The 72,089-nt window shown below is 45.1% G+C and overlaps 1 long non-coding RNA gene across 2 annotated transcripts; it reads right to left on the bottom strand.

The window, feature by feature from the left end:
• Positions 1–27,101: 27,101 nt before the first annotated feature.
• On the bottom strand, positions 27,102–57,652 carry LOC132398282 (uncharacterized). 2 transcript variants are annotated; one of them, XR_009513604.1, is made up of 2 exons: positions 57,154–57,652; positions 27,102–29,217 (listed from the first exon to the last, which is right to left on the bottom strand). It is a non-coding gene; the product is annotated as an uncharacterized LOC132398282 (long non-coding RNA). The 2 variants fall into 2 exon arrangements; XR_009513605.1 differs by lacking the exon at positions 57,154–57,652 and adding an exon at positions 54,454–54,683.
• Between the last annotated feature and the right edge of the window lie 14,437 nt (positions 57,653–72,089).

Here is a 72,089-nt window from a genome sequence, read left to right on the forward strand (position 1 = left end):
CCTCACCCTACACTCCCTCATTCATCCCCACACCCTACAATACCACATTCCCACCACACCCTACACTCCCACATTCACTCCACACCCTACACTCCCACATTCCCCCCAAACCCTACACTCCCACATTCACTCCACACCGTACACTCCCACATTCACCCCAAACCCTACATTCCCACATTCCCCCCACACACTACAGTCTCACATTCAGCCTCACACGTAACACTCCCATGTTCACCCCACACGCTACACTCCCACATTCACCCTCACACCCTACACTCCCTCATTCACCCCACACCCTACACTCCCACATTCACCCCACTCTCTACATTCCCTCATTCACCCCACACCCTACACTCCCACATTCCCCCACATCCTACACTCCCACATTCATCACACACCCTACACTCCCACATTCCCACCTCACCCTACACTCCCTCATTCATCCCCACACCCTACAATACCACATTCCCACCACACCCTACACTCCCACATTCACCCCCACACCCCACACTCCCACATTCATCCCACACCCTACACTCCCACATTCCCACCACACTCTACACTCCCATATTCATCCCCACACCCTACAATACCACATTCCCACCACACCCTACACTCCCACATTCCCACCACACCCCACACTCCCACATTCATCCCACACCCTACACTCCCACATTCCCACCACACTCTACACTCCCATATTCATCCCCACACCCTACACTCACACATTCACCCCACACCCTACACTCCCACATTCACCCCACACCCTACACTCCCACATTCACCCCACACACTACACTCCCACATTCACCCCACACCCTACACTCCCACATTCACCCCACACCCTGCTCTCCCACATTCCTCCCAAACCATACACTCCCACATTCATCCCCACACCCCACACTCACACATTCCCACCACATCCTACACTTCCACATTCATCTCACACCCTACGCTCCCACATTCACCTCACATCCTACACTATCACATTCAACCCACACCCTACTCTCCCACATTCACCCCAAACCCTACACTACTACATTCACCCCAAACACTACAATCCCACTGTCCCCCCACAACCGACACACCCACAATCACCATACACCCTACACTCCCACATTCCCCCCACACTCAACACTCCCACATTCACCACACACCCTGCTCTCCCACATTCCTCCCAAACCATACACTCCCACATTCATCCCCACACCCCACACTCCCACATTCCCACCACATCCTGCATTTCCACATTCATCTCACACCCTACGCTCCCACATTCACCTCACACCCTACACTACTACATTCACCCCAAACACTACAATCCCACTGTCCCCCCAGAACCGACACACCCACAATCATCCTACACCCTACACTCCCACATTCCCCCCACACCCCACTCCCCCACATTCCCCCCACACACTGCATTCCCACATTCACCACAAACCCTACACTCCCACACTCAGCCCAAACCCTACACTCTCAGATTCCTCCCAAACCATACAATCCCACATTCATCCCCTCACCACTCACACCCACATTCCCGCCACATCCTACACTTCCACATTCCCCACACATCCTACACTCCCTCATTCACCCCACACCCTACACTCCCACATTCCCACCACATCCTACACTCCGAGATTCCCGCCACATCCTACACTCACATATACACTCCACACCCTACACTCCCACATTCACCCGAAACCCTACACACCCACATTCCACCCAAACCATACACTCTCACATTCATCCCACTCTCTACTCTCCCATATTTCACCCAAACCTTGCACTCCCACATTCACCCCAAACCCTACAATCCCACTGTCCCCCCAGAATAGACATTCACACATTCACACCACCCACTACACTCACACATTCACCCCACACCCTATGCTACCACATTCAACAAACATCCTACACTCCCACATTTCCACCACATCCTACACTCCCACATTCACCCCACACCCTACAATCCCACTGTCCCCCCAGAACCGACACACCCACAACCACCCTACACCCTACACTCCCACGTTCACCCTTCACCCTACACTCCCACGTTCACCGCAACCTACACTTCCATATTCACCGCAAACCCTACAATACCACTGTCCCCCCAGAACCGACACTCACACATTCACCCCACACCCTATACTCCCACATTCCCCACACCCTATACTTCCACATTCCCCACACCCTATACTTCCACAATCCCCACACCCTATACTTCCACATTCCCCACACCCTATACTTCCACATTCCCCACACCCTATACTTCCACATTCACCCCAAACCCTACACTCCCACATTCGCCCCACATCCTACACTCCCACATTCCCCACACATCCTACTCTCCCAAATTCCACACAAACCCACATTCACCCCAAACCCTACACTACTACATTCACCCCAAACACTACAATCCCACTGTCCCCCCAGAACCGACACTCACACATTCACCCCACACCCTATACTCCCACATTCACCCCACATCCTACACTCCCATATTCCCCCCACATCCTACACTCCCACATTCACCTAACATCCTACCCTCCCACATTCACCCCACACCCTACACTCCCACATTCGCCCCAAACCCTACACTCCAACATTCACCCCAAACACTACAATCCCACTGTCTCCCCAGAACCGACACACCCACAATCACCATACACCCTACACTCCCACATTCCCCCAACACTCAACACTCCCACATTCACCACACACCCTGCTCTCCCACATTCCTCCCAAACCATACACTCCCCCATTCCCCCAACACACTGCATTCCCACATTCACCACAAACCATACACTCCCACACTCAGCCCAAACCCTACACTCTCAGATTCCTCCCAAACCATACAATCCCACATTCATCCCCTCACCACTCACCCCCACATTCCCGCCACATCCTACACTTCCACATTCCCCACACATCCTACACTCCCACATTCACCCCACACCCTACACTCACACATTCCCACCACATCCTACACTCCGAGATTCCCGCCACATCCTACACACCCACATTCACCCCCACACCCTACACTCCCACATTACCCCCACACTCAACACTCCCAAATTCACCCCACACGCTACACTCCCACATTCCCCCCACACACTACAGTCTCACATTCACCCCACACCCTACACTCCCACATTCCCCCCACACACTACAGTCTCACATTCACCCCACACCCTACACTCCCACATTCCCCCCACACACTACAGTCTCACATTCACCCCACACCCTACACTCCCACATTCCCACAACTTCCTACACTCCCACATTCACCCTACACCCTATGGTCCCACATTCCCTCCACACCATTCACTCCCACATTCCCACCACTCCCTACACTACCACAATAACCCTACACCCTAACCACCCACATTCACCCTATACCCTACACTCCCACGTTCACCCCACCCTACATACCCATATTTTTCCACAAACCCTACACTCCCGCATTCACCCAACACCCTAACCTCCCACACTCACCCAAACCCTACACTCCCACATTCACCCCACACCTTATGCTCCCACATTCACCTCACCCCCTAACCTCCCACATTCACCCCACACCCTACACTCCCACATTCACCCCACACCCTACACTCCCACATTCACTCCACACCCTACACTCCCACATTCCCCCCAAACCCTACACTCCCACATTCACTCCACACCGTACACTCCCACATTCCCCCCAAACCCTACACTCCCACATTCCCCCCACACACTACAGTCTCACATTCAGCCTCACACGTAACACTCCCATGTTCACCCCACACGCTACACTCCCACATTCAACCTCACACCCTACACTCCCACATTCACCCCCACACCCTACACTCCCACATTCAAACCACACCCTACACTCCCACATTCAAACCACACCCTACACTCCCACATTCACCCCAGACGGTACACTCCCACATTCACCCTCACACCCTACACTCCCACATTCATCCCACACCCTACACTCCCATTTTCACCCCCACTCCCTACACTCCCTCATTCACCCCACACCCTACACTCCCACATTCACCCCACTCTCTACACTCCCTCATTCACCCCACACCCTACACTCCCACATTCACCCCACTCTCTACACTCCCTCATTCACCCCACACCCTACACTCCCACATTCCCACTTCACCCTGCACTCCCTCATTCATCCCCACACCCTACAATACCACATTCCCACCACAACCTACACTCCCACATTCCCACCACACCCTACACTCCCACATTCATCCCCACACCCTACACTCCCCCATTCACCCCACACCCTACGCACCCACATTCATCCCACACCCTACACTCCCACATTCTCCCCACACCCTACACTCCCACATTCCCACCACACTCTACACTCCCATATTCATCCCCACACCCTACACTCACACATTCACCCCACACCCTACCCTCCCACATTCACCCCACACGCTACGCTCCCACATTCACCACACATCCTACTCTCCCATGTTCTACACAAACCCTGCACTCCCACATTCACATCAAACCCTACAATCCCACTGTCCCCCCACATCCTACACTCTCACATTCACCCCGCACCCTGCTCTCCCATATTCCACCCAAACCCTGCACTACCACATTCACCCACACCCTACACTCCCACATTCACCCCACACCCTACACTCCCACATTCACCCCACACCCTACACTCCCACATTCACCCCACACACTACACTCCCACATTCACCCCACACCCTGCTCTCCCACATTCCTCCCAAACCATACACTCCCACATTCATCCCCACACCCCACACTCCCACATTCCCACCACATCCTACACTTCCACATTCATCTCACACCCTACGCTCCCACATTCACCTCACATCCTACACTATCACATTCAACCCACACCCTACTCTCCCACATTCACCCCAAACCCTACACTACTACATTCACCCCAAACACTACAATCCCACTGTCCCCCCACAACCGACACACCCACAATCACCATACACCCTACACTCCCACATTCACCCCACACACTACACTCCCACATTCACCCCACACCCTGCTCTCCCACATTCCTCCCAAACCATACACTCCCACATTCATCCCCACACCCCACACTCCCACATTCCCCACACACCCTACGCTCCCACATTCACCTCACACCCTACACTACTACATTCACCCCAAACACTACAATCCCACTGTCCCCCCACAACCGACACACCCACAATCACCATACACCCTACACTCCCACATTCACCCCACACCCTACACTCCCACATTCACCCCACTCTCTACACTCCCTCATTCACCCCACACCCTACACTCCCACATTCCCCCACATCCTACACTCCCTCATTCATCCCCACACCCTACAATACCACATTCCCACCACACCCTACACTCCCACATTCCCACCACACCCTACACTCCCACATTCACCCCACTCTCTACACTCCCTCATTCACCCCACACCTTACACTCCCACATTCACCCCACTCTCTACACTCCCTCATTCACCCCACACCCTACACTCCCACATTCCCCCACATCCTACACTCCCACATTCATCACACACCCTACACTCCCACATTCCCACCTCACCCTACACTCCCTCATTCATCCCCACACCCTACAATACCACATTCCCACCACACCCTACACACCCACATTCCCACCACACCCTACACTCCCACATTCATCCCCACACCCTACACTCCCACATTCATCCCCACACCCCACACTCCCCCATTCACCCCACACCCTACGCACCCACATTCATCCCACACCCTACACTCCCACATTCATCCCACACCCTACTCACCCACATTCATCCCACACCCTACAGTCCCACATTCTCCCACACCCTACACACCCACATTCTCCCCACACGGTACACTCCCACATTCACCCCCACACCCCACACTCCCACATTCATCCCACACCCTACAGTCCCACATTCTCCCACACCCTACACTCCCACATTCCCACCACACTCTTCACTCCCATATTCATCCCCACACCCTACACTCACACATTCACCCCACACCCTACCCTCCCACATTCACCCCACACGCTACGCTCCCACATTCACAACACATCCTACTCTCCCATATTCTACACAAACCTTGCACTCCCAAATTCACATCAAACCCTACAATCCCACTGTCCCCCCAGAACCGACACTCACACATTCACCCCACACCCTATACTCCCACATTCACCCCACATCCTACACTCCCACATTCACCCCAAACCCTACACTCCCACATTCACCCCACACACTACACTCCCACATTCACCCCACACCCTGCTCTCCCACATTCCTCCCAAACCATACACTCCCACATTCATCCCCACACCCCACACTCCCACATTCCCACCACATCCTACACTTCCACATTCATCTCACACCCTACGCTCCCACATTCACCTCACATCCTACACTATCACATTCAACCCACACCCTACTCTCCCACATTCACCCCAAACCCTACACTACTACATTCACCCCAAACACTACAATCCCACTGTCCCCCCACAACCGACACACCCACAATCACCATACACCCTACACTCCCACATTCACCCCACACACTACACTCCCACATTCACCCCACACCCTGCTCTCCCACATTCCTCCCAAACCATACACTCCCACATTCATCCCCACACCCCACACTCCCACATTCCCCACACACCCTACGCTCCCACATTCACCTCACACCCTACACTACTACATTCACCCCAAACACTACAATCCCACTGTCCCCCCAGAACCGACACACCCACAATCATCCTACACCCTACACTCCCACATTCCCCCCACACCCCACTCCCCCACATTCCCCCCACACACTGCATTCCCACATTCACCACAAACCCTACACTCCCACACTCAGCCCAAACCCTACACTCTCAGATTCCTCCCAAACCATACAATCCCACATTCATCCCCTCACCACTCACACCCACATTCCCGCCACATCCTACACTTCCACATTCCCCACACATCCTACACTCCCTCATTCACCCCACACCCTACACTCCCACATTCCCACCACATCCTACACTCCGAGATTCCCGCCACATCCTACACTCACATATACACTCCACACCCTACACTCCCACATTCACCCGAAACCCTACACACCCACATTCCACCCAAACCATACACTCTCACATTCATCCCACACCCTACACTCCCACATTCAACCCACTCTCTACTCTCCCATATTTCACCCAAACCCTGCACTTCCACATTCACTCCAAACCCTACAATCCCACTGTCCCCCCAGAATAGACATTCACACATTCACACCACCCCCTACTCTCCCACATTCCCACCACATCCTACATTCCCACATTCATCCCCACACCCTACACTCACACATTCACCCCACACCCTACACTCCCACAGATCCACCACATGCTACACTCCCACATTCACCCGACACCCTGCTCTCCCATATACCACCAAAAAACCTGCACTCCCACATTCACTCACACACTCCCACATTCACTCAAACACTCCCACATTCCCCTCACATCCTACACGCCCACAGTCACCCCACACCCTACTCTCCCATATTTCAACCCAAACCCTGCACTCCCACATTCACCCCACACGCTACGCTCCCACATCCACCCAACATCCTACTCTCCCATATTCCACACAAACCCTGCACTCCCACATTCACTTCAAACCCTACAGTCCCACTGTCCCCCCAGAACCGACACTCACAGATTCACCCCACATCCTATACTCCCACATTCACCCCACATCCTACACTCCCATATTCACCACACATCCTACACTCCCACATTCACCCCACACCCTACACTCCCACATTCACCCCACACCCTACACTCCCACATTCGCCCCACACCAAAAACTCCCACTGTCCCCGCGAACCATACACTCATACGTTCCCCCCACAACTTACACTCCCAAATTCCTTCCAAACCATACACTCCCACATACAACCCCACACCCCACACTCTCACATTAGCGCCACACCATACACTCCCACATTTCCACGTCATCCTACGCTCCCACATTCACCCCACACCCTGCTCTCCCACATTCCTCCCAAACCATACACTCCCACATTCATCCCACACCCTACACTCCCACATTCATCCCCACACCCCACACTCCCACATTCCCACCACATCCTACACTTCCACATTCATCTCACACCCTACGCTCCCACATTCACCTCACACCCTATGCTCCCACATTCTCCCCACACCCTACAATCTCACATTCCCCCACGCACTACACTCCGACGTTCACCCCACCCTACACTTCCATGTTCTTCCACCAACACTACACTCCTTCATTCATCCCCACAACCCACTCTCCCACATTCACCCCACACCTTATGCTCCCATATTCACCTCACACCCTACACTCCCACATTCCCCCCACATCCCACACTCCCACATTCATCCCCACAACCCACACACCCACATTCATCCCACACCCTACACTCACACATTCACCCCACACCCTACACTCCCACATTCACCACACATCCTACTCTCCCATATTCCACACAAACCTGCACTCCCACATTCACATCAAACCCTACAATCCCACTGTCCCCCCAGAACCGACACTCACACATTCACCCCACACGCTATACTCCCACATTCACCCCACATCCTACACTCCCATATTCCCCTCACATCCTACACTCCCACATTCACCCAACATCCTACCCTCCCACATTCACCCCGCACCCTACACTCCCACATTCGCCCCACACCAAAAACTCCCACTGTCCCCGCGAACCATACACTCACATGTTCCCCCCACACCTTACACTCCCAAATTCCTTCCAAACCATACACTCCCACATTCATCCCCACACCCCACATTCCCACATTAGTGCCACACCATACACTCCCACATACATCCCCACACCCCACACTCCCACATTAGTGCCACACCATACACTCCCACATTTCCACGACATCCTACACTCTCACATTCACCCCACACCCTGCTCTCCCATATTCCACCCAAACCCTGCACTCCCACATTCACCCTCACCCTACACTCCCACATTCACCCCACACCCTACACTCCCACATTCACCCAAAACCCTACACACCCACATTCCACCCAAACTATACACTCCCTCATTCAACCCACTCTCTACTCTCCCATATTTCACCCAAACCCTGCAATCCCACTGTCCCCCCAGAATAGACATTCACACATTCACACCACCCACTACTCTCCCACATTCCCACCACATCCTACATTCCCACATTCATCCCCACACCCTACACTCACACATTCACCCCACACCCTAAGCTCCCACTGTCCCCGCTCATCATACACTCACACATTCCCACACACCCTACACTCCCACATTCCCTCCACACAGTTCACTCTCACATTCCCAGCACTCCCTACACACCCACATTCACCCTGGACCCTAACCTCCCACATTCCTCCCAAACCATACACTCCCACATTCATCCCCACACCCCACACTCCCACATTCACCCCACATCCTACACTCCCACAGATCCACCACATGCTACACTCCCAAATTCACCCGACACCCTGCTCTCCCATATACCACCAAAAAACCTGCACTCCCACATTCACTCACACACGCCCACATTCCCCTCACATCCTACACGCCCACAGTCACCCCACACCCTACTCTCCCATATTTCACCCAAACCCTGCACTCCCACATTCACCGCACACGCTACGCTCCCACATCCACCCAACATCCTACTCTCCCATATTCCACACAAACCCTGCACTCCCACATTCACTTCAAGCCCTACAATCCCACTGTCCCCCAGATACGACACTCACACATTCACCCCACACCCTATACTCCCACATTCCCCCACGCACTACACTCCGACGTTCACCCCACCATACACTTCCATGTTCTTCCACCAACCCTACACTCCTTCATTCACCCAACACCATAACCTCCCACATTCACCCCAAACCCTACACTCGCTCATTCATCCCCACAACCCACACTCCCACATTCACCTCACACCTTATGCTCCCACATTCCCCCCACACCCTACACTCCCACATTCACCTCACACCCTACACTCCCACATTCCCCCCACACCCCACACTCCCACATTCATCCCCACAACCCACACACCCAGATTCATCCCACACCCTACACTCACACATTCACCCCACACCCTACACTCCCACATTCACTGCAAACCCTACCCTCCCACATTCACCCCACACGCTATGCTCCCACAGTCACCACACATCCTACTCTCCCATATTCCACACAAACCCTACACTCCCACATTCACATCAAAACCTACAATCCCACTGTCCCCCCAGAACCGACACTCACACATTCACCCCACATCCTCAGAAACCATACAATCCCACATTCATCCCCTCCCCACTCACACCCACATTCCCGCCACATCCTACAATTCCACATTCCCCACACCCTACACTCCCACAGTCCCACCACATCCTACACTCCGAGATTCCCGCCACATCCTACACTCACATATACACTCCACACCCTACACTCCCACATTCACCCGAAACCCTACACAACCACATTCCACCCAAACCATACACTCCCACATTCAACCCACTCTCTACTCTCCCATATTTCACCCAAACCCTGCACTCCCACATTCACCGCACACGCTACACTCCCACATCCATCCAACATCCTACTCTCCCATATTCCACACAAACCCTGCACACCCACATTCACTTCAAGCCCTACAATCCCACTGTCCCCCCAGAACCGACACTCACACATTCACCCCACACCCTATACTCCCACATTCACCCCACATCCTACACTCCCATATTCCCCCCAGATCCTACACTCCAACATTCACCCAACATCCTACCCTCCCACATTCACCCCACACCCTACACTCCGAGATTCCCGCCACATCCTACACTCCGAGATTCCCGCCACATCCTACACTTCCACATTCCCTCCACACAGTTGATTCTCACATTCCCAGCACGTCCTACACACCCACATTCACCCTGGAACCTAACCTCCCACATTCCTCCCAAACCATACACTCCCACATTCATCCCCACACCCCACACTCCCACATTCACCCCACACCCTACACTCCCACAGATCCACCACATGCTACACTCCCAAATTCACCCGACACCCATATACCACCAAAAAACCTGCACTCCCACATTCACTCACACACTCCCACATTCACCCCACACCCTACACTCCCACAGATCCACCACATGCTACACTCCCACATTCACCCGACACCCTGCTCTCCCATATACCACCAAAAAACCTGCACTCCCACATTCACTCACACACTCCCACATTCCCCTCACATCCTACACGCCCACAGTCACCCCACACCCTACTCTCCCATATTTCACCCAAACCCTGCACTCCCACATTCACCCCACAAGCTACGCTCCCACATGCACCCAACATCCTACTCTCCCATATTCCACACAAACCCTGCACTCCCACATTCACTTCAAACCCTACAGTCCCACTGTCCCCACAGAACCGACACTCACACATTCACCCCACATCCTATACTCCCACATTCACCCCACATCCTACACTCCCATATTCCCCCCACATCCTATACTCCCACATTCACCCCACATCCTACACTCCCATATTCCCCCCACATCCTACACTCCCACATTCACCCAACATCCTACCCTCCCACATTCACCCCACACCCTACACTCCCACATTCGCCCCACACCAAAAACTCCCACTGTCCCCGCGAACCATACACTCACACGTTCCCCCCACACCTTACATTCCCAAATTCCTTCCAAACCATACACTCCCACATACATCCCCACACCCCACACTCCCACATTAGCGCCACACCATACACTCCCACATTTCCACGACATCCTACACTCTCACATTCACCCCACACCCTGCTCTCCCATATTCCACCCAAACCCTGCACTCCCACATTCACCCACACCCTACACTCCCACATTCACCCCACACCCTACACTCCCACATTCACCCCACACCCTACACTCCCACATTCACCCCACACCCTGCTCTCCCACATTCACCCCACACCCTACACTCCCACATTCACCCCACACCCTACACTCCCACATTCACCCACACCCTACACTCCCACATTCACCCCACACCCTACACTCCCACATTCACCCCACACCCTACACTCCCACATTCACCCCACACCCTGCTCTCCCACATTCACCCCACACCCTACACTCCCACATTCCCACGACATCCTACACTCTCACATTCACCCCACACCCTGCTCTCCCATATTCCACCCAAACCCTGCACTCCCACATTCACCCACACCCTACACTCCCACATTCACCCCACACCCTACACTCCCACGTTCACCCCACACCCTACACTCCCACATTCACCCCACACCCTGCTCTCCCACATTCCTCCCAAACCATACACTCCCACATTCATCCCCACACCCCACACTCCCACATTCCCACCACATCCTACACTTCCACATTCATCTCACACCCTACGCTCCCACATTCACCTCACACCCTACACTCCCACATTCACCCCACACCCTACACTCCCACATTCACCCCACACCCTGCTCTCCCACATTCACCCCACACCCTACACTCCCACATTCCCACGACATCCTACACTCTCACATTCACCCCACACCCTGCTCTCCCATATTCCACCCAAACCCTGCACTCCCACATTCACCCACACCCTACACTCCCACATTCACCCCACACCCTACACTCCCACATTCCCCCCACACTCAACACTCCCACTTTCACCACACACCCTACTCCCCCACATTCCTCCCAAACCATACACTCCCACATTCATCCCAACACCCCACACTCCCACATTCCCACCACATCCTGCATTTCCACATTCATCTCACACCCTACGCTCCCACATTCACCTCACACCCTACACTACTACATTCACCCCAAACACTACAATCCCACTGTCCCCCCAGAACCGACACACCCACAATCATCCTACACCCTACACTCCCACATTCCCCCCACACCCCACTCCCCCACATTCCCCCCACACACTGCATTCCCACATTCACCACAAACCCTACACTCCCACACTCAGCCCAAACCCTACACTCTCAGATTTCTCCCAAACCATACAATCCCACATTCATCCCCTCACCACTCACACCCACATTCCCGCCACATCCTACACTTCCACATTCCCCACACATCCTACACTCCCACATTCACCACACACCCTACACTCACACATTCCCACCACATCCTACACTCCGAGATTCCCGCCACATCCTACACTCACATATACACTCCACACCCTACACTCCCACATTCACCCGAAACCCTACACACCCACATTCCACCCAAACCATACACTCCCACATTCATCCCACACCCTACTCTCCCATATTTCACCCAAACCCTGCACTCCCACATTCACCCCAAACCCTACAATCCCACTGTCCCCCCCAGAATAGACATTCACACATTCACACCACATCCTACACTCCCATATTCCCATCACATCCTACACTTCCACATTCCCCACACACCCTACACTCACAGTCATCCCACACCCCACACTCCCACATTCCCACCACATTCTACACTTCCATATTCACCTCACACCCTATGCTCCCACATTCACCACACATCCTACACTACCACATTAAACCCACACCCTACTCTCACACATTCACCCCAAACCCTACACTACTACATTCACCCCAAACACTACAATCCCACTGTCCCCCCAGAACCGACACACCCACAATCATCCTACACCTTACACTCCAACGTTCACCCTACACCCTACACTCCCACATTCACCGCACCCTACACTTCCATATTCTTCTGCAAACACTACACTCCCACATTCCCCCCACGCCCTACACTCCCACATTCACCCTAAATCCTACATTACCCCATTCACCTCACATCCTACACGCCCACATTCACCCCACATCCTACTCTCCCATATTTCACACAAACCCTGCACTCCCACATTCACCGCAAACCCTACAATCCCACTGACCCGCCAGAATGGACATTCACACATTCACCCCAAACCCTATCCTCCCACATTCCCCACACATCCTACACTACCTCATTCACCCTACACCATACTCTCCCACATTCCCACCACATCCTACACTCACACATTCACTCACACCCCACACTCCCACATTCCCATCACATCCTACACTTCCACATTCTCCCCACACCCCACACTCCCACATTCCCATCACATCCTACACTTCCACATTCTCCCCACAACCCACACTCCCACATTCATCCCACACCCGACACTCCCACATTCCCCCCACACCATAAACTCCTTCATTCACCCAACACCATAACCGTCCACATTCTCCCCACACCCCACACTCCCACATTCATCTCCACACCCTGCACTCCCACATTCCCCCCAAACTCTACACTCCCACATTCACCCCACACCCTACACTCCCATACTCACCCCAATCCCTACACTCCCACATTCTCCCCACACCCTACAATCCCACATTCCCCCACGCACTACACTCCGACGTTCACCCCACCCTACACTTCCATGTTCTTCCACCATCCCTACACTCCTTCATTCACCCAACACCATAACCTCCCACATTCACCCCAAACCCTGCACCCCCTCATTCATCCCCACAACCCACACTCCCACATTCCCCCCACACCCTACACTCCCACATTCCCCCCACACCCTACACTCACACATTCATCCCACACCCGACACTCCCACATTCATCCCACACCCGACACTCCCACATTCCCTCCACACCCTACACTCCCACATTCATCCCACACCCGACACTCCCACATTCCCCCCACACCCTACACTCCCACATTCCCCCCACACCCCACACTCCCACATTCACCCCACACCCTACACTCCCACATTCCTCCCTCACACTACAGTCTCACATTCAGTCTCACACTTAACACTTCCACATTCACCCCACACGCTACACTCCCACATTCACCCTCACACCCTACACTCCCACATTCACCCCACACCCCACACTCCCACATTCATCCCACACCCGACACTCCCACATTCCCCCCACACCCCACACTCCCACATTCTCCCCACACCCCTCACTCCCACATTCATCTCCACACCCTGCACTCCCACATTCACCCCCACACCCTACACTCCCACATTCCCCCCACACCCTACACTCCCACAATCATCCCACACCCGACACTCCCACATTCTCCCCACACCCTACACTCCCACATTCTCCCCACACCCCACACTCCCACATTCATCTCCACACCCGACACTCCCACATTCATCCCACACCCGACACTCCCACATTCCCCCCACACCCTACACTCCCACATTCCCCCCACACCCTACACTCCCACAATCATCCCACACCCGACACTCCCACATTCTCCCCACACCCTACACTCCCACATTCTCCCCACACCCCACACTCCCACATTCATCTCCACACCCGACACTCCCACATTCATCCCACACCCTACACTCCCACATTCCCCCCACACCCTACACTCACACATTCATCCCACACCCGACACTCCCACATTCATCCCACACCCGACACTCCCACATTCCCCTCACACCCTACACTCCCACATTCATCCCACACCCGACACTCCCACATTCCCCCCACACCCTACACTCCCACATTCCCCCCACACCCCACACTCCCACATTCACCCCAAACCCTACACTCCCACATTCCCCCCTCACACTACAGTCTCACATTCAGTCCCACACTTAACACTTCCACATTCACCACACACGCTACAGTCTCACATTCAGTCTCACACTTAACACTTCCACATTCACCACACACGCTACACTCCCACATTCACCCCACACCCTACACTCCCACATTCCCCCCACACACTACAGTCTCACATTCAGCCTCACACATAACACTCCCATGTTCACCCCACACGCTACACTCCCACATTCATCCCCACACCCCACACTCCCACGTTCCCATCACATCCTACACTTCCACATTCCCCACACACCCTACACTCACACAGTCATCCCACACCCCACACTCCCACATTCTCACCACATTCTACACTTCCATATTCACCTCACACCCTACGCTCCCACATTCACCACACATCCTACATTACCCCATTCACCTCACATCCTACATGCCCACATACACCCCACACCCTACTCTCCTATATTTCACACAAACACTACACTCCCACATTCCCCCCACGCCCTACACTCTCACATTCACCCCAAATCCTACATTACCCCATTCACCTCACATCCTACATGCCCACATTCACCCCACACCCTACTCTCCCATATTTCACACAAACCCTGCACTCCCACATTCACCCCCAAACCCTACACTCCCACATTCATCCCCACATGCCACACTCCCACATTCACCCCACACCCTATGCTCCCACATTCACCCTACACCCTACACTCCCACATTCACCCCAAACTCTACACTCCCCCATTCACCCCAAACCCTACACTCCCACATTCACCCCAATCCCTGCACTCCCACATTCATCTTCACACCCCACAAACCCACATTCACCCCACACCTTATGCTCCCACATTCACCTCACCCCCTAACCTCTCACATTCACCCCAAACCCTACACTCCCACACTCACCCCAAACCCTACACACCCACATTCCTCCCTCACACTACAGTCTCACATTCAGTCTCACACTTAACACTTCCACATTCACCCCACACGCTACACTCCCACATTCACCCTCACAACCTACACTCCCACATTCACCCCACACCCTACACTCCCACGTTCGCCCCACACCCTACACTCCCACATTCACCCCACACCCTACACTCCCATTTTCACCCCCACTCCCTACACTCCCACATTCCCCCCACACACTACAGTCTCACATTCACCCCATACCCTACACTCCCACATTCCCACCACTTCCTACACTCCCACAATAACCCTACACCCTAACCACCCACATTCACCCTACACCCTACGGTCCCACATTCATCCCCACATCCTACACTCCGACATTCCCCCCAAACCCTACATTCCCACATTCCCCCCACACCCTACAATCCCACATTCCCTCCACACCATTCACTCCCACATTCCCACCACTACCTACACTACCACAATAACCCTACACCCTAACCTCCCACATTCACCCTATACCCTACACTCCCGCATTCACCCAACACCCTAACCTCCCACACTCACCCAAACCCTACACTCCCACATTCACCCCACACCTTATGCTCCCACATTCACCTCACCCCCTAACTTCCCACATTCACCCCACACCCTACACTCCCACATTCACCCCACACCCTACACTCCCACATTCACTCCACACCCTACACTCCCACATTCCCCCCACACCCTACACTCCCACATTCACTCCACACCCTACACTCCCACATTCACCACACACGCTACACTCCCACATTCACCCCAAACCCTACACTCCCACATTCCCCCCACACACTACAGTCTCACATTCAGCCTCACACGTAACACTCCCATGTTCACCCCACACCCTACACTCCCACATTCCCACCACACCCTACACTCCCACATTCACCCCACACCTTATGCTCCCACATTCCCCACAAACCCTACACTCCCACATTCCTCCCTCACACTACAGTCTCACATTCACCCCACACCTTACACTCCCAAATTCCTCCCACACACTAGTCTCACATTCAGCCTCACACATAACACTCCCACATTCACCCCACCCCTACACTCCCACATTCACCCCACACCCTACACTCCCACATTCCCACCACATCCTACGGTACCACATTCATCCCCACATCCTACACTCCGACATTCCCCCAAACCCTACACTCCCACATTCACCCCACACCCTACAATCCCACATTCCTTCCACACCATTCACTCCCACATTCCCACCACTCCCTACACTCCCACAATCACCCTACACCCTACATTCCCATATTTTTCCACAAACCCTACACTCCCGCATTCACCCAACACCCTAACTTCCCACATTCACCCAAACCCTACACTCCCACATTCCTCCATACCCTACATTCCCACTTTCACCCCACCCTACACTCCCATATTCTTCCACAAATCCTACACTCCCACCTTCACCCCACAGCCTACACTCCTACATTCACCCACACCCTACAATCCCTCTTTGACCCCACACCCGACACTCCCACATTCATCCCACACCCTACACTCCCTCATTCCCACCACACCCCACACTCCCACATTCACCCTACACCCTACAGTCCCAAATTCATTCCCACATCCTACACTCCCACATTCATCCTACACCCTACACTCCCACATTCATCCTACACCCTACACTCCCTCTTTCCCCCCAAACCCAACACTCCCAGATTCACCCCACACACTGCACTCCCACTTTCACCCCACATCCTACACTCCCTCATTTCCAGCACACCCCACACTCCCACATTCCCCCCAAACCCTACACTTCAGATTCACCCCATACCCTACACTTCAACATTCCCCCCTCACGCTACACCCTACACTCCAACATTCCCCCCTCACCCTACACTCCCACAGTCGTCCCCACATACTACACTCCCTCTGTCCCCCTCACCCTAAACTCCCACATTCCCTCCACACCTTTTTCTCCAACATTCACCCACGCACGGCAATCCCACATTCCCCGCACACCCTACACTCCCTCATTCACCCCACATCCTACAGTCCCACATTCACCCCACACCCTACACTCCCACATTCACCTCACACCCTAAGCTCCCACATTCCCCCCACACGCTGCACTCCCATATTCCCACTGACCCTGAACTCCCACATTTTCCCCTCACCCTGCAGTCCCACATTCCCCCCTCACCCCACACTCTAACATTACCTCCTCACCCTACTCTCGCACATTACCCCCACTACCTACACTCCCTCATTCCAAATTTCTGTTTGAATTTTGTGTGTGGGGTGAATGTGGGAGTGTAGGATGTGGGGTGAATGTGCAAGTGTAGTGTGTGGGGGAAATATGGAAGTGCAGACTGTGGGGGTTTTGTGGGAGTGCAAGGTATGTTGGATGGTATAGGGTGTTTGAGGATTTTCGCAGTACTTGGATGTTTGTTGGTGGGCAATGTGGGAGTGTACAGTATGGGGGTAGTATAGTGTATGGGTGATTATGGGAGTGCAGTGTATTTTGGGTAGTGTAGGGTTTGTGTGAAATTTGAATGTGTTTCGTTGTGGGAATGTGGATGTGTTTGGTGGGGAGGGATTATTGGGTGTGGGGAGAATGTGGGAGTGCATGGTATTTGGGTAGTGTAGAGTGAGGGGGGAGTTTGGGAGTACTTGGCGTGTGATGTGAGGGAATGTGCGAATGTAGGGAATGGGGGGGAGTATGGGGTGTGAGGGGGTGTTGCGTGTGCATGGTTTGGTGGGGAGTAATAATACTTCATTGTCCCCAAACAATTGATAATAGAGTGTATAATCATCACTGTGATATTTGTTTCTGCGCTTTTCACTCCCTGAGTACAAATCAATCATTATTCGGTGTGCGGGGGAATGCGGGAGGTCAGGGTATGAGGGTTTAGCGTAGGCTGTCTGGGTAGTTTGCTTGTACCAGGTGTGTGGTTTTAGGGAATGTGGATGTGCAGGTGTAAAGGGTTAGTGTCAGAGTTTTTAGGGGAGGTGGGAAAGTTTCTGGGAGGGGAGCTCTCTGTATGAAGCCAATATGGAAGTGAGAGGATGAGTTTCCCTGAGGAATATTTGTCAGGTCGACCCCAATTTTGGAGATTAATTTTTAGTGCAAGCGGGGATTTGGCATTTGCTGAATGACTTTGTTTTACACAGAGTCCAAACTGAACTCACTTATTTCACCATGTCATATCTTGTGGGAAATCTTACCAATTTGCAAGGTAATACTTTACAGTCTAATCCCTAATCCTTTGGCAAAAACTCATTAATATAAATGTGTTAGTCGTATACTGCAATACAATTCTCTCTGGGGCAACTTCTAAATATAAGGAAGTGCTCACTGCTGGTGTCTCTGTGGCTGTGCACAGCTTTCCGGTTCTCTGAACATACTATTGATGTCAAGTAGTGTTTTTGGTATACTCTGTCAGCTTCACTTACTGCTCCATTCATTTCTAACTGCAGCACTTCTAACCCTTACACTCCTTCTTTCGCCCTCGTTGCTCTTTTTTAGAGTGTACAGGAAGATTTTTGCTCTTCTGCAATGTGTTGCATGACTTCAGGAAGTCCCAATGTGCTTCACAAACTATTTTTTTAATGTGCAAACACAAGGAAATCTGTAGATGCTGGAAATTCAAGCAACACACACAAAATGCTGGTGGAACACAGCAGGCCAGGCAGCATCTACAGGAAGAAGCACTGTCGACGTTTCAGGCCGAGACCTGACGAAGGGTCTCAGCCTGAAACGTCGACAGTGCTTCTCCCTGTAGATGCTGCTGAGCCTGCTGCGTTCCACCAGCATGTTGTGTGTGTATTCTTTTAATGTTATTGGTTTTAAGCTGTGAAGGCTCAGAAAGCAGAGTAAACTTTATCAACCAGGAATGGAATAGTGGGGTGGTTAATTCTTGGCTGAGGAATAGATCGTAGGCAAAACACAAGGGGCAGGGCAGTGCTACTACCAGCACAGCCACTGCATCACAGCTCAATCCTTAATTGCTGGGGTTTGTCATTTGTCCCTCTGCCTGTAAGGGCCCCCTTCTAGTTTCACACACGTCCCAAAGAAGGGCAGAGGTAGATGAATTGGTAGACAGTAAATAGCATTGTAAATTGTCCCTAGCGTGTAGGTAATTGGTGGATGGATGGGAAAGCAGGAAGAATAAAATGGGATAAGTGTAGGATTAGTGGTCAATGATCCAAAGAGCCTCAATGACCTTAATGCTCTTTATTGTATGACTTTCTCGACTACATCTTGACCAACCTCCTACAAGTGAAGCCTTTGCTTACTACATAGTGGTCAACTTGTATTATCCCATCAAATCTCTGGAGTGGGATTTGAAGCCACAGTCTTCTGACTCCATGGTGTTTTCTCAAGACTTTATAAGAATATGAATGCATTTCTTAATTAACCATTATGGCAAGCTTTCTGTCAGTGCTGTTCATTTCTTTCTTCTGACTGATCAAACATCCACTGCTGACTTGCTTGGAGTTTTGTGCAACCGATGTGGAAGCAGTTGTGCATTTGACAGCGCTTATCAAGTCTTGCCCTATGGCAGACAGCCTGTCTCAGGCTGGAAAAGCCAAATGTTCCACATATTGTAATCAAACCATTTGTGTTCAATAATGAAGAAGCCAAAACAGAAATCTGACAGCTGTGAAATAAAGTTAAGGTAGCCCGAAGCCTTTGGAGCATGTTGATCCAATTATGATGATCTGCTCATATCCTTGTGGTTTTTCAAAATCAATTATATTTTTTTAGCTCAAGGGATTTTTTTTGCTGCAGAACAAAACTGTTCATAGACTGGAACAGCTGTAGATGTAAAACAAATACATTTTTTTTCAACAAAAACACCCAAAACTTTTATTTTATGATTTTAAACATGACAAATGTTAAACCTTTAATTTATAAATTTCTTCTCAGAAGTTAATGCATTTGCAGTGAATGGCGATTAGTGACAGAGCCAGTCAGTAAATGTAATCATCAAAGTAAAGTTGTTTGTTTGACACAAAGACACTAACAACAAATGTAAGTTTAGAATTGTATTCACTTAACCTTGTTGCTTACACGTAACAGAAAAAGCAATGCAAATCCTTTAATGTCAATATGCATGTTGAGCAACACACACAAAATGCTGGAGGAACTCAGCAGATCAGACAACATCTGTGGAAATGAATATACAGTTGACGTTTTGGGCCGAGACACTTCATCAGGACTGGAAAAGAAGGGGGAAGACGCCAGAATAAAAAGGTGAGTGAGGCGAAAGAGAACATGCGAGAAGGGATAGATGAAGCTAAGTGGGTGGGAAAGGCAAAGGGCTGGAGAAGAAGGAAACTGTTAAGAGAAGAGAATAGGAGCAGGAGGAACACTAGGGGCAGAGTGGGGAAAGAAGGAAAGGGAAGGGGTAGGGGAAAAGAAAAGTGAAAAAAACTCACTGCATGAAGAAAACGATGCTCACGCCATCAGCTTGGACACATCCTATATGGAATATGAGGTGTTGTTCCTCCATCTTGAGAGTGACCTCATCATGGCCAAAGATGAATCCATGGATTGACATGTCAGAACGTGAATGGTGATAGGAATTAAAAAGTTTAGCCATCAAGAAATTCTGCTTTTGGCAGATGGAGCAGAGGTGCTCAAAATGGATGTCGAAGTGTGATTTTACAATATGGATACTGAGGTGTGATTTTACAATATGGATATTGAGGTGTGATTTTACAATATGGATGTTGAGGTGTGATTTTATAATATGGATGTCGAGGTGTGATTTTGCAATATGGATGTCGAGGTGTGATTTTACAATATGGATATTGAGGTGTGATTTTACAATATGGATGTTGAGGTGTGATTTTATAATATGGATGTCGAGGTGTGATTTTGCAATATGGATGTCGAGGTGTGATTTTACAATATGGATATTGAGGTGTGATTTTGCAATATGGATCTTGAGGTGTGATTTTACAATATGGATGTTGAGTTGTGATTTTACAACATGGATGTTGAGTTGTGATTTTACAATATGGATGTTGAGGTGCGATTTTGCAATATGGATGTTGAGTTGTGATTTTGCAATATGGATATTGAGGTGTGATTTTGCAATATGGATATTGAGGTGTGATTTTGCAATATGGATGTTGAGGTGTGATTTTGCAATATGGATGTTGAGGTGTGATTTTACCATATGGATGTCGAGGTGTGATTTTACAATATGGATGTTGAGGTGTGATTTTGCAATATGGATGTTGAGGTGTGATTTTGCAATATGGATGTTGAGGTGAGATTTTACAATATGGATGTTGAGGTGTGATTTTGCAATATGGATCTTGAGGTGTGATTTTACAATATGGATGTTGAGTTGTGATTTTACAACATGGATGTTGAGTTGTGATTTTACAATATGGATGTTGAGGTGCGATTTTGCAATATGGATGTTGAGTTGTGATTTTGCAATATGGATATTGAGGTGTGATTTTACAATATGGATGTTGAGGTGTGATTTTGCAATATGGATGTTGAGGTGTGATTTTACCATATGGATGTCGAGGTGTGATTTTACAATATGGATGTTGAGGTGTGATTTTGCAATATGGATGTTGAGGTGTGATTTTGCAATATGGATGTTGAGGTGAGATTTTACAATATGGATGTTGAGGTGTGATTTTGCAATATGGATGTTGAGGTGTGAGTGCAAATTCAATGTACATACATGTAGAGGTGTAAGAACATTCCAATGACAGCTGGAAGAAGCAATCATTTATAAAATGTATGTCAGTGGTTTTCTCAGGTGCTTTTACACATGATGAAGTACTTTAAAGCACAAGATGTTGAAAGCAAGTGGTCAGTTTGAAAAGTTAGGCCCCACAAGAGATGAAATACTGTGCTTTTGTTCTTATGGGCTGAGCAACATTCTTTGCTCAGATTTTATGAGGGTCTACATTACTTTGCTGAAAGCAGGCAGATGAATTATTATAAAAGATTAACCTACTGATTTGTGGTTGTCTGCTGTGCAATCAACAGGCAATGACAAATGTAAACAGCCTCTTATCAGAAAGGGTCAGCTTCCATCCACTGCTCATGATCATGATCTGTGGGTTGCTACACAAGTGGAAAGGTGGGAGTTTTGTCTATTATTTGCAGGAAACCCTCCAAAGGAGTCCTCAGAAAGAACTGGGTGCTGAGGAACTTCAAAGATGTTTCTGCAACACTGTACGGATTGTACATGCGGTCAAGGTCAGTGAATGCCAAAGCCCACTGCTCTACTATTAGCCAGGACATTGGTTTATACATCACTTTCATCGCTTCCTCCATGATTCCCTTCTCCATTCGGCCTCCCCCACTAATCTTCATCCTGCCACATTTCCCTGCAAGCAGCAGAAAAACCTGTCCATTCACCTCATCCCTGACCCCAAACTGCCCTTCCAGGTGAGGCAATACTTCACCCATAAATCTGCTGGGGTCATCTAGTGCGGCCAGTGCTCTCGCTGCAGCTTCCTCTGCATTAGTCATAGAACGCTAGAGCCCATCTAGTCCATGTAGATCTATTAATCTGCCCAGCCTCATCAGCCTATCCCTGCCCCTGCTATCCATATTCCTCTTAAATGTTGAAACCAACCCCGCGTCCGCCACTTGTGCTGGCACTCTCACCACCCTCTGAGTTCCCTGTCATGTTCCACTTAAACATTTCTCCTTTCACCCTTAACTCATGATCTCTACTTCAAGTCTCACTTAACCTCAGTGGAAAAAGCCTCTTACATTTACCATATCTATGCCCCTCACAATTCTGTATCTTTACTCAAGTGAGGCACTGCGTTGCCAAGCACCTCCGCTCCATGTTCCAACCATAAAAAGTGGAATTTCCGGGTGGCCAACCATTTTAATTCCTGTCCCCATTCCTGTTCCGACATGTCAATCCATGGCCTCCCCTTCTGCCACAAAGAGGCCACTCTCAAAGTGGAGGAGCCTTATTAGGTAGCCTCCAACCTGATGGCTTGAACATTGATTTCTCCTTCGAGTAAAAAATGTTTTCCCTCCTCCTTCCCTCTTCTCCACACACTGGCCTCCTACACCTTCACCTCAGCTGCCTATCAACTCCCCTGGTGCCCCTCCCCCTTTCCCTGATGGTCTACTTTCCTCTTCAATCTGATTTCTTCCTCCCAAGCTCAGTGCCCTTCCCACTGTCCAGCTTCTTACTTCATCCCCTCCCTAACCCACCTCCCCCTCCCCCTACCTTTTTATTCTGGCATCTTGCTCCTTCCTTTCTTTCCAGTTCTGATGAAGGGTCTCGGCCTGAAACGTCAACTGTATATTCATTTCCACAGATGCTACCTGACCTGCTAAGTTCTTCTGGCATTTTGTGTTTGTTGCTTTATACACCACACCATGTTATGCTCCTACAAATAATCTCTATTCATCAGAACATGGCATTGACTACACCACATTCCTCTGTATCACACACTGATACAAACTTTACACTTACTCTCCGCTGTTTCTAAACATTTTACAGCTTTACAACTATGACAAGCATAATACTTGATTGTGAAACACTTACTGATTTTCCTCCCTCTCCCTCAAAGAGAGAGCTGGTGCACAATAGGAAAGATTGAGATTTAGCAAGAGTGCCACAATATGTGTTTAGCCAGCAGAGGAGGCAAGGCTTATTATTTCTACCAATGAAGAAGATAATACCCTCAGGCTTCACACCCTGCTTCCACTCAACCCAACACCTCTTCGCTGATAATAGGGCAGAGGATAATTCCTCTGACTGTAACAAAGAAGAGGTGTTGGGATTAGTCTTGTCCTTGTCTCTTTTGCCATTTCCAATATCCAAGATCCCCAATCAAGACAAACATGATGCAAAATTACTTAATTTCATGCAAGCAGACAGGAATTCAATATGTTGGAGCATTTGGTCCTTTGCAAGGGTTGACAGCCAACGACAATGTCAATTTCTGATGGTGGGTAACATTTTCAGCTCAAAGGCCACATAGGAATTGAAAATAGGTTTTACCACACCTAATTTCCTATCATGGGAATTCACTTTATCCTTCACATGACTGGATAGCATTTAAATGGGTATCTCAACCAGCTTATTTTCAACGTGGGCTTCCCTCTAGCCATTGAACAGAGCGGGCTCCATGATGTGTGCTGCCAGTTTGGGCAGTCCCGGTAAGCAGGGAATTTACTGTTTTGCCCATGGATAATGATGATGTAACCAGTAGGAGATGACTGGTGACTTGAAGGTACTGGTGATCCCATACACAAATTTTGTTTGTCTTTCTGTGTACTAGAAATCATGGCTTTGAGAAATTCCATTGAAGAAACATTGTGACAATTTTGTAATGCTTCACTTGTTATAGCGAGTGTTTGAGGAATGCTGATTGTGCAGATTACTTTATCCACGTTTCATACTGTGGCAAGTACTCAGTCCATGATGAAAGACGTGGAAGCTCATTTAACTTAATAACCACTTTTATTGTGAAAAAAACAAAAACAGACTGAGCGCTATGACCTGGGGAGAGAACCCACTCATTCACATACAGAACGGGCTACAGTCAGGGTGACCCACAAACACACGGGTGAATAACCGTAAATCCCAAACTAAAATGTAACAATAAATGAACTTGAGCATCCCACCAGAATCCCAGAAAGCATTTTAACAATAAATAGCATTGGTCATTAGGAATGCTGGAGTGGGCTGTCAAGCACACTTCGTTACCATGGCAGCAAACATCCACATAGATCTTCCCCTTTCCAATCTCCGATCAAGCTTTAGATCACCTCATGTAATCTGCCATCCACTTTATTCACATTTTAACTGTGAATGGGTTTTTTCATGTTCAAAGTGTTCATAACGGAAGCTGAATTGACCATTTCAAATTGTGAAGGGACTCTGACCCAGAAGGTGTCTTTTCTAATTACTTGCATTTAATTTGTATCTGGAGCTCATAGGCTCTTTTCACTTGCAGCAACCCTGTTGTAGGATTAGAATCCAGAGATACAGCTCAACAAGACTCAGAGTTGGAAGTGTACACTCTGAGAATGGAGCCTGAAAGAATCAGATTCTTGGAACTGCAGTGCAACTTTCCATGGGTTCAATTGAAACAGAATTTGCTGGAAAGGTTCAGCATCTGTGGAAACCGACACAGAGTCAACATTGCAGGTCAAAAGGCTGATGGCTTTGCTTCTCTTTCACAGACGCTGTCTAACTGGTGTTTCTAATATAAGCTGAGTACCCCTTATCCAAAATGCTTGGGTCCAGAAGTGTTTCAGATTTTGGATTTTTGAATACACAATAAGATAGCTTGGGATCGCCATCATTTCTGACTCCGAATTTGTGTGCTTCTGGTGAGCAGTCTTTGTATGTTACTTGTCAATCACACATATATACTTAACAGTAAAAATTATGACACACCATTAATATAATGAAAATATAATATATAATACGTGCAGGGTAACAAAGGCAGCACAACAGTATTGGAAGAATAGCTGAATCAGCTGTTGAACAACAACAAACAAGGGCAGGATTTCAGTCTCCACCCACAATGTTATGTTTTGATTATAAGGCTACAGTACACTATATTTGTTTATTAAGGTTTGATGTAAGGTATAAAAGTAATCAGCATCATAGACTTGTTCTGGGGTTAGACTTTCATCAGCAACATTTTAAAAGTTTAATGCCATTAAGTAAGATATAAAAACAATCAGGATTGTATACTTCTGGTGCAAGATCAGCCCACGATTTAAGCATTACCATGCTTTTCCTTAAATTTCTTCAACCAGCCTGCTGAATATTCACATGACCTTAAACTTTCAGGATAATATTGAAGTGTCATAGTGACATAAGATTCCTTCACCAGTTAGTCCACAAGTTTAAGTTCATCCCTAGAAAGCCAGGTTTCATTCCCAAAACGTAGACCTCAGCCTTAGAAAAGTACACAAATGGAGATGCCACAATAGACCTTTGCTTTTTTCATCATCAGCATATTATTCTGCGGCACATGTTCACTCCAACACTGACGCTACACAATCGAGATCTGCAATTTTTGTTTCATGCAGTATTTTCCTATTTTTCATTAATTTCTGTTCATTACATATGTGAGGTCACGTCTCATTACTGTCTGTAGTATGCAGAGACCTGTGCACCACCTAGGAATTTTCCCACTCTGTGATATCGTGCCAGCTATAAAAATATTTGGATTATGGAGTTTTTCAGTTTTCAGAATGTCAGATAACGGTACTCAACCTCTAATTTCTAAATTCTGGAATCTCCATTTTTAATTTTTCAGAGGTCCTACTTTTTGGGAATGAAGCCTGGCTTCCCAGAGATGAACTTAAACTTGTACTTAAGATCAGACTATCTGGTGGAAGGAGTTTCAGTAATGAATTAGAACTATTTCATAAGACACCTCAATTTGTGTTGTAAGTCTGGCACAAGGCACTAACATATCTATGAACTCAGAAAAGGTATCACTTTTAATATGTATCACTTTCAATTTTTAAGCAAGAAAAGTTAACAATCTAATTAACAATAAGGTGGCCATGTCTCAAGGTCTGTATTACAAAATTGACATGAGCAACTGCAAAGAACAACTAGTGTTGTAGAATTTTAGCAGACCTGATATCTGTCTGGAACTGCCCTTATGTGGAACTACTTATTTTACAGTAAGCTTCAACACATTTATGTCACAGATCTGTTTAAAACAATGAGAAGTGGACGTCTGACTGTGATGAATGATAGGATAGATTACATTGTAGAAATGTCATATAAACACTTTGTTAATTTTCTGAAGTTCTGCATTTGTAAGCTTCAACCAGCTCATCAGTGTAAAGTTAGATGCAGAAAACAATGCAGAATTTAATGTTTAGATGGTAATAAATAACACATTGACCCCATTTTCCTTTTCAGGATAAAGTTTGGTTATGCCAGCCAATGCAGGAAGATGTATTATCTCATTAAGTGGAACTGACATTCAAAATAAAGCATTTTTCAGAGCATGTGACTCCTGCCAATATACTATTTGCATGAGTTTATCTTCAATTCCCTATTACTTGGCAGTGCAAGGTCATCAGAGCACACACTTTCATATTTTAAAATTATACATTCACATTTACTCTTGTCATTTTTTTCTGCTGTGATTTGATAGTCTTTCTGGATTACTTTTTACTGATGAAATTATTGGTCATCCAAAATATTCAGCTAAACAATAAATGCTAATAAGATCAATGTGTGGGCTTTTGATTCTGTGTTATCTAATATTTCTAATAAAACTGACTGCTTCATATTTCCATGGGGATTTGATGGGTTACACTAGCTAATCTTATATATTTTATTTCAATCTTTTGAACAAATTTTTTAAAGTTAAACAGTGCAACTTTTAAGCTAAAGCTAAAGGAATGTCTTGATTTGTTTGTAGAAAATGGTATTTGAAATTTTGTACATTATTTTTCCTGGGATACAATCAAATCCTTCTGCATAAGTGGGAAGCTTGTGGCTATCTTGCATGACTTCAGTTCCAGCATGATCCAAACGCAATCTAAAGAAGAGTTAAAGAGAGTATCAGTGAGAAAGCTGAGGGCAAGAGTCCTACAATCAAAGGATATTTCAGGAACACAGATCTTGTGTACACCTCAGTGAGCATATGGTCACTAATATCCGTCAGGGCTGCAGGAAGAGTTCCAACAGGAGAGTTTTGCCTGGATTCTTCGGTCTGTCATAACTAACGGGTCTTTAATATCTTTGCCTCTTACTTTATCCAGATAGCAGCAGCAATAGTCACATCTCATTTAGACCATAAGATATTGGAGCAGAATTTGGCCATTTCGCACATTGAGTCTGTTCTGCCATTTCATCATGGTTGATCTGGTTTTCCTCTCAGCCCCAATCTCCTGCTTCTCACGTTACTTCATGGAGTAAAGAAATTACTCCTCATCTCCATTCTAAAAGGACACCCCTCTATTCTGAGGCTGTGTCCTCTGGTCTTAGACTCTCCCACTATAGAAAATATCTTCTCCACGTTCACTCTATCAAGGCCTTTCACCATTCAATGAAGTCACCCCTCATTCTTCTGAATTCCAGTGAATACGGGTCCAGAGCCTTCAAATACTCTTCATATGATAAGCCATTCAATCCTGGAATCATTTTTGTGAGCCTTCTTTGAACGTTCTCCAGTTTCAGCACATCCTTTTGAACATAAGGGGCCAAAACCAGAATAAAATACTCCAAGAGAGGCCTCACCAGTACTATAAATCTCAACATTACATCTTTGCTTTTATATTTCAGTCCTCTTGAAATGAATGCTAACATTACATTTGCCTTCCTCACCACCAACACAACCTGCAAATTAACTTCCAGGGATTCCTGTACAAGGATTTCCAAGTCACCTTGCATCAGAATTTTTTGTATTTTCTCTCCGTTTAGAAAATAGTTAACCCTTTAATTTCTTCTACCAATGTGCATGACCGTACACTTCCTAACACTGTATTCCATCTGTCATTTCATTGCCCATTCTCCTAATCTGTCTTTCTTCTGTAGCAACTTTACTTCCTCAAAACTACCTGTCCCTCCTCTTATCTTCATATCATCTCCAAAATTTGCAACAAAGCCATCAATTCCATCATCATTATTAGTCACTGTCAGCCAACCAGAAAAAGCTCCCTTTATTCCCACTCTTTGCCTCTTGCCAATCAGCCTCTATTTTATGGCCTAGTTTATCATGGGCCTCCAAGTACCCTAAGACCTCATCCAACATCTTCCTAACCACTGGTGAGACTTACTGGCCTATAGTTACCTTTCTTCTGCTTCTCTCCCTTCTTAAAGAGTGGAGTGACATTTACAATTTTCCAGTTTTCCAGATACATTCCAGAATCTAGTAGTTATTGAAAGATCATTACTAATGCCTCCACAATCTCCTCAGCCACCTCTTTCAGAACCCTGGGATGTACAACATCTGGCCACGTGACTTACCTACTTTCAGACCTTTCAGTTTCATAAGAACCTTCTCTCTATTTATGCCAATTTCACACTCTTCATGACCACTGACATCTTGAACACCCGCCATACTGCTAGAGTTTTCCACCATGAAGACTGATGCAAAATATTTAATTTGTCTGCCATTTCATTTCCCCACATTACTACTCCTCCAGCATAATTTTCCAGTGGCCTGATATCCACTTATGCCTCCCTTTTTCCAGTCATGCCTAACGTAACTGAAGAAACTTGTGGTATCCTCTTTAATAGCTTATTTTTGTATACCATCTTTACCTCCTTAATGACTTTTTAGTTGCCTTCTGTTGGTTTTGAAAAGCTCCCCAATCCTCTAACTTACCACTAATTTTTGTTCTATTGTTTTTTACATTGTCTTTGACTTCCCTTGTCAGCCATGGTTGTGTCTTCCTGCCTTTAGAATGCTGCTTCCTCTCTGGGATGTATCTATCCTGTGCCTTCTGAATTGCTTCCAGAAATTCCAGCCATTGCTGCTCTGCCATCATCCCTGCCAGTGTTCTTTTCCAATCAATTCTAGTCAACACCTCTCTCTTGCCTCTGTAATTCCCCTTACTCCATTGCAATACTGATACATCTGACTTTAGCTTCTCCTCCTCAAATTTCAGGGTGAATATATGGAAACATATATCCAAACTCAGCTAAAGGGTTCTTTTGCCTTAAACTCTCAAATCAATTTTGGTTCATTCCGCAGCACCCAACCCAAAATAGTTGACCCCATAGTGGGTTCGTTCATGAGCTGCTCTTAAGACCCATCTCGTAGGGACTCTAGACATTTTCTTCAAAGAATCCAGCACCAACCTTATTTTTCCTAATCTACTTGCATATTGAAGTCCCCTATGACTATTGTAACATTGCCCTTTTGGTATGCATTTTCCATCTCTCATTGTAATTTATAGGCCACATCCTTACAACTGTTTTGGGGTGTGTATATGATTTACATTAGGGTCTTTTTATCCTTGCAGTTCTTTAGCTCTGTCCACAAATGATGCAATACCTTCTGAATCAATGTCACCTCTTTCTAATGATTTGATTTCATATTCTACCAACAGAGCAATGCTGCCCCCTCTGCCTTCCTGCCTGTCCTAGTGATACGATGTGTATCCTTGGATATTAAGCTCCCAGCTATAATTTTCCTTCAGCTATGATTCAGTGATGTCTACAACATCATATCTGCCAATTTGCAACTGTGCTACATGTCAATTTACTTTATTCCATTCAAATGTATTCACCTTTTATTATTTTGGCAACCTTTCACATTGCAACTCACCCTGTTGACTGCAGTTCTGCCCAATCAGCAGCCCCTCCTCACTACACATTGCCTCTGTTTGTCAACCAGCTATCTAATCTTCAGCACCATTATCTGCCTTTCCGACGATACTTCTTGCATTGAAACATAGCAGCTCAGGACACTAGTCACACTGTGCTCAACCTTTTGATTCCTAACTTTGTCTGAGATCTTACCAACATCTGCCTCCACAGTCTCTCAACTAACTCTTCTGGCACTCTGGTTCCCATCCCCCTGCAACTCTTGTTTAAACCCCACTATGCAGCATTAACAAACCTTCCCGCTAGGATATTAATCCCCCTCCAGTTCGGGTGCAAACCGTCCATTCTGTGCAGATCTCTCTTTCCCAGGAAGAGAGCCCAATGATCCAAAAATCTTATACCCCCCCTCCTACACCAACTCCTAAGCCATGTATCAAACTGTGATCTTCCTAGTTCTGGCCTCACTAGCACGTGGCACGAAGAGCAATCCTGAGATCACAACCTCGGAAGTTCTGCCCTTTAACTTAGCACCTAACTCCCTGAACTCCCTGTGCAGAACCTCGTCACTCGTCCTACCCATGTCATTGGTACCTACGTGGACCATGACTTCTTGGTGTTTAAACTCCCACTCGATCCAAGATATCCGGGACCCTGGCACCCTGGAGACAACATACCATCTGGGAATCTAGTTTTCGCCCACAGAACCTCCTGTCCACTGTCCTAACTAATGAATCCCCTATCACTTGGATTTGTGGTTAAATTCGCCGATGACTTTAATGGATTTGTGGCTAAATTTGTCAATGATACAAAGATAGGTGGAGGTGTGGGTAGCGTTGAGGAAACAGAGAGCCCGCAGAGAGACTTAATTAGTGTAGGGGAATGGGGAAAGAAGTGGCAAATGAAATACAATGTTGGAAAGTGTATGGTCATGCACTTTGGTGGAAGAAATAAACAGGCAGACTGTTGTTTAGATGGGGAGAGAATTCAAAATGCAGAGGTGTAAAGGGACTTGGGAGTCCTTGTGCAAGATACCCTAAAGGTTAACCTCCAGGTCGAATCAGTTGTGAAGAAGGCAAATGAAATGTTGGCATTCATTTCTAGATGTACAGAATATAAGAGCAGGGATGTGATGTTGAGGCTCTTTAAGGCACTGGTGAGACAACATTTGGAGTATTGTGTGCAGTTTTGGGTTCCTTATTTTAGAAAGGATATACAGACATTGGAGAGGATTCGGCCCATCCAGTCTGCTCTGCCATTCAATCATCGGCTGATCCAATTCTTCCAGTCATACTCACTCATCTGCCTTCACCCCATATCCTTTGATGCCCTGGCTAATCAAGAACCTATCTATTTCTGCCTTAAATACACCCATTGGTTTGGTCTCCACAGTCGCTTGTGGCAACAAATTCCACAGATATACCACCGTCTGACTAAAGTAATTTCTCTGCATCTCAGTTCCAAATGGATGTCCTTCAATCCTGTAGCCGTGCCCTCTTGTCCTAGAGTCCCATACCATGGGAAATAACTTTGCCATATCTAATCTGTTCAGACCTTTTAACATTCTGAATGTTTCTATGAGATCCCCCCTCATTTTCCTGAACAGGGAATACAGCCCAAGAGCTGCCAGACGTTCCTCATATGGTAACCCTTTAATTCTTGGAATAATTGCTGTGAATCTTCTCTGAACCCTCTCCAATGTCAGTATATTCTTTCTAAAATAAAGAGCCCAAAACTGCACACAATACTCCAAACACGAGGAAATCTGCAGATGCTGGAGATTCAAACAACAACACACAAAATGCTGGTGGAACACAACAGGCCAAGCAGCATCCATAGGGAGAAGCGTTATTGACATTTTGGGCTGAGACCCTTCGTCAGGACTAAACCGAAATGAAAGATGCTAAGAGATTTGAAAGTAGGAGGGGGAGGGGGAAATGCGAAATGATAGGAGAAGACCGGAGGGGGTGGGATGAAGCTAAGAGCTGGAAAGGTGATTGGCGAAAGTGATACAGAGCTGGAGAAGGGACAGGATCACGAGACGGGAGGCCTCGGGAGAAAGAAAAGGGGAGGGGTGCACCAGAGGGAGATGGAGAACAGGCAGAGTGATGGGCAGAAAGGGAGAAAAAAACAAAAAACAAACAACTAAATATGTCAGGGATGGGGTAAGAAGGGGAGGAGGGGCATTAACAGAAGTTAGAGAAGTCAATGTTCATGCCATCAGGTTGGAGGCTACCCAGCCGGTATATAAAGTGTTGTTCCTCCAACCTGAGTTTGGATTCATTTTGACAGTAGAGGAGGCCATGGATAGACATATCAGAATGGGAATGGGATGTGGAATTAAAATATGTGGCTACTGGGAGATCCTGCTTTTTCTGGCGGACCGAGCATAGGTGTTCAGCGAAATGGTCTCCCAGTTTGCGTCGGATCTCACCAATATATAAAAGGCCACACCAGGAGCACCGGATGCAGTATACCACACCAGCCGACTCACAGGTAAAGTGTCGCCTCACCTGGAAGGACTGTCTGGGGCCCTGAATGGTGGTGAGGGAGGAAGTGTAAGGGCAGGTGTAGCACTTGTTCCGCTTACAAGGATAAGTGCCAGGAGGGAGATCGGTGGGAAGGGATGGGGGGGGGGGCAAGTGGACAAGGGAGTTGCGTAGGGAGCAATCCCTGTGGAAAGCAGAAAGGAAGGGAGGGAAAGATGTGCTTGGTAGTGGGATCCCATTGGAGTTGGCGGAAGTTACAGAGAATTATACGTTGGACCTGGAGTCTGGTTGGGTGGTAGGTGAGGACAAGGGGAATCCTATCCCGAGTGGGGTAAGGGCAGATGTGTGGGAAATGGGAGAGATACTCCAAATGTGCTCTCACGAGTGCCTCAACGTCACACCCCTGCTCTTGTGCTCTATGCGTCGAGAAACGAATGCCAACATTGCATTTGCCTTCGTCAAACTGACTCAACCTGGAGGGTAACCTTTAGGGTATCCTGCACAAGGACTCCCAAGTCCCTTTGCATCTCTGCATTTTGAATTCTCTCCCTATCTAAATAACAGTCTGCCTGTTTATTTCTTTCACCAAAGTGCATGATCATACACTTTCCAACATTGTATTTCATTTGCCACTTCTTTTCCCATTCCCCTGAACTATCTAAGTCTCTCTGCAGGTTCTCTGTTTCCTCAACACTACCCACACTTCCACCTATATTTGCATCATTGAGAAAGTTAGCCACAAATCCATTAATCCCATAGTCCAAATTATTGACATACATTGTAAAAAGCAGCGGTCCCAACACTGCCCATCATGGACCTCCACTGGTAACTGGCAGCCAGCCAGTCTCTGTTTTCTGCCGACCAGCCAATGCTTCACCCACTCTAGTAACTTCCCTGTAATTCCATGTGCTCTTATCTTGCTAAGCAGCCTCATGTGTGGCATCTTGTCAAAGGCCTTCTGAAAATCCAAGTACACCACATCTACTACATCTCCTTTGTCTACCCTGCTTGTAAATTCCTCAAAGAATTGCTGTTGGTTTGACAGGCAAGATTCTCCTTTCAGGAAACCATGCTGGCTTTGGCCTATCTTGTCATGTGCCACCAGGTACTCTGTAATCTCATCCCTAACGATCAATTCCAACAACTTCCCAATCACTGATATCAGGCTAACAAGTCTATAGTTTCCTTTCTGCTGCCTCCCACTGTTCTTAAACAGCAAAGTAACATTTACAATTTTTCAGTCATCTGGTACAATGTTGAGATCTATCAATTCTTGAAAGATCATCATTAATGCCTCCTGAATCTCTCCAGCTATTTCCTTCAGAACCTGAGGGTGCATTCCATCATGTCCAGGAGATATATCCACCCTCAGACCATTAACCTTCCTGAGCAGCTTCTCAGTTGTAATTTTCGCTGCACGAACTTCACCTCCCTGACACTCTTAAATGCCCGGTATACTGCAGATGTCTTCCACTGTGAAGACTGATACAAAATACACAATCAGTTCCTCTGCTATCTCTGCATCTCTCATTACAATATCTCCAGCATCATTTTGTATTGGTCCTATATCTACCCTCGACTCTCTTTTACCCTTTATGTACTTAATAAAGCTTTTAGTATCTCCTTTGATATAAGTCACCAGCTTCCTCTCATAATTCATTTTTCCCTTCTGAATGACCTTCTTAGTTTCCTTTTGTAAATTTATAAAAGCTTCCCAATCCCCTATCTTCCCACTAGCTCTGGCTTCCTTTGTATGCCCTCTCTTTTGCTTTTACTTTGGCTCTGACTTCACTTGTCAGCCACAGTAGTGTCCTTCTTCCCTTTGAAAGTTTCTTTTTATTTGGAATATACCTGTCTTGTACTTCCCTCATTTTTCATAGAAACTCCAGCCATTGCTGCTCTGCTGTCCTTCCTGCAAATGTCCCTTTCCAGTCAACTTTGGCTAGTTCCCCTTTCATGCCATTGTAATTTCCTTTATTCCACTGAAATACCGACACATTGGATTTTAGTTTCTCATTCTCAAATTTCAAAGTGAATTTGATCATATTGTGATCACTGTTCCCTAAGGGTTTCTTAACCTTAAGCTCTCTTATCACCTCTGGATCATTGCACAACACCCAATCCAGCACAGCCGATCTCCTAGTGGTCTCAACAACAAGCTGTTCTAAAAAGCCATCCCTTAGACATTCTACAAATTCTCTCTCTTGAGGGTGCAGTACTGACCTGGTTTTCCCAATTCACTTTCACATTAAAATCCCCAACTATTATCATGACATTGCCTTTCTGACATGCCTTTTCTATCTCCTGCTGTAATTTGTAATCCACATCCCGGCTACTGTTTGAAGGCCTGTATACAACTGCCATTAGGGTCCTTTTACCCTTGCCATTTCTTAACTCAACCCATAGAGTCTCCACACCTTCTGATCCTATGTCATCTCTTTCCAATGATTTAATATTATTTCTTATACACAGAGCAACACCACCACCTCTGCCTGCTAACCTATCTTTCTGATACACCGTATATTCTTGGACATTCAGCTCCCAATGGCAGCCATCTTTTAGCCAAGTCTCAGAGATGGCCACAACATCATACTTGCCAATCTGTAGCTGAATTTCAAGATTGTCTATTTTACTCCTTATGTTGCATGCATTCAGATACAACACTCTCAGTCCAGTATTTGTTGCTTTCTGTTTTAACTGAACCACCCCTTTATTGCCCTGTTACTCAAGCCACTAGCTGTGATTAAGCCTCGTTTCCTGCCTGTCCTTTCTATCATCTCTGTTCTACACAACCTTTATTTCCATTTTCCCCTTCCTCAGCCCATCACCCTGCTAAATTAATTTAAATCCTCCCTAAAAGCTCTATTAAATGTGGCGTTGGGATATTGGATCCCTTCGGGTTCAGGTGTAACCCCTCTTTTAGTACAGGTCGTACCTCCCCCAGAAGAGGCCCTAATGATCCAGGAATCTGAAGCCCTGCCCCCTCCACCAGTCTCTCAGCCACACATTAATATACCTGAGCATGCTATTCTTGCACTTGCTAGCACATGGCACAGGCTGCAGTCCTGAGATTACTACCCTGGAGGTCCTGCCTTTCAGCTTACTACCCAACTCCTTGAATTCTCTCTTCAGGACCTCCTTCCTTTTTCTACCAATGTCATTGGTACCAACACAGACCAAGACTTCTGACTGGTCACCCTCCCCCTTCAGAATACTCTACACCCAATCTGAGACATCCCCTACCCTAGCAACTGGGAGGCAATACAGAACCTCCTGTCTGTTCCCCTCACTATGGAGTCCCCTACGACTGCTGCATTCCTCATTTTCCTCTTTCCCTTCTGCACCATGGAACCAGGCCCAGTGCCAGACACATCGCTGTGGTTATATTTTGTCAGGTCTTCCACCCTCAAACGCATCCAAAATGAGATAACAATTACTGAGGTGGACGGCCACAGGGTGCTCTCTACTATCTGAGCTCTTTCCCTCGCTTCCCTGACCATCACCTGCTTATCTACCTCCTGCACCCTCGGGGTGATTAACTCCCTGTAGCTCCTCTCAATCTCCTGCTCACTCTACTTAATAAGCAGTAGGTCATTGAACCACAGCTCCAGATCCCTAACACGGTCTTTCAGAAACTGCATCTCGGTGCACCTGGTGCAGATGTGGCCATCTGGGAGACTGGAAGATTCCGAGGATTCCCACATCCGACACCCAGAGTAAAATACTAACCTACCGACATGCTTGCTATTCCTCAAAAAAAATGCAAAGAAACACCAAAAATACCTCCCTGAAGCCCGCTTTCGCCGAAGCCAGAATGAGCTTGTCACTTCTACTCTCACCACTGGCCTACTCCTGACAATAACCACTCCGCTCATCCTTTCTGTAATTTTATTTAGTTCACCGAGCTCAGTGGCCACCGCTGATAGGCCCCGCACAATGGACTAAAGCCCACAAAGCTCTCGTTTTAAATCAGCGAGACTGACCTGCAAGAAGCACTCCTCCGTCAATCTCAGTTGCCATTGCTATCACCCCTTCAGCCTCCTGAATGATCATTCAGTTCCAGCTCTGACTCCTTAACACACGTTGTTAGAAGCTGCAGCTGAATTCACATCCCGCAAGAGAAGCATTTAACTATCCTGTCTGGCATCTCTACATCCTAGCTGAGCAGTTATAAAGTAGGGAAGGAACAAAAAATTTCACCTAGAACTTTTGTTTTTTCTTTCTTTGACTGAGGCTTCACATTGCTGAAACTTCGAAAAGCTAAAGCCTCAAGATCACCTCTTTGACTTAGTCTGCTCAGATGATGGCTGCTGCAACAAGGGCCACAGCGCTTTCCCCTGCCTTGCTTTTATTTGCTCTTGCTAATCAATCTCAAATGCCAAATGGTCACTGGTCATAGCTCTTCATCGCAAAATGCCTACTTTTGTACTTGGGCAGTGCTGTGGGACAGTCTCATCAACAGGAAGGCATATCAGTTGTTCCTGTCTGAATAGAGTTCAGTTGGAGGCTATGAAAGCATGTTTCTAATGATCTTCCCTATTAAAAACAAAGACCAGAAGACATAGAAACAGATTGGTCCATTTAGCCCATCAAGTCTGCTCTGCAAAGTATGCCAGAACTACAGTGAATTTCCACTCCCTTAACAGTCATTCATGGTGTATTGCACACTGAAAAGACTGGTTGGTAATGTGATTCCTTGAACAAATTACTAGAACATGGACCATAGGAACAAGCCCACAACCCGCAGAGCTTTACAGAACTAATTCATTTAGTTCAAAACTAATAATTAAAAGCCTAATTAAACAAATACCTCCTGCCTACACAATGTCTGTATCCCTTCATTCTCTTCACATCATGTGCCTATCTTAGAGGCTCTTTGTCATATTTACTTCTGACATTCTAGGCACCACCATTCTCCACTCTCTTTACCTTGGCCTGTACATCTCCTTTGAACTTATCTGCTTTCACAATAATTGAAAACCCTCTACCATGAGATATTTTAACTCCTGAAAAAAAGGACACTGGTTGTCGACTCTATCCAAGCCCATCTTAATTTTATAAACTTCTACCAGGTCTTCCGCCAGTCTCCACCACTCCAGAGAAAACAAACTGTTCAGCCTCTCCTGATAGCACAGGCCCTCAAATCCAGTCATTATCCTGTTAAACCTCTTCTACATCCTCTCTAAAGCCTGTACATCTTTTCTATAATGGGTCAACCAGCACTAAGTTCGGTATTCCACATGCAGGCTAATCAGAGTGTAATGAAGCTGCAGCATAACTTGCCAGATTTTGATCCCAATTCCTTTGCTAATAAAGGCAAGCATGTAATCTACCCTATCAACCTGTGCAAACACTTTCAGGGATCTATGGACTGGGACTCAGAACCTTCTGTACATCATCCCATATTCTCCATGTTCCTTCATACTGGAGCAACCTGACTTGTTTGTGTCTCACTGCCAAAACTATACCTGCCATCCAGGAACAAAGGGTATCTTTGAATAGATGGATCTTGACTCATTCCAACAATACCTTTGACACTATTTCCCAAAGCTCAATTGGCTGTATGGATAAAGGCAGAAGGCACAGAAAATGCTAACATCCATAGTTAAGCAATACTTTTAAAAGCAAATTGCCTCACACAGGACTCTGCAAGAACCTTCATTAAAATCTGTCACTTTTTTCATACCCACTTCCAGTTTATTAAATGAATATGCACGTACTCTGTGCAGGGATTTGATCTCAGGATTATTAGCGTGGTAACGTATCTTCTGATCTGCTACCACACACAAAGTTTCTTGTGCCCAATTTTTCTATGTAGTCATAGAGAAATGGAATCATGTGGGAGAGAAACGGGAGCTTTGATACACCATGCCCACAAGCTAGTTGTACCTATCTACACTAGCCCCATTTACCCACAGAATGCCCATGGCTTTCTATGACTTGGCAATATAACCGTTTGTCCAGATGCTTCCTAAATGTGGTGAAGTGCCGGCCCTGAACAAAAGGAACTGCATTTCAGGTGGCACTGAAAATTCAAAGTTCAGAGTAAATTCATTATCTAAGTATATATGTCACCATATACCACCCTGAGATTCCGTTTCATGCAGACATACTCAATAAATCCATAATTGTATAATAACCACTACGAAAGACTGCACCAAATTGGGTGTTCAACCAATGTGCAGAAGGCAACAAACTGTGCAAATACAAAAAAATAAATAAACAAACAAACAAATAAATAAATAAATAATGAGAACGTGAGATGAAGAGTCCTTGAAAATGAGTACATAAATTTTGGAAACATTTCTCTGATGGGGCAAGTGGAGTTGAGTGAAGCTATCATTGTAGTGCAAGAGCCTGATGGCTGAGGGGTAATAACTGTTCCTGAACTTGGTGCAGCAGGTTGTGGGGCTCCTATATCTTCTTCATGATGTCAGCAGTGAGTAGAGAGTATGTCCTAGGTGGTAAGGGTCCTGATGATGGATGTAACTTCCTTCCAACAACCCTTCGTGTACAGTGCCTATAAAAATTATTCACCCCTCCCTCTGAAGTTTTCATGTTTATTGGTTTACAACATTGAATCACAGTGAATTTAATTTGGCTTTTTGACACTGATCAACAGATCTCTATAAAAAGATCTAAATTAATTACAAATACAAAACACAAAATAATTAATTGCCTAAGTATTCACCCCCTTTAATGTGATGCATCAAATCATCACTGGTGCAGCCAATTAAATTGGAAGGCACATTTTGAGTTAAACGGAGGTTACTGTGTGTAGTCAAATTGATTCAGTTGATTTAATAAAAAATACATCTATATCTGGAAGGTCCAACTGCTGCTGATTCAGTATCTTCTGACACTCCAAGCAACTCTGTGAAAAGGTTATTGAAAAGTATGTGAAGAGAGGGATACAAGAAAATTTCCAAGTCACTGAATACAACTTTAAATACAGGAAATGGAAAGAATATGGCACAGCTGTGAGTCTGCCTAGAGCAGGCTGCCCTCTAAAACTGAGTGACTGTGCAAGAAGGGGACAACTGAGGGAGACTACCAGCAGATCTATGACAGCTCTGGAGGAGTTACAAGTTCCAATGGCTGAGAGAGGAGAGGCTGCACATACAACTACTGTTGCCCAGTGCTTCACCAGTCTCAAATTTATGGGAGAATGACAAAAAGAAAGCCACTGTTGAAAAAAAACTCACATGAAATCTTGACTAGAGTTTATCAGAAGGCGTGTGGGAAACTCTGAAGTCAGCTGGAAGAAGGTTTTATGATCTGATGAAACCAAAATTGACCTTTTTGGATATCTGACGAAATGCTATGTTTGGTGTAAGCCAAACACCACACATCATCAAAAACACACCATCCCTACCGTGAAGCATGGTGGTGGCTGCATCATACTATGAGAATATAACCATATAACAATTACAGCACGGAAACAGGCCATCTCGGCCCTTCTAGTCCGTGCCGAATGCTTACTCTTACCTAATCCCAATGACCTGCACTCAGCCCATAACACTCCATTTCTTTCCTGTACATATACCTATCCAATTTTACTTTAAATGACAATATCAAACCTGCCTCTACCACTTCTACTGGAAGCTCGTACCACACAGCTACCACTCTCTGAGTAAAGAAATTCCCTCTCGTGTTACCTCTAAACTTTTGCCCCCTAACTCTCAACTCATGTCCTCTTGTTTGAATCTCCCCTACTCTCAATGGAAAAAGCCTATCCACGTCAACTCTATCTATCCCCCTCATAATTTTAAATGCCTCTATCAAGTCCCCACTCAATCTTCTGCGCTCCAAAGAATGAAGACCTAACTTGTTCAACCTTTCTCTGTAACTTAGGTGCTGAAACCCAGGTTATATTCTAGTAAATCTCAATAGACGATAGACAATAGGTGCAGAAGTAGACCATTCGGCCCTTCATGCCTGCACCGCCATTCTGAGATCATGGCTGATCATCTACTATAAATACCCGGTTCCTGCCTTGTCCCCATATCCCTTGATTCCTCTATCCATAAGATACCTATCTAGCTCCTCCTTGAAAGCATCCAGAGAATTGGCCTCGGTTATGGCCTCAGAGAATTGGCCTCCACTCCCTTCCGAGGCAGTGCATTCCAGACCCCCACAACTCTCTAGGAGAAGAAGTTTTTCCTTAACTCTGTCCTAAATGACCTACCCCTTATTCTCAAATCATGCCCTCTGGTACTGGACTCTCCCAGCATCTGGAACGTATTTCCTGCCTCTATCTTGTCCAATCCCTTAATAATCTTATATGTTGCAATCAGATCCCCTCTCAATCTCCTTAATTCCAATGTGTACAAGCCCAGTCTCTCTAACCTCTCTGCGTAAGACAGTCCGGACATCCCAGGAATTAACATTGTGAATCTATACTGCGCTTCCTCTACAGCCAGGATGTCCTTCCTTAACCCTGGAGACCAAAACTGTACACAATACTCCAGGTGTGGTCTCACCAGGGCCCTGTACAAATGCAAGAGGATTTCCTTGCTCTTGTACTCAATTCCCTTTGTAATAAACACCAACATTCTGTTAGCCTTTTTCACTGCCTGCTGTACTTGCTCATTCACCTTCAGTGACTGATGAACAAGGACTCCTAGATCTCTTTGTATTTCTCCCTTACCCAACTCTACACCGTTCAGATAATAATCTGCCTTCCTGCTCTTACTCCCAAAGTGGATAACCTCACACTTATTCACATTAAATGTCATCTGCCAAGTATCTGCCCACTCACTCAGCCTATCCAAGTCACCCTGAATTCTCCTAACATCCTCATCACATGTCACACTGCCACCCAGCTTAGTATCATCAGCAAACTTGCTGATGTTACTCTCAATGCCTTCATCTAAATCGTTGATGTAAATCGTAAACAGCTGTGGTCCCAATACTGAGGCCTGTGGCACCACACTAGTCACCACCTGCCATTCCGAGAAACACCCATTCACTGTTACCCTTTGCTTTTTATCTGCCAACCAGTTTTCTATCCATGTCAATATCTTCCCCCCCAAAGCCATGAGCTTTGATTTTACCCACCAATCTCCTATGTGGGACCTTATCAAATGCCTTCTGAAAATCAAGGTACACTGCATCCACTGGATCTCCCTTGTCTAACTTCCTGGTTACATCCTCAAAAAACTCCAATAAATTAGTCAAGCATGATTTGCCCTTGGTAAATCCATGCTGGCTCAGCCCAATCCTATCACTGCTATCTAGATATGCCACTATTTCATCTTTAATAATGGACTAGCATCTTCCCCACTACTGATGTTAGGCTGACAGGTCGATAGTTCTCTGTTTTCTCCCTCCCTCTTTTCTTAAAAAGTGGGATAACATTAGCCATTCTCCAATCCTCAGGAACTGATCCTGAATCTAAGGAACATTGGAAAATGATTACCAATGCATCCGCAATTTACAGGGCAATTTCTCCTCTGTACTCTCTCTATTTTGTTGACATCTTTCCTATAATTCAGTGATCAGAACTGTACACAATACTCCAATATTGGCCTTACCAATGCCTTGTACAATTTTAACATTACATCCCAAATCCTATACTCAATGTTCTGTTTTATAAAGGCCAGCATACCAAAAGTTTTCTTCACCACCCTGTCCACATGAGTTTCCACCTTCAGGGAACTATGCACCATTATTCCTAGATCAATCTGTTCTTCCATGCCTTACCTCTTACCATGTATGTCCTATTTGGATTATTCCTACCAAAATGTAGAACCTCACACTTATCAGCATTAAACTCCATCTGCCATCTTTCAGCCCACTCTTCTAACTGGCCTAAATCTCTCTTCAAGCTTTGAAAATCTACTTCATTTCCACAACGCCACCTATCTTAGTATCATCTGCATTCTTACTTCCAATTACATCCAATTTGCCACCCCATCATCCAGATCATTAATGTATATGACAGACAGCATTGGACCTAGTACAGATCCCTGAGGCACACCACTAGTCACTGGTCTCCAACCTGACAGACAGTTATCCACCACTACTCTCTGGCTATCCAGCCACTGCATCTAGCCAATCCATTTTACTACTTCAATATTAATACCTAAAGATTGAACCTTCTTAACTAACCTTCCATGTGGAACCTTGTCAAAGGCCTTACTGAAGTCCATAAAGGCAACATACACTGCTTTACCCTCCTCAACTTTCCTTGTAACCTCTTCAAAAGATTCAATAAGATTTGTCAAAGATGACCTTCCATGCACAAATCCATGTTGACTGCTCTTAATCAGACCCTGTCTATCCAGATAATTATATATACCATCTCTAACAATACTTTCCATTAATTTATCCACAACTGACATCAAACTTACAGGCCTATAATTGCTAGGTTTACTCTTAGAACCCATTTTAAACAATGGAACAACATGGGCAATACGCCAATCCTCTGGCACCATCCCTGTTTCTAATGACATTTGGAATATTTCTGCCAGAGTCCTGCTATTTCGACACTAACTTCCCTCAAGGTCCTAGGAAATATCCTGTCAGGATGTGGAGATTTATCCACTTTTATATTCCTTAAGAGTGCCAGCACTTCCTCCTCTTTAACCGTCATATTTTCCAGAATTTCCCTACTTGTTTCCCTTACCTTACACAATTCAATATCCTTCTCCTTAGTGAATACCGAAGAAAAGAAATTGTTCAAAATCTCCCCCATCTCTTTTGGCTCCACACATAGCTGTCCACTCTGATTCTCTAAGGGACCAATTTTATCTCTCGCTATCCTTTTGCTATTAATATAACTGTAGAAACCCTTTAGATTTAAGATCAGGAATGCTTCACTGCAGCAGACCCTAATGGGCTTGTGACAGTAGATGGTAAAATGAATGCAGCAAAATACAGGGAAATCATGGAAGAAAACTTGGTACAGTCTGCAAGAGAACTGTGACTTGGGAGAAAATTTGTCTTCCAGCAAGTCAAGCCTAGAGCCTAAAGCCTTGGCTACACAGGAAAGGCTTAAAAAATAACACAGCTAATGTCCAAGATTGGCAAGGTTAGGGTCCAGACCTCAATCCAATTGAGAATTTGAAAAGGGCTTTTCACTCACAATCCCCATGCAATCTGACAGAGCTTGAGCAGTTTTATAAAGACAAATGGTTACCGAGAAGGATGTCTACGTCAGTTCTCGAAAATTCTGATCGCACCCCTATTTCAACTGGTCCAGATACCAGCTCACAATTTATAATGATCCTATGCAAAGGTACAACTTCTGTTCCTTCTCCTGTGCCTCTCAAAGCTACCTCTCCAGTCTCGGGACCAAAATCTAGTAATTTACTGCGATTCAGTGACTGCTCAGCTCCAGTGTCCCTCCAGATCCGCACTGGAACTGGTGTGTCTCCCTCTTTCACAGACATGGTTCCTTCTGAAATAAATTTCTCAGGCCCCTCTCGTATTCTGTCTACCTGGGGCTTTCTCGTTGATTTACTGATCGACACAATACACCCTGTAGGGACTGTTGCTTTCCCTTTTCCTGTCTCCTTCCTCGGAGCAAAGTACTTAGATGCAATATGACCCACCTTTCCACAATTAAAACAGGTCAAGCCAGGACCCCTCCTGCCATCTTGCCTTTCCTCCTCCTTATTTTTACCACTAGCTCCCGGCTGAATCTCTGCCTCAGCCAGCGGGCTTTCTCTACCATTCCCACGGTCTTTCTGGTAACTCTTATTCGAGGAAAACTTTGTTTTGTGGGCTAGGGCATATTCATCTGCGAACCTAGCAAATTCGGATATAGACTTATTTGGCTTCTCGTTCAAGTACATCCGGATATCATCCGAAACACAACCTTTAAATTCCTCAATCAGAATTAACTCCCTTAAACACCGAAAATCCTGTTCCACCATTTCTGCTGCACACCAACGATCCAAGAGCACACCCTTCTCATAGGCAAACTCTGCATACGTCTGATTCCACACTTTCTTTAAATTTCTGAACTTTTGTCTATAGGCCTCAGGTACCAATTCGTAGGTCCGAAGAATGGCCTCCTTTACTTTCTCATAATCCTCAGACTCCTCCTCCTCCATGGACAACGTCGCATATGCCCGTTGTGCCTTCCCTTTTAACACACTTTGTAACAACGCCACCCACTGATCTCTGGGCCACTTCTGACTCACTGCCACCTTTTCAAAATGCAAGAAATAGCTATCAACATCCATCTCCTCGAACAGAGATACTAACCTAAACTCTCGACTAACATTAAACCGCTCCTCTCTGTCTGGCCCTTGAGCTCTTCGCTCTTGCCTGAACTTCTCCATGTCCAGCTCATGTTTCCTCTGTTTCTCCTCCTCATATTCCTTCTCCTTTTCAGCTCTTTCCTTCTCTTTCCTTCTCTTTTTCAGCTGCTTCCAGCTGTTTTAACTTAATTTCAGGCTCCAACCTTAATTTCTCCAACTCTAACTGAGCCGGCCCATTAGCTGGTACCTTTTCAGGGGTATTTTCCAATACCTCAGCCGAAAACACACTCTTCACAATATAATACTGAGTTATGGCCCTCCGCACCTCCCGCTTTTTCATTGACAACCTCATCTCTGCAAGATTTAGTCCTTTCACAATATTTATCAAGTCCGACTTTGAGGCAGCCTCTAGCGCCTCCAGAGTCGGGTTTTTTATAAATTCGTCTACGTCCATCTTTGCTGGTTTTCCGTCTGCTTACCCATGCAACCAGATCCAAGTTTGGACTTAAAAGCCCGATTTACTGGCCCTCTAATTTCCAATCAAATCTCGAGACGAGGCCCCACGTTGTTACGAACCCCGTAACTGGGTCACTTACCAGCAAAGATAGAGACGTCCGTTGGAGTCTGATGATACTATTTTTAACAGTATTTATTAGTAAAAATACACAAAAATAATATCAATGCAAATATACAGATAATATACGTTGTCAATACTAAACCTATAAGTGCAGGTATAATAATAATCAATAAGAAATAAGCTCTATCGTTGTCTAGGGGATAATGTATTGTCCGATGGAAATATAAAGTTCACTGCAGTTCACACAAGCTGCCGTCTTTTGGTTGTTGCTGTGTTGCAATTGTTGGAGAGAGAGAGAGGGATTAGAAAAATGGGAACAGTTACCACTACGGGTATTTTTCAACCTTCCTTTATGATTTCGATCTGTCAAGTGTCTCGTTGTCATGGCCGTACAAGTGTGACCTCTCCTTTAGCTAAACCATTCTTCCATGGTGAGCTCACCACCCAGGCAAGGGAGGACGCACACGAGCACCCACCAGCTTTCACTATAAAACGCTGTCACGGGACTTCTAGTGTTTCTCCCGGTGCATCTGAAGGAGTGTTCCCCAGACCCTCTTTTATCCTTACTCACGGGGTCTCAGATGTCAATCAGGTTGGGATGATGCAATCCCTCAACCAGACCACTCTGGTTGTCCCCTGAGGGGTTTCATTGAATAGTACAGTACTCAATACACAATTCCGTCTCCAAGAGACAATGGCAGCAATCAGTGGTTCCGTTTTGCTTATGTCAGGAGACATTCCAAACCTTGTGTATTCTGTGTCTCTCTCCTGTATGATGTGTATCTCTCTCATTTCCTGGGTCTCAGACCCGAAATAATAGCGATCTTGCGATTCTTTAAAAGGAGGGGGCGACTTTGTACCCTTCGGCCCCTCAGAGTTGCTTCACCTTCGTAACACTATCATCCCCTATATTAAGCTGCAAGCTGAAGTGAGAATTACATATATACTGACTTGAAGGGAGTGAACACTTATGCAATCAATTATTTTGTGTTTTATATTTGTAATTCATTTAGATCACTTAGTCTTCCCTTTGACAAGAAAGAACTTTTACTGTTGATCAATGTCAGAAAAGCCAAATTAAATCCACTGTGATTCAATGATGTAAAACAATAGAACATGAAAACTTCCAAAGAGGGTGAATACTTTTTATCGGCACTATACAGGTGCTCAATGGTAAGGAGGGCTTTGCCCTTGATGGCCTGGCCCGAATTCATTACTTTTTGTCGGATTTTCCATTCAAGGGCATTGGTGTTTCCATGCCAGGCTGTGATGCAGCCAGTCTTTAAACTCTCCAATGTGCATCTATAGAAGTTTGTCAAAGTTTTGGATGTGGTGCTGAATCTTCACAGAATGCTTAGGAACTGCTGTGCTGTCTCAATAATTGCACTTACATAAATGGCCCATGACAGTATCTCCAAAATGATGACAGCCGTGGAACTTTACATGGCTGACCATATCCACTTCTGACCTAAGGACTGGCTCATGGACCTCTGGTTTCCATCCTCCTGAAGGCAATAATCAGCTCCTTGGTCTTGGTGACATTGAGTGAGAGGTTGTTGTTGTGGCACCACTCAGCCAGGTTTTCAATCTGCTTCCCATCTGCTGATTTGGCGCCACCTTTCAATCAGCCTACGACAGTCAACTCGACTTGAATATGGCAGCGGAGCTGCGCTTAGCCACACAATCATAAACATAAAGTGAGTCAATCACAATCAGAATCACTAGCATATGTCGAGAAATTTGATAACTTCGCAGCAGCAGTACAATATATATATAAGCTCAATGAACTAAATAAAATTACAGAAGGGATAAGTGAAGCGGCCATCGTCAGGAGTAGAAGCGACAGACTTTTGCTCACTCGGACTTCAGCGAGGTAAGTGGGTAAGTGCACTTTGCTTTTGGTGTTTCTTTGCTTTTTTTTTGAGGAATAGCAAGCATGTCGGTAGGTTAGTATTTTACTCTGGGTGTCGGATGTGGGAATCCTTGGAATCTTCCAGTCTCCCAGATGGCCACATCTACACCAGGTGCACCGAGATGCAGTTTCTGAGAGACTGTGTTAGGGATCTGGAACTGTGGTTCAATGACCTACTGCTTAATAAGTAGAGTGAGCAGGAGATAGAGAGGAGCTACAGTGAGTTAATCACCCCGAGGGTGCAGGAGGTAGATAAGCGGGTGACGGTCAGGGAAGCGAGAGAAAGAGCTCAGATAGTAGGGAGCACCCTGTGGCCGTCCGCCTCAGTAATTGTTATATCGTTTTGGATGCGTTTAAGGGGATGACCACGGCGACTGGGTCTCTGGCACTGAGACTGGTTCCGTGGTGCAGAAGGGAGAGAAGAAGATGAGGAATGTGGTAGTCATAGGGGATTCAATAGTGAGGGGAACAGACAGGAGGTTCTGTCAGCCTGATAGAGAAACCCACATGGTGTGTTGCCTCCCAGGTGCCAGGGTACAGGATGTCTCAGATCAGGTGCAGAATATTCTGAAGCGAGAGGGTGAACAGCCAGAAGTTGGTACTAATGACAGAGGTATAAAAAGAGAGGAGGACCTGAGGAAAGAATTCAGGGAGTTAGGTAGGAAGCTGAAAGCAGGACCTCTAAGTTAGTAATCTCAGGATTGCTGCCGGTGCCACATGCTGGTGAGTGTGAGAATAACATGATTAATAACATGTATTAATGTGTGGCTGAAAGACTGGTGTAGGGGGCAGGGCTTCAAGTTCCTGGATCATTGGGGCCTCTTCTGGTGGAGGTAGAACCTGCACAAAAAGAACGGGTTACACCTGAATCCAAAGGGGTCCAATACCCTAGCAGGTGCATTTAATAGAGCTGTTAGGGAGGGTATAAATTAATTTGGCAGGGGGACAGGAACTGGAGTTATAGCACTGAGGAAGGGGAAAACAGAAATAAAGATAGCGTGCAACAGAGATTATAGAAAGAACAGGCAGGAGATGAGGCTTAATCACAGCCAGTGGCATGAGTTACAGGACAATAGATGGGTGGTGCAGTTAAAACAGAAAGCAACAAATACTGGACTGAGAGTGTTGTATCTGAATGCACACAGCATAAGGAGTAAAATAGACAATCTTGAAATTCAGTTACAGACCGGCAAATATGACGTTGTGGCCATTTCTGAAACTTGGCTAAAGGATGGCTGCCATTGGGAGCTGAACAGCCAGAGATATACGGTGTATCGGAAAGATAGGTTAGCAGGCACCATGGGTGGTGTGGCTTTGTGTATAAGAATAATATTAAATCTTTGGAAAGAGATGACATAGGATTGGAAGGTGTAGAGTCTCTATGGTTGAGTTAAGAAATGGCAAGGGTAAAAGGACCCTAATGGCAGTTGTATACAGGCACCCAAACAGCAGCTGCGATGTGAATTGCAAATTACAGAAGGAGATAGAAAAGGCATGTCAGAAAGGCAATGTTGTGATAATCATTTGAGATTTTAACATGAGAGTGGATTGGGAAAATCAGGCCAGTACTGTACCTCAAGAGAGAATTTGTAGAATGGCTATTTAGAACAGCTTGTTGTTGAGTCCACAGGGGGATCAGTTGTGTTGGATTGGGTGTTGTGCAATGATCTGGAAGTGATAAGAGAGTTTAAGATTAAGGAAGCCTCAGGGACCGGTGATCACAATATGATCAAGTTCACATTGAAATTTGAGAGGGAAAAAAATAAAATCCAATGTGACGGTATTTCAGTGGAATAAAAGAAATTACAATGGCATGAGAGGGTATCTAGCCAAGGCATCAAAAGGTATGGAGTGAAGGCAGGGGAGTGGAGATGTCTGGAAGAATTGGATCAGGCCATGTTTGAATGGCAGAGCAGACTTGATAGACCGAATGACCTACTTCTGCTCCTATAGCTTATGGTTTATAGTATATTAAACAGTTAAATTAAAAATAGTGCAAAACAGAAATAATATTAAAAAAGTGAGTCAATGTCCATTTATGAATTGGATGGCAAAGGGGAAGAAGCTGTTCCTGAATCACTGAGCGTGTGTCTTCAGGCCTCTGCTTCTCCTTCTGATAAAAAGATGGCATGTCCTGGGTGATGGGAGTTCTTAATAATGGATGCTGCCTTTCTGAGGCATTGCTCCTTGAAGATCTCTTGGATACTACATTGGTTAGTACCCAAGATGGAACTGACTGATTTTACAACTTTCTGTCACTTCATTTGATCCCCTCCCCCATACCAGACGGTGATGCAGTCTGTCAGAATGCTCTCCACGTTACATCTGTAGAAGTTTTTGAGTGTTTTAGGTGACATACCAAATCTCCTCCAACTCCTAATGAAACATAGATGCTGCCTTGCCTTCTTTATAGCTGAATTGATATGTTGGGACCAAGTTAGAGCCTCAGAGATCTTGACCCCCAGGAACGTGAAACTGCCCATACTCTCCACTTCTGATCCCTTTATGAGGATTGGTTTGTGCGCCCTTGTCTTACCCTTCCTGAAGTACACAATCAGCTCTTTCATCTTACTGACGTTGAGTGCAAGGTTGTTGCTGTGACACCACTCCACTAGTTGGTATATCTTGCTTCTGTACTCCCTCTCATCTCCATCTGAGGTTCTACCAACAATGGTTGTATCATCAGAAAATTTATAGATGATATTTGAGCTCTGCCTAGCCACACAGTCTTGAGTATAGAGAGAGTAGAGCAGTGTGCTAAGCACACACCCCTGAAGTGCACCAGTGTTGATCGTCAGCAAGGAGAAGATATTATCACCAATCCGCACAGATTGTGATCTTCTGGTTAGGAAGTCAAGGATCCAATTGCAATGGGAAGTACAAAGGTCCAGGTTATTGACACCAGCTAGCTTATCGATCAGGACTGTGGGAATGATGGTGTTAAACATTGAGTTCTGGTCTATAAACAGCATCCAGAGATAGGTGTCTAGGCAATTTGAAGAGCCATTGGAATTGTGTCTGCCGTAGACCTTTTGTGGCAATAGACAAATTACACTAGGTCCAGATCCTTGCTGTGGCAGGAGTTGACCAACCTCCCAAAGCAATTCATCACTGTAGAAGTTCTCACACTACTCTACTTGGGTACTTCTATAATTGTTGCCCTTTTGAAGCAGTTGAGAACATCCAACCATAGCAGTGAGAAGTTGAAAATGTCTTTGAATACTCCTGTCAGTAGTTTGGCACAAGTTTTCAGAGCCTTGCCAGCTACTCCATAGGGGCTTTCCACCTTGCGAGGGTTCACTCTCTTCAAAGTCAGCCTAACATCGGCCTCCGAGACAGAGATCACAGGGTCACCAAGTGCAGTGGGGATCTTCACAGCTGTAGTTTTATTTTCCCTTTCAAAGTGCGCATAGAAGGCATTGAGCTCATCTGACAGTGAAGTATCACTGCCATGCATGCTATTGAGTTTCACTTTGTAGGAAGTAATGTCCTGCAAACCCTCCCAGAGTTGTCGTACATCCAATGTTGCCTCTCAGCTCACTCGCAATTGTCTCTTTGCCCTTGAAATAGCTCTTTGCAAGTTACACCTGGTTTTCTTGTACAGACCTGAGTCTCCAGACTTAAGCGCCACAGATCTAGCCTTCAGCAGATGACGTACCTTTTGGTTTGGGAACAAGTAGCAAGATTTCATAGGCACACACCCATCCACACAGGTTTTAATGAAGTTGGTAACAACTGTAGCATACTCACCCCAGTTCAACGATGAATCCCTGAACACAGTCCAATCCACTGATTGAAACCAGTACTGCAAGTGCTCCTGTGCTTCCCTGGTCCATACCTTCTTGGCCCTCCCTACTGGAGCTGCAGTCTTCAGTCTCTGCCTATACTCAGGGAGTAGAAATACATCCAGGTGATAAGTCTTCCCGAAATGAGGGTATGGAATAGCATTCTTGATGGTGGTGTAACAATGGTCCAGTGTGTTGTTTCCTCTGGTATACAAGTGATCTGTTGATGGTAATTATTTAGTGATTTTTTTTTCGTCTGGTCTGGTTAAAATCTCCGAAAATGATGGTGAAGGTGTCAGGGTGTGCAGTTTTGTGCAGATTGATCATCCAGACCCTGTTTGACTTTAGCCTGAGGTGGAATGTACACCGCTACCAAAATGATCACTGAAATCTCCCACTGCAGGTAAAATGGCCTACACTTCATTGCTCGGTATTCCAGGTCTGGTGAGCAGAGTAGGGAAGTCACTAACACATTAATACACCACAAGGAGTTGATCACAAGGGATACACCTCCACCTCTCGAAGATCGTATCCTGACGGCGTATAGTGAACCCGTCAATCTGAATCACTGCGTTCAGTTCGGAATGGGTAAAGCAGAATCCCATGAAGGAGAGGATGCAGACAGTCCCTCGATTCAGCACCCTAGCTCTCAGATCATCAGTTCTATTTACTAGAGACTATACATTTGCCAGTAATACAGTCGGTATTCGGAGTAGAAAACCCTGTTGTTTTTTTTAACGCACTTATCGCCCTGAGCGATTGGCACGTTTCCTTCAAGGTGTCCAACGAGAATTACAACCACCATCAGCATAATTTCCATTAGTTTTAAGCAGTGATAGATTGCTCAATTGCATTAAAACATCTTTATTAACTGTATGGACCTTGGATGCAGTTGTGATCCTCTGCAGTAGCATGCTGAAACAGGAATATTTAACAGTATCCATTGAGCTGTGCTGCAAAGAGTTTGCCTCAAAGCACCCTGGAAGCACAGTGCTGTTGAAATTTCAGGATATCACAACATTTATTACAGTTGACTAGTATTTAGGCACCTCTGTATGAGTCATCTGCTTGTCCTTGTAATTGGCTTCATAAACTGTATTATAAATGAATACTTCCGTGGTTTTAAACGTTTGACAGTCTGCCTTCAAATTTCATCATCATATGTTTTATTTCCATCCTGCCTGTCAGAATACTGGAATCAAATGCTCACGATACAGGCTGAGATATTATGCTATCTCCAGGTCACACTTCCTCCACTTCTGCAACTATACCAGAAATTATGTCAGGTATCCAAGACCCCTCAGCATACCATGTCAATGCTGACCATCTAAAACCAAAACAATACAAATGCCATTGTCAGCATTCTTTCCTTGCTCACAAGAGCTCATCTAGATCTTTTGAAATGCTGTGGGATTGCATGGCTCCAATTACCTTTTCACAGAAGCAACCTTATCCTCTGCCTTCTGTTAGGAAGCCAAATGTGGAATCAATTTGTCAACTTCTCCTGATTCCCATGGAATTTAACTTACCATGTGGATCACATGAGACCTTGTCAAAGGCCTTACTGAAGTCCATGTAGACCATATCCGGACTTCCCTCATCAATACATTGCATTACTTCATGGAGTCATAATTTCTAGCACAGAAGAATAACACAAAAGGTCACAGAGCATCATGGATGCAGGACGAAGTCAAGTTGGCGCTAAACGACAACTCCTTTGCTTGCATCTTCGGAAACAGCTCTATTTCCATCTTTGATATTTCTGTTTTCCCTTTTCAGCGTGTGGGTGTGTTGGGGTTTTCTTTTGAAGACCCTGACCTGGAGTTACATTCTGACTTTGGTTCTTTGTGGGAATGGAACCTGCTTTCAGGGCCTCACGACCAGCCGCTTTTTGATATCCCAAAGACGCGGCCTGGAAGACTAGCGTGCCTTCAGGGTTCTGGGATTCTGTGGCTCTGGGGACATGCTGATTCTCCACGGGTGCCCCTGACTGAAGCATGGCGGGAGAACACAGAACATCGGGAGCAGCCGGTTAGCTGCCGGGGATTGGGAGCCCAACCAGCTGAGCCTTTTTGGTGCCAACTCTCCAGGCGCACAGCTCGGAAAAAGCAACGCAACAGACTTTGAACATCATAAATCAGTGAATTGCTTGTTATGTCTTCCCTCTCACTGCAAAATGGGGACACCTCTTTTTCCCTTATTAGGGAGAAATAGAGCCTGTGGTATGTCAAATTATGAGGTGAATGAGTAGTCTTTGGGGTACTGTGTCTGTGATTGATACTTTGCTGCATGCTTGAGTGCTCGTTAGGGGTCGCTGATGCTTTTTGCTGGTGGGGAGGGGGTGGTTGCCTTGCTTGTGGGAGGGGGGAACTGGGGGGGGCTTTGGGGTTCTAACGTTTAACTGTCTTTCATTCTTTGGGGCACTCCTCTGTTTTTTTGGATGTTTGTGATGAAAGAGAATTTCAGGATGTATATTGTATACATTTCTCTGACATTAAATGTATCTGTTGACCTATTGATCTTCCTGACAAACTCTCTTTGATTAAATCTGCCTTTCAAGTTCCCTCAGAATTTTATCCAATTTTCCTTCTCCTGGCATTAGCTTCACAGGCTTGTAATTAGCTGACTTTTTCCTACTGCCTTTGGTGCATAAAGCACTACACTTGTTGTCATCCTTAGGCTGAGGATTTCATGATCTACAGTTTCATATCTCTGGGTCAAATTGTCCCCTGACCATCTCTGTGCTATTTTGAAATCATTAACTTCCCTATTATTGATTCTTTGATTTGAGAAGTGGTCTTTCCCCATTAATCACCATCTTTATTGATTAACTATTAAGGGGGCTGCTGTTACTGTCTAACATTCCCTTCAGTTAGGCAACGACCTAAATCCTAGTTTGGTGTTAGTAGCTGTCAGTATGTCAGGATCATTTGTGTATGGATATCTTCTTCCTCAACCAGATTCTCCCTCCCTCCTCTGAGAGTTCACTTGCCTGAACATTTCAGGAGGTGACTGTAGTCTGTAACTCCTGCTTGGCACTGAATCTTAATCAGTTGAGGTTATCACTTGTCTCCATTGTGTTTTGAGCATCCTACCTGATGCATCAATCAAATCTTACATTAATATGAAAATTCCAAGCTCCCCTTATGGCATTTTCCTCGTTCATAGAAACATAGAAAACCTACAGCACAATGCAGGTCCTTTGGCCCACAAAGTTGTGCCGAACATGTCCCTACCTTAGAAATTACTAGGCTTACCCATAGCCCTCTATTTTTCTAAGCTCCATGTACCTATCCAAAAGACTCTTAAAAGACCCTATCGTTCCCACCTCCACCACCGTTGCCAGCAGCCCATTCCACGCACTCACCACTCTCTGAGTAAAAAACTTACCCCTGACAAACCCTCTGTACCTACTCTTAAACCTGCACCTTAAACCTATGTCCTCTTGTGGCAACCATTTCAGCCCTGGGAAAAAACCTCTGACTATCTACATGATCAATGCCTCTCATCATCTTATACACTTCTACCAGGTCACCTCTCATCCTCCATTGCTCCAAGGAGAAAAGGACAAGTTCACTCAACCTATTCTCATAAGGCATGCCCCCCAATCCAGGCAACATCCTTGTAAATCTCCTCTGCACCCTTTCTATGGCTTCCACATCCTTCCTGTAGTGAGGCAACCAGAACTGAGCACAGTACTCCAAGTGGGGTCTGACCAGGGTCATATATACCTGCAACATTACCTCTCAGCTCCTAAATTCAATTCCACAATTGATGAAGGCCAATACACCATACGCCTTCTTAACCACAGAGTCAACCTGCGCAGCTGCTTTGAGTGTCATATGGACTCAGATCCCAAGATCCCTCTGATCCTCCACATTGCAAAGAGTCTTACCATTAATCCTGTATTCTGCCATCATATTTGACCTACCAAGATAAACCACTTCACACTTATCTGGGTTGAACTCCACCTGCCACTTCTCAGCCAGTTTTGCAACCTATCGATGTCCCACTGTAACCTCTGACAGCCCTCCACGCTATCCACAACACCTCCAACCTGCAGAAATGGCTCCTGTATCTCTAAACGTCTCAACCTTTGTGAGGATGCACTTTTCCTTCCTTCCTTTTATCATCCTGAGTTATGGTCACTTTCTGTCATCCTCAGACCTTGTCTCTTTAACACTGTGCCCTATACAGTACAGCAAAAAAATAATTTATTGTGGATATACAAGAGACAGCTGGTGGTGGAATCCGGGGCAAGAAAGAAGTTGCTAGAAGTTGCTAGAGGAACAGTAGCATCTGTGGAGGGTATTCAATGTTTCAGGTCAACATCTGCTTCTGATGTCCACTGTCAGTTCTCCTCTGTCAACCTTGCCTGAATTCCTCTGGCAGCTTCTTTTTCTCTTGCTACTGAAAATGATAAGCATGTTGTTATCTATCTGTGAGAACTAAAGTTAAAGGAATTGGACTTAATGTCTGGGATAATGTTATCAGTCAGTAGCAAATTGCTAATTGTTTTAAGACATTCTTATTTTTACATAAATGTTTCAATATCAATATTTTAAATAAAATATTGCCAAACAAAACATTATGTGACAAGTTACTCTCACTATTTCAATCTCAAATTAGTCTGCCATCATCTGTCTTCTTCCAGGTGTTCTTCCTACAACTTTTACTGCACAAGAAATGTTACACAGCGCTACACTCTAATACCAGTGTATGAAGCAGAATGTTATTTCTTCTCACTGGAGGCATCAGACTATTTAAGATAAATGAACTAGCCCCACAAAGGAGTCTGTTTTGAGATGAACATGATCAGCATTTGGTTGCAGTGTCACTCCAAGGACAATATTTCTGAAACTTGCAAACTCCAATTTAAGTATTTAATTGCACAATGAATGCAGACACCAATGAAATATGCAAAGCCTCAGTAGCAATAGAGAACTAAATTAAATGAAATACAGCTTTTGAATTTTCTTTCGTTAAGATCTTTGCTTATGAAACAATTTTTATACACCAATATTGAAGTGTTGTGTTTGATCAAACTGAGCTTTGATCTGATAGGCACCTGCATGTTCCAAGAAGTTCAACAAAGCAAAAGAGAAAGTGAAGAGGGGATTGATTAAAGTAAAACATGGTTTTTTTCATATTCTCAAAAGCTTTCCTTTCATCACTCTGTACCTCTCCATGATCCCATACTCATAATTAACTGAAGCTTCTTATTTAACCTGTTGCTCTTTGATCAGAACATATTTCCTGTAAAATGCAAATATATTTAGATCTGAGGGCAGATTTGAGTAAAGATACAACTCATGAATGGGAATATTCATAATCACTGATACTTCCTACACTTGATCAAAATCTCTTTGAATGCTGTTTGCATTTCATGGTATGAAAAGTTCTATTTGATTTTATTTTTTAAAGGTGCATTGCTTTTGAGAAGAGTGCTCATTCCAAATTTCATTATATTTTTCAATGTGATTAATCACTTGAGCTCGCAACTCGAGGTAAAGTACGACATGAAACTTGACACATCTCTCACAGGTTTAATGGCACTTTTCTTCCTTCTCATAATTTCATTCTATTTTTATTTGTACATGGATGCATAAGGTCAGTTTCTCTCAATCTCTTGAGATGGTAATCTATCTCAGATTTTTTTTAGGTAGAGGTGCTGTATGGTAGTGGACCTTGCCGCACTGACAAGCCCACACTGCCCAATTACACCCATGTGACAAGTTAATCGCTAATCCCATACGCCTTTGGAATGTGGAAAGAAACCGGAGCAGCTGGAGGAAGTCTGTGCGTCATGGGGAGAATATAAAAACACCTTTCAGATTGTTGTGGAAATTGACTCAGGCTGCTGGTGCATTAATAGCGTCATGCCTCCCAAGCTTTTTTTATTTTATCTAAAAAGCCTTGTCCAGAATCAATCAACAATTTACAGGTACCAGTAATAGAACCATTAACAAAAGGTTTTAAATTTAAAAGATCGTCCGTAAATTTTTATCAGGAGCTATAGGAAAAGTAGTTAAATGAAAATGTAGAAAATCTCTAATTTGAAGGTGTCTGTAACATTGTGCTTTTGGGAGTGCAAATTTAGTTGACAATTGGTCAAATGAAGCAAGAGATCCTGAGATAAGCAGGTCCCAAAAACACTTAATACCTAGTTCATCCCAATCTTTAAAGACTTTATCAGTCATGGAAGGGATAAAAAAATAATTAAGGAGAATGGGAGATGATAATGAAAAATTCGCTAAACCAAAACATTTCCTAAATTGAGCCCAATTCCTTAAAGTTTGCTTAACAATTATGTTATCTGTTATTTTATTTGCTGAAAAAGAAGAGTATGATCCAAGAAGAGAGACAATAGAGGAATTTTTTACAGAATTGACTTCTAAGGAGACCCATGATGGGCAATCTTTACGATAAATAATATAGGACCAGAAAGTAATATTCCTTATATTGGCAGCCCAATAGTAAAACCTAAAATTGGGTAGGACTAGTCAACCCATCTCTTTATTTCTTTGTAAGTAAACTTTACTTAAATAAGCTTGTTTATTATTCCAAATATAAGATGTTAAAATTGAATTTTTTAAAATATCTTTTTCAGACCTTACCTATTTTTATTCCTAAGACCTATTTTGATTCTTAATAGCATTATGCCAACTGCTACGCTACCCTGCCCTCCCCCCGTCCCACCCCAGCTCCCATGTTGTTAAGATAGTGGTTTCTGGAGTTTGACACAAAAGCAACATATAGATAAAATCCAGCTTTTGAAAATCAGCATGGTGAGTAACTCAGATGGGAACTTGCTTTTCAATGTAGCTCCTTATAATACATGGTGCTATTACCTTATTTATGCTAACCTGGTCATTGGCATAAGGAGTTGAATAATACCCCATCTCAGCAATTAATGCTACTGTCCAAAAGGACTTGGCAAGTTGCTTGAGAGGCTCTACAGATCGTACACAACATGTCCTAATTTCCAATGAACCCTCAAATGTGTGAACACTGAGCCAGTCAAGTGGGTTGTTTGTCCAGGAAGTGTTGAAATGCTTGATGGTGTCAGAACTGCACCCACCCATGTAATGGAGAGCACTGGACCACAGTTCTGACCTGTGAAGTCTGTGGAGAGAAGGGAGTCAGAAAGTCTGTTATGGCTACAGGACACCCCACTCCTGGCCTGTCGTAGCAAGGACAGGAATTCTTTGGCTGTTTCAGTTATGGTCAAATGTGTCTCACACTCTGTAAATAGAGTACAATTTGACAACAGTAATGCTATTGGATGACAAGGGCAGACAGTTAGACTCAATCTCATTGGGCTTTCTTGTTCCCCGGCATTTATGTGGAGTAAACGTCATTTGCCACTTGTCTGCCTATGTTTGAGAGTTGTCCAGTTGTTATATGTCAGGACTAAGTGCATCGGAATATGAACACTGTAATCATTAGTAAACATGTCTATTCCTGATTGAGTGGTTAGATGGTCAGTGATGAAGCAACTGAAGATGATTGAAAATGATATTATCCCTAGTAACACCTACAACAATGTTTTAAGCCCAAGGTGTTTGCCCTTAAACAGCAGCTTTCTGTTCTGGGCATGACTCCAGTTAATGGAGAAATTCCCACATCAACTTCAATTACACTGGACTGGGGTTCTCTGAAACTACACCTGGTCATATGATCCTCATTATCACCTCACTCATTTATAGACCAAAGCTGCAATGAGGTTTGGAGCAGAGCACACTGTGTGCAACAAAACAGAACATTAATGTATGGGCTAATAATTAATGTGCCACTTGATACTACTTTGCTGGTAACTGAGAGCAGAGTGAAAGTATGGAGATTAAGTAGAATGCAATAGACAAATCATGCATGTACAACTTCCCGTGTTGTTGGATAGACCATAAAACCACAAGATATAGGAGCTGAATAAGTCATCTTTGCTCAACCATTTCATAATGTCGGACCTAGTCTCTTATTTTCTCTCTGTATCTCTTCATGCCTTGACTAATCAATAATCCATCAACCTCTGCCTTAAATAAACTCAATGACATGACCTCCATAGTTGCCCATGGCAACAAATTCCACAGATTCATTCTTGCTAAAGAAATTCCTTCCACATCTCCATTCTAAATAGATGTCTCTCTATTCTGAGGCCTTGTCCTGTAGCCCTAGATACCCCCACCATAGGAAACATCATCTCTACATCCTCTCTATCAAGGCTTTTGACAATCAATAGGTTTCAATGAGATCCCCTCCCGCCATCATCCTTCTGAATTCCAGTGAGTTCAGGCTCAGAGCCACCAAACGTTCTTCATATTACAAGACTTTCAATCCCAGAATAATTTTTGTGAACATCCTTTGAACCCTGTCCAATTTCTGCACATCCTTTCTGAAACTGCTCACAATACACCAAGAGAGGCCTCACCAGCGTCTTATAGACCCTCAGCATTACAGACTTGCTTTTAAATTCTAGTCCTCTTGAAATGAATGCTAACGTTGTATTTGCTTTCTTTACCACTGCTTCATCCTGCAAGTTACTCTTTAGGGAATCCTGCATGAGGACTCCCAAGTCCCTTTGCAACTTCAAATTTAGATTTTTGTCTTGTTACGAATGAAGGGAGCAAAGTGCCCCCCCCCCCACTTTTTGAGAATCACAAAATTATTTATTATTTCGGGTCTGATACCCAGGAAATGAGAGAAATAAACAGCTCATGTCAGTAATGAGAGAGAGAGACGCAGGATCACAGCAAAGGCGGTTGTTATAGATAACGCAGAGTACACAACAAGGTGGAATGTCTCCTAACAAAAGCGGAACGGAACCACTGATTACTGCTATTGTCTCTTGGAGAAGAAATTGTGTATTGAGTACTGCACTATTCATTGAAGCCCCTCAGGGAACAGCCAGAGTGGTCTGGTTGAGGGATTGCATCATCCCAACCTGATTGACATCTGAGACCCTGTGAGTAAGGATAAAAGAGGGTCTGGGGAACAACCCGTTTAGATGCACCAGGAGCAACGCTAGAAATCCTGTGACAGCGTTTTATAGCAAAAGCCGGTGGGGGGCTCGTGTGCGTCTTCCCTTGCCTGGGGTGGCGGGCTCACCACGGAAGAATGGTTTAGCTAAAGGAGAGGTCACACTTGAACGGCCACAACAACGAGACACCGACGGATCAAAATCATAAAGGAAGGTTGGCAAAAACAATAGCGGTAACTGTTCCCATTCTTCTCTCTCTCTCTCTCTCCAACAATTGCAACACAGCGATCAACAACGGCTGCAGCCTGTATGAACTGAAATGAACTTTAGATTTCCATCAGACAATTCATTATCCCCTAGACAACGATAGAGCTTATTTCTTATTGATTATTATTATACCTGCACTTATAGGTTTAGTATTGACGACATATATTATCTGTATATTTGCATTGATATTATTTTTGTGTATTTTTACTAATAAATACTGTTAAAAATAGTATCATCAGACTCCAACGGGCATCTCTATCTTTGCTGGTAAGTGACCCAGTTACGCAGTTCGTAACAGTCTCAATTTAGAGAAGAGTCTACCCTTTTATTCCTTCTACCGGAGTGCATGACCATACACTTTTCAACACCAAGGCTCAAGCACAAGCTGCTCTAAAAAGCCATCTTGTATGCGTACAACAAATTCCATCTTGTCTTCCATCTCAAATTCTGGGTAGTGTGGGTTTAGTACTTTTTATAAAGGATTATATGGGTCGGCACAACATGACGGGCTGAAGGGCCTGTATTGTGCTGTAGTATTCTATGGTTCTATGTTTCTATGGTCTATTATGATCTGACACCAACCTTGTTTTCCCAATCCCTTTGCATATTGAACTTCTCCGTTACAATTGTGACATTACCCTTATTGCATGCTTTTTCCAGATCCCTTTGCAATCTCAATCCCACATCTTGGCTACAATTTGGAGACCTAATATGATTCCCATAATGGATTTTTTATCCTTGCACTTTCTTGACTCCACCCACAAAGATTCAACATTCTCTGACCCCATTTCACCATTTTCTAAAGATGTAATTCCATCTCTTACCAACAGAGCCACACCACTCCTTATGCCTTCCTATCCATCCATTTGATACAAAGTATATCCTTTGATGTTAAGCTCCCAACTATGGCCTTTCAGCCATGACTCAGTGATGCCCACAACATCATACTGACCAAATTTTAATTGCACAATGAATTTGTCCGCCTAATTTCAAATGCTATGCATTTAAACACAGTGCCTTCAGTCCTATATTCTTTGTCCTTTTGGATTTTGCCTTTGTGGTACAATTTAACTGTTTGTCTGCATTTGTATCCATTCAGTGTCTTATCCTTCCTTGTATTCATTTTAACCCATCATCTACTTGTAAACCTGCTGGTTCAGCTTCAGCTCCCTCATCCTGGTTCCCATCCCACTGCCATATTCCCCTCCCAACAGCTCTAGTAAATCTGCCCACATGAATATTGGTCCCCCTCAGATTCAAGTGCAACCCATCCCTTTTGTACAGGTCCCACCTGCCCCAGGAAAGTTCCCAATGATCCAGAAATCTGAATCCCTGCCCCCTGCTCCAATTCTTCAGCCACACATTTATCTGCCACTCGTTCTATTCCTATCCTCACTGTCACGTGGCATGGGCGGCAATCCTGAGATTACTACCCTTGAGGTTCTGCTTCTCATTTTCCTACCTAACTTCCTGTATTCTGTTTTCAGGACCTCCTCCCTTTTTCTACCTATGTCATTTGTACCAATATGAACCATGAGTTCTGGCTGCTCACCCTCCCTTTTCAGGATGTTGTGGACACATCTGGAAACATCTTGGACCCCAGAACACAGGAGGCAAACTGCCTTCCGTGTTTCCTTTTTGCGTCCACAGAATTGCCTATCTGTCCCCCTGACTATAGAGTCCCCTGTAATTGCTGCCATCCTTTTCCATTCCCTACACTTGAGCCACAGGACCAGACTCAGTGCCAGAGGCACAGCCGCTGTTGCTTCACGCAGGTAGGTTCTCCATCTCCCACCCCAGCCATCAGCTGAGTGAGGTAATGTACTCTTTGTAACCTAAAATGCATTTTTAAGCATCAAAATCAGTTGCATAAAAAAAATGAAAACTTTCGTATCACTAACCATCCAGCGAGTGATGAGCATGCAGGATGTAAACATGAAGTCTCGTGCACTGAGAGGAATCAAACACAATCGCTTCCTGTTATCCCTAAATGATCCAACTAATTCCTACATTCCAGCTTATTCTCAGGATACTCTGCCAGGGTTTTCCAATGGGAAAGTTCATGTACATTGCAGAATAAATAGTTGGAGTTAAAATTACATTCACTTTTGTAGCCTTAAACGGCAATCAACATGATACAATGTGAAGACAGCAATTTCTAACATTTTGGAAATGTAATGTGACTGTTTTGATCAAGACAGAGAGAATATGCCATTAATCCTAAGTGCTGAGTTCTGAGATCCAAGAATTTAGAGAAATGGTGTTGTTTTTCCTGAAGTCATTCAGTCAAAGTATAACATTTGAAGCTGCCTCATGATCAAAATGTTGTGTCGAGAACTTTCATCTGGACTTAGTAATCAGATCCAAAACATTGACTGTACACTTCCTTCTGCAGGTGCCTGACCCACTGAGTTCCTCCAGCAGCTTGAATTTTGTTTGAGACAAGGACTACCTTAGTTTCATGGAACTCTATTATCTATGAATAGAAAGAAATATCCACTGATAAATTAAATTGATTTATGTTACTTTAGTTTATTTGAATCTACAGAGCAAAAATCATGCTCTATGTGCCTATTATTATCCCTCTTTTACCCTTGTTAGTTTACCAATCCTACCTGCTGCCATGGGACACATTGGATCTTGTCAAAATGCTTGAATGAAGAGTGACCAGGGAAGAGTTGTCAGGATGCTTTGTGAGACTCACAAAGACCTAAAGATTGTATTACAGGATATGCTCAGTGGTGGGGAGTTGGGGTGATGAGTGGAAGCAGAGGTATCCTGTTAAACATGTTGAAATATGGATGTACGTACAGGACCTAGTCCTGGGAACTGTGTGTAATGTTTTGCCCATCAAACAATTTATCTTCATCTTCCACTGCACTATTTCCTTACTTTAAGCCATTTATCCCGTACCTCATTTCTCTCTTCAAATATTTTCTCCACAGTCAAGATGGCGCCAGCATACAACGTTCCCTTCGACATTTTCCAGATAGGAAATGGAAATAGCTTTTTTACTTCTTTTACATCTGTTTTTCACCTTAAATGCCTTTCCGTGACTGTTAGAGCCTGTGATTTACCGTTTGGAGATCATTTGAGCGATCCAGCAGTTTACTGGCTCCAAGAAGATTCTGGGAAGTGATTGCGTACTCGAACGGACTTGATGCGAAGGAACTTCGAGACAACATTCAACTTCATTTTGCCGGTTCAACCATCCATTAATCGCTGATTAAAGCATCAAGGAAGACTGAGAGATCAAGGCGAGCGGGAGTTCAGCACTGACCGCCTTCCTTTTGATCGCTGCCAGATGAGGAGTCTGTGAGCGGCCTGTCGGGTATGCTTCTCTGCCTCATGTGGTCCCCTCCCTTTCAATATCGGGATATTGGAGGATGGTATCGTGTTTGAACTATTGCGTTTCTGGACCGTGGACACAGTCTGTGTTTTTTTATCACCCATTCCTTTTCCGTTTTATTGTGTGAGGGGAGAGTGTTTGGAGGCTGATGTTCTGTTAATATTTTGTGCAGGGGAGGAACTGGGGATCGATATTCCAGTTCCAATTTGTGCAGGGGGAGGAGGTTTGGAGAGGTGTTGATGGTCCTTTCTTTTTTGTATAGGGGTTTGCTGCTCCTCTCTGAGTCACTGTCATGTTCTTTCTTTGTTTCGTGGCTTTCTGGAGAAATACACATCTCAGATTTGCATGTAGATACACACTTTGATAATAAGTGAATCTTTGAACAATTTACTTGTTTCAAGCCTTTCAAACACTTCTGCTCACTCTCATGCTTTGTCTTTATCCCTTCATCATACCCTTATTTTCAAAGGTATCAACAGAACCTTAGTTTTTTCCAAAGTTGAGAAAATTAGTAATTACTTGTGTAACACTTACCCACAGGCTGGTATATGTCTAGGGGAAAAAGGGATCCAGCCACTCTCCAACCCACCTCCCGTACACGCAGGTGCTGTGAGAATCGAGTTTACGCCTCGAGCCCGCCAACAGTATCAAATCCACAACAAATACCGTTATGAAATACACTTTAAAGAGTTTACTAAAATTAAAAAGAGTAGTAAGCAATACAATATATATACACAAGGAAAAAAAACAAAAGGCGCCACTTATCAAAGTTCAGTCTGTTTAGTGCACTCGTTGGAGCTCAATCAACGAACCAATCGACCCATCCGGCCGTCGCACCTGGGACCACCCCGGTGGTCTTACGAGCAGTCCAGCACACGTCCACCTTCTTCCATGTCTTCCTCGGCCTCCCCCCAAAAAACCCGCGAAAAACCCCTCCCCCAAGTTCCCAGCATCACAAGACACAATGACATTCCCCATTGATTAACAAATGAATACAATTACCATATCAGCCATTCTAAAGTGAAACAACGGCTAGAGAAACACTTATCCGACAAAGAAACATTCCTACTTGTAACAAACCAAAGAGGCCATTTTGAGTAACATACCCAGGACATTGTACACTTGTGTTCCCTGCAAATATACATCTTGTTATATCTCTAATCAACAAATTATTAGCAAGATGTATTGTTTAAAGAAACTTTGGGAATCTGTGAGTCAGGCACAGAACTATTTTAAGGTTGGGCCTCCTTTAACTTTCCTCTCGTCTACCAAAGTCATTATCCTGGGACTCAGCACTGCTGCTGGAAAGGGTTTCAGTTGTCTTCACCACATTATTATTTTTACATCTTTACTTCTCTGTTGAATAAATTTCTCTGTTTTGACATTTGCCACAGTAAAAATCAGAAAAGGTACTGTGTACAGATTAGTAAACATTCTGATCTGTTACATTAGTTTACATATCAGATGCAAAGAGCCATTCAGGCTCTGATTACTCTGGGACCCTGATTACTGACAAAAGCATTCAGACCCATTTTGAGCTTGGACTGTTTGTGATGAAATTAAGACGATTTTTCCACTTTCAAGAATAAGTTCCTGATTGGACTCGGGAAGAAAGCTCCACACCCTTGCTTTAGACTTGTGTACTTTGGTCTCTACAAAACTTAATGAGGTAAGTCATGTCTAGTCGAGTTTATTGTTAAGTGCATTGAGGTCTGAGTGCACTTGTGTGTTGTTTCTACCCATCACAGTTACATGAGTAGAGAGAACACACAAAACATAAATTATGCGTAGAGTACAGCATGCAGTAACAAAGTGTGCAAAACTAAGGATTTAGTGCTAAAAGCAGGCAAAATTGAAGACAAGTCCATGGTAGTACGAAGAGTGATCCTTTGTATCCTATTGCTGAGGTAGAGTTGGGATTCTGCAGGTCCATTCCAGAACCTTGTACTTATAGGAAAGTAGATGTTCCTGAACTTGTTGAATTTCAGGCTTCTGTAGCTCTTGCCAAGAAGAGCTAGTGAGAAGAGGTAGCTTAAAACACTAAGAAATGTCCATCTTTGAGCCTCCTGTTTCAACTTGGGAGTAAGATAGACATTCTCAAGCAATGCCTTGTTCGACTTTATTTACAATGATTTTATTATCTGCTTCATCTCCAATTTTGTGCAGATAACTTTTACAATGTCATGCTGATTAATGTTTTTATGGCATGAAGTATGATCAACATGCAGATTTTACACACTGACATGTCTTATGGTTGCTAAATGATAGAGATAAAGCGATTTACAAGAAGGATTAATTTCAGCTATCAAAATTAATTAAGAAAATTTATTAATAAAAAATAAAGACATCAAGATATGCTGATGCAATCAGTACTTTGAGTGAAATTATCTGTACTATTTATAAAATTATTCCCCAGTGATATGTAGGTGTAGTCCAGGCAAGGAGCATTATAATGTTGCTATTGGCCAATATTAATCCAACATAAAAGGTATAGTAGCAAATTCAGTTCAGTTTGGATTCAGTCTTTTCAATGTTGTTTCAGTCATATTGAACAGAAACAGGTCCTTGGATGCATTGGTTCCATTCTGATCCTCACAAATCCTATGCTAATTCACATCAGCTTAGACATATCAATTTAGATCATATTTATACCAATCCTATGCTAACTCCATTTATTTTCCATTTTTTCCCATTAACTACTCCCCCACAAATTTCTACTCAGTCAGTAGGGGCAATTTACAGAAGACAATTAACTTGGGGGATCATGCTTTGTCAAGATTTGGGAAGAAACCAGACCGGTGAGAGGAAACTCATATGGTCAGGCGGAAAATGTGCAAACTCCACACACAGAACAACAGATGTTGAGACTGACCCCAGGTCTTTGGACCTGTGAAACCAACTGATCTACTATTTGAGTTATTGTTGAGTCTGTGCCACTCCTGGCACACATTCATCTCTGAGTAACAACAATATGGGTTGAAGGTCCAATCCAGAGACCTAATCGTAAAATCTTAGCTAAAGCTTCATTTAGGGAGTATTGTATTGTCAGAGTTGCTGATGAACTATTTAGATGAGGGTAGAAGAATCCACAATTTTCAGAAGAGCATGATTACTCCCTGCCCTCTTTTGACTGAGTAAGTTAGCAAACGGTTATTCCCCAAGCAACATCACGAGAACATCATGTTAGGGATCTTGCTACATGCTGAGTGATAATCTTCAGGAGCATTTCATAAGGTGTAACATACTTTTGGACATCCTGTTGGCTGTGAATGGCAAGTTCTTTCATTTGAATACAGAATTTAACTTACCTCAGCCACATAGCCACAGTCTTGAATTTACTGCAATAGAATTACATTTGCAAATATACCTGCCATTTACTGATGTGCAGGCATGTGTTATGATTCCTTTATTACCATATTTCTTGCCTTTGCTCAAAGATGAATTGTAATCTGTCCTGCTACATTTGTATTTTCAGTAACTGATGTACTGCATGAGACAATTAACCAATTTGTCATTTGTTACCTTAACTGTGTTTTAGAATTTCTTCTCGGGCACATCTCCTCTCTCTCCAGAATCTTCTCAAAGAATCATGCAGAAATATGTTGACATCTCCAAGGTTTTTTCTAAACAATGAGATATTACTGTAAACTCTGAAAGGTCTGTGTGCATTTGAGAGAATCAGTGAATAAATTTCTTCTGTTCACTTTGTGTGGCTTTGTGGAGAAGTTGAGAAAGTGGTGAAGAAGCGGGGTAAAGAAGATGAAAACTGGCAGCAGGATCAGCTTGTATAATTTTACTATTTCTGGTTATGTTTGTCAGACCCAAATATATAGCTAATAACTTCAAAATATGAGCAGTTTAATTTTAATGAGAATGGCAACTATAAAACAGAATCTATGAGCAAGAATATTTTGCAGCATATTAGAAAACTATAAACACAGGAGATTCTGTCAGAAATCAAGAGCAATACACACAAAATGCTGGAGGGATTCAGCAAGTCAGGCAGCATTTATGAAAATGAATAAACGATGTTTTGGCTGAGACACTTCATCAAGAAACTATAGAAAACTATAGGTGGTCATAATATCAACTGATAGAAACATAGAAAACCTACAACACAATACAGGCTCTTTGGCCCACAAAGTTGTGCCAAACATGTCCCTATCTCAGAAATTACTAGGCTTACCCATAGCCATCTATTTTTCTAAGCTCCATGTACCTATCCAAAAGTCTCTTAAAAGAGCCTATCGCATCTGCCTCCACCACCGATGCTGGCACATTCCACACACTCACCGCTCTGAGTAAAAAACTTACCCTTGACACCTCCTCTGTACCTACTCCCCAGCACCTTAAACCCGTGTCCTCTTGTGGCAACCATTTCAGCCCTGGGAAAAAGCCTCTGACTAGCCACATGATCAATGCCTCTCATAATCTTATACACCTCTATCAGGTCCCCTCTCATCCTCCGTCACTCCAAGGAGAAAAGGCAAAGTTCACTCAACCTATTCTCATAAGGCATGTTCCCCAATCCAGGCAACATCCTTGTAAATCTCCTCTGCACCCTTTCTATGGCTTCCACATCCATGCTGTAGTGAGGCGACTAGAACTGCGCACAGTACTCCAAGTGGGGTCTGACCAGGGTCCTATATAGCTACAACATTACCTCTTGACTCCTAAATTCAATTCCACGATTGATGAAGGCCAATACACCATATGCCTTCTTAACCACAGAACCAACCTGTGTAGCTACTTTGAGTGTCCTATGGACTCGGACCCCAAGATCCCATTGATCCTCCACACTGACAAGAGTCTTACCATTAATACTATATTCTGCCATCATATTTGACCTATCATTTTTGGAAACTCAGCACCAGTCCTGGTGTCAAGGTACTCAATTCTCCCTCAGTAGTAATGTCTCCCCCCCCCCACCCCCCACCACCCCAGTCCAGTTCAACACATGGACGAACAACACAGGCTTCTAATGTCTACATCCCATAAGACATAGAAGCAAAATTAGGTCATTCAGCCATCAAGTCTATTCTGCCATTTCAACATGGTTGATCCCAGATTTTATTCAACCTTATACTCCCACCCTCTCACCATATCCCTTAATGCCCCGACCAATTAGGAATCTATCAAATTCCACTTTAAATATACCCATGGACTTGGCCTCCACTGCTGTCTGTGGCAGAGCATTCCACAGATTCAACACTCTTTAGCTAAAAAAATTCCTCTTTACTTCATTTCTAAAAGGTCACTCCTTAATTTTGAGTCTCTGCCCTCTAGTTCTCAACACCCTCATTAGAGGTAACATCCACTCCACATCGACCTTATCTAGTCCATTCAACATTCGGTAGGTTTCAATGATATCCCCACACATTTTTCTGAATTCCAGTGAGTACAGGCCCATAGCTGCTAAGTGCTCCTCATATTTTAAACACTTCATTCCCAGAATCATCCTGGTGAACCTCCTCTGGACTCTCTCCAATGACAACACATCCTTTCTGAGAAATGGGGCCCAAAACTGTTGATAATACTCCAAGCATAGCTTGACTAGTGTCTTATACAGCTTCAGCATTTTTCCTTGTTTTTATTTTCTATTTCCCTGGAAATAAATGTCAACATTGCATTTTTCTTCTTTACCACAGACTCAATGTGTGAATTAACCTCCTGGTCTTCTTGCGCAAGGGCTTCACAGTCCTTTTGCACCTCTGATGTTTGAACCTTCTCCCCATTTAGATAATAGTCTGCACTATTGTTCCTTTTACCAAAATGCATTATCATACATTTCCCAACATCTGCCACTTTTTTGCCCATTCTTTCAATTTGTCTAAGTCCTGCAATCACATTGCTTCCTCAGCACTACCTTCCCCTCCACCTATCTTCATATCATCTGCAAACTTTGCCACAAAGCCATCACCTCCAGTTTCTAAATCATTGACAAACAATGTGAAAAGTAGCAATCCCAATACTGTTCCCTGAGGAACACCACTAGTCATCAGCAACCAACCAGAAAAGGCCCCTTTTATTCCCACTCGCTGCCTTCTGCATGTCAGCCATTCCGCGATCCATGCCAGTAGATTTCCTGCAACACCATAGGACTTTATCTTGTTAAGCAGCCTCATGTCAGGCACTTCATGAAATGCTTTCTGAAAATCCAAGTAAGTGACATCCATTGCCTCTCTGTCCACCCTGCTTATTACTTTTTTGAATAACTCTAACAGATTTGGCAGGCAAGATTCCCGTTTACAGAAACGTGCAGACTTTGACTTATTTTATCGTTCAGGCTGATTTACACTTGTGTGTTTGGGCTATGTCGTAGCCCTGATTTTCACTTCTGCGCAGCTCTACGCTGTAGCGAGCATGCATTGGTGTATGCCAAAACGCTAGTTGGCGGTGGGGTTTCTGTGCCACCGCGTTGAGTTTCTTCATGAGAGACATGGACGAGGAAATGCATTTCAAATATTTTCGCATGTCGGCAGGTAGATTTGATGAGTTGGTTATCTATTTCGCATCGGTGTACAGACATGGCGGAGAAGAAGCAACTGGAAATGAGATGCTACCAAGCGGAC

This window comes from Hypanus sabinus, chromosome 8 (assembly GCF_030144855.1).
Source record: "Hypanus sabinus isolate sHypSab1 chromosome 8, sHypSab1.hap1, whole genome shotgun sequence".
Taxonomy (NCBI): Eukaryota; Metazoa; Chordata; class Chondrichthyes; order Myliobatiformes; family Dasyatidae; genus Hypanus; species Hypanus sabinus.